The following is a 72,089-nucleotide window of genomic DNA, read 5'->3' as shown; positions in this document are numbered from 1 at the left end:
TTTAGGTAGGATTTGATGTTTCCTGTTCTGGCTCCAGGGAAAAACTTTGAACATAGTCCCCGGAGTCTCTAACACCATGTTTCTGACTAAGGAGCTGCCAATTTCTAGGAGCAGCTTCTTAGCAGGTGTGTGGCTGACCAAAAACCTCCTCAGTGTGGTAAACTCCAACACATACCTTCTCTCAACACAAACACACTTTTTTCTACATATAGGTTCCTCCACACAAACAAAAATATACATATACACACACACACAACCACACACACTCAACAACGCAAAGTAATCCAGATGATTGAAGGTCACACAAACAGATAACTGGTTTATCATTGTAAAACACTAATAAGCTGTAAATATTAAAATGATCTATGGCTGTTCATTTATATTTTCAAATCCATCATTTTAATACAACCTTTTAAATTGTCGCACTTCAGGAGTTGGGTCTGTAAATGATCAACAAGAAAGCTTCTGCTTATCTAAAATGCTGCTGCCACAGTCCTAGCCAACACCATACACCAACAATATCATCCCTGTTGGAAAAACACAATTTTGCTTTTGGTAGTTCATGTTCACCATGTATTAGCTTTTTATTTAGTTTAATTATGCATTTAAGGTTTTTTTCAAGCATGAATACTGCTGTGCAAATCAATTTGCCATTTTTAATGAATCATACATTGCAAAGAAAAAAAAAAAAAACAGAACAGATCTGCCCAAGGAAGAGTATTCAGATGGTAATACTGCCACCTAATGCTGAGCATAAATATGACATTTAAACTCCTCTCTTGCAAACTTGGTTTGCTGAAATTCACACTGATAAAAAAACACACAAAGGAACAAAAAGCTAACAATTCCTTTGAGTTTTGTGTATGTTAAAACTTTAAGGTGGTTAATTTAGCTCTATCTTGTTTAAAATAATTTGATATAAAATTCATAAAATTGATGACTGGACAGCCATTGTCTAGATATAGTATTTTTGTTCACACATTTATTTAAAAAAAAAAAAAAAACAAGAACAAAAACAAAAACAAAATCATGCAGATCATGCAGATTTTTATGCAGATCTATCTGAAAATAAATAAATAATTAAAAGTAAACCAAAGTATCAGGATGATGCATTGCCACAAGACTAGGAATTATGTATTATTATAAGCATTAGTCGCTAACCTTTAACTGGTCAGCACTTTATACTTGAAAGATAAAAATTTAATGAGGTTCATTGGTCAGATATAAAAGCCTTTCAAAGTTAAGAACAAACAGATAAAGAAGTATAAAGTAAATTAAATTGAACTTTGGACTTTTATGTTTTAATGTAGAAGAAAGTGACCTTTAAAGCATTTACAAAGTGAGGAAACAAAACAAAATTTTCCATTGGTGACAAAGATGGTGGATGCTCTTAACAATTAACAAACAACAACAACTTCAGTTTCTAATTCAAAATTTAAGTGTCAATGAAAGTTAGATTTGTAGTTTGTAGTTATTTCATTTAGTGAATAAATGTCACTAAAATGCTATGAAAAAATGTTCTGTTTAGGTAAAGCACATGTTTGGTTTTTGTTAGTAATGAATTGTCCAAAGAGTAGCAGGATAGCTGGAAAAGCGTCCACATTTATTTTACCACCATACATAGAAAGGAGGATTATAAGAAAGGTACATAAAAAAAAAAAAAATCCTCAAAGCTTACTCCACTGCATATGTGGCATACCATTGCATTTTGGTTTCACCAAGTACTCATAAAGCATATGATTCCGAGGCTATTTTGTTATTTTATACAAGGGATGTGGTTGTAAATACTTGTGGAGGGTTCTGTATGTCTGTTGTACAATTTTGTAAATCGTCACATAATTGATTTAAAACAAATTCCAAACATTGTATTTTTAAAGAGATCACAAGAAATGTTAAGATTTTAAATCAAAATTTGAAAATATCTGAAGATTTGGATGATGTTTACTGTTATATTTTTTTAACTAACAACTGTACAAGAACATTTATTTTGGCAACTTATATTGCATGTAAGCTTATATAATACCTGTTATTGTGCACTTCCTCTGCAAAAAGTTTTACTACTCTTCTGTGTCATCATAACATTCATAAATAACTTGTATATATACATATTGTATATACTTTTTATAAAATATATATTTCAATTTTTCATGTGATATGTATGTTTGTCTATGTGTAGCTACTTATTACGAAGCAAACACAACTTTGCAATTAAACTTTTTCTCAGTCTGATGTGTAAATATAAAAGTAATGAACATTTACTGTTTTTTTCTAACACATAACTTTAAATTAATGGATATTGCCGTTTATTCACACTTATGTTTTGCTTGCCAAAAATATAAATATAGAAAATATATTATGTATTATTCTTTTACAATTTTTAATGCATAGTTGTTAATCGTAGATAGGATGGGAGAGGCTTATGTATGTGCTCTTGACCATAAACCCACTAGATGTCAGTATAGTTTTACAACTAAATGTTCAACCTTGGCGCACATTGTGAAGAATTTAAGTATCTTATAAGTTGAATATATACTGCAATGAAAAGTTATATAAAATCATGTGTCATTGAAAATACAAAGTTACCAGAAAACTCAATACACTTTCTAGACCCAAGCATGAACTAATAAAATGAATTTCAGGGTAATTTAAATGTATTTGGTGCAAGATGTAGCTAAATTCAGATTTCTCAATAAAATGAGCTATTGCAATAAAGATGACCAATTTGGATTCTGGCTGAATTAGATTGACTTTAACTGGATTAGAATTAATCCTGTGTGCTTTGATGAAACAATTAAGTTGACAAAAAAAATGCTTATTACTGTAAACTCTTTTGGAATAATAATTAATGGATTAAGACAACTTTTCAAAGTTTGCGGTTAGCTTAAAATGAAAAAAGATTTGACTTCAGCATTTGTTGTCTGTAGGAGTTGCATCAGCTGAGTGATAGCTTGGGGCCCAATGCTATTTTTTTATTTGGGCATTAAAACAAGAGGGAAAAAGTTAGAGTGTATCTTACCTATTAAAGCTCCAAAAGTCAATGGTCTAAATTCAGGTTTTTAGATATCAACATTCTTAAAGCACAGCAAACTAACACCTTTATCAAAATTACCCTAAACTACAGTTAAATATGAATAAGTGTGCAAATTGGATTTTCCGAAACTGGTTGAAACTGGTGGGAGCCAGAAGATGTGCAGTCTAATGAAGGAAAGGGCTACTTCCTGTACTGTCTGTGGAAATGGGATCTGGTGACACCTGCTCACATAAGGCTTGGTGATGCTTAGAGGTTTAGAGTTTCTCGAAAGTGATCAAACACTTAAGTGTCACTTAAATAATTTCCAAAGAACTGCAGCTAGGGTGGAGCCTAAAGGGCTAATTATGCTTGACGCATGCATTTAAACTCCCTCTGGCTTCCCCCCGTTCTGACTGGGGGGGCAACACCACATTATACAAACCACACCCATTTGCAACTTTCTCAAAGCCTTTTTATGCTGTTTGAGAGTGACACTAATTTCTTTCCTGGAGCTTCTTCACAATCTGTTGATAGTAGTTACAATTATAAGGTACATCCCAAGATGTTTGAAGATCTTTACATTTGAAAACCCTCACAGGCAGGAGCTGCTGATCCATCACCATGTTTCCACACAGATCCGTCCTTATAGTTGAGAAATTTTCATAGGTGCTCCATCTGGAAATTCTGTCCACACTGAGTCTATGCGGAGGAGCACAAAAGCCTAAACTAACAAAATCACGCCATGCCGACCGAGCAGACTCAACCAAGCTTTAGGAGATATAGGCTATGTCCAAACGCTCACCCTAACCCCTATATAGAGCACTATGTTACACGATTGTATAGAAGTGTCGAATGTCTAGTGGACTCAAAATTTCCCACAGTGCACCATGAAAAGCTGTGTGTAACCATGGTCACTAGACAAAAAGATATATCCCAAAATGCTTTTCAAGAGCTCTCCTCACAAAACATCATGGAAATGGTTTTGGGGAGAGTTTCAGAAAAATAAATTATGAGCTTGAGCTTTGTATGTATTTGGGGTTTACATCATAATAACTCATAAAGGGCAGTAAATATATGCTTTTTTAATTTCTTTTCTATGTGTTATATGTGAAATACTACAAGAGGAAGTCTTTGGCTAGATGCACAATGTCTCCTGTCAACGTTTCTTCTATGGTCGTGAGCTTTGGGTTGTGACCAAAATTGAAGATACAAGCAGGCAAAATTAGTTTTCACCACAGGGTGTCTGGGTTGTTCCTTATGGGTAGGGTGAGAAGCTTGACCATCCAGAGAGGAGCTGCTTCTTCTCTATGTTAAAAGGAGCCAGTTGAGGTGGCGTAGGCATCTGGTTAGGTGGGCTCCTGGACGCCTCCCTGGTGAGCTGTTCTGGACATGTCCCACCGAAAGGAGAACAAGAGGAAGACCCAGGACATGCTGGAGGGACAATTTCTCTCTGCTGACCTGTGAACTCCTTGGCCCACCTGGGATGGATGGATGGATGGATGGATGGATGGATGGATGGATGGATGGATGGATGGATGGATGGATGGATGGATGGATGGATGGATGGATGGATGGATGGGTTTTGCAGCATTACACCAAGTTTTTTAGTGACTTCATACATTTTATAGACTGTAAAAAAGCCTCTAATGTAGTCACATTTTAGAATTTCTTAAAGTACGATAAGTTGTTTAAACTTCTCCACAGTCGTATTTCATTGTAATTTATTGTAAACAATTGATGCCAAGTGTTGCCACAGAGGGGGCACAGCCAGACATTAGGACTAAATAAAAGATTATATCTTCATATATGTTAAGGGTTAGTTTTGTTTTGTCGATTGATTTAAATCTTAGGACATATTCTGTTTTTTGCCCTTATGAACCAAGCTTTCTCTCTATTGTGTTACAGAGAGCTATATCACAAAGGTTGTTATGCACGATGTCCATAATAGTATGGATTATATGCTAAAACCCACAAAATCTAGAGTCAGTATAAGGTGGTCATGGCTGTGCATGGATCTGGATAGAAATGTCAGAAGGTTACTATAGGAGAGCAGGCAGCATTATGAGATGTACATATAGATGAGGCTCCACAGACCACCTGTTGTCCACCTAATATTGGCTCCACTCTATGCTGATGACATCTGAATACACAAACCTGACATTTAGCTTCGTTCTGTGCTCTAAAGGATACTTTAGAAAAAACTGTGACAGCATATAAAACAGCATACAGTAAATTCTATATAGGAAAAGACATAAGGGGTGTGACTCATTTTTTTCTGCTGTATTGTGGTTTGCGTGAGGCTGTGGCTGTGTGTCAGCCTGGTGGCAGCTTCAGAATCATTTATTGCCTAATGATGATGACCTATGCAAACAGTCTCTAAGGTACTGTTAAAGTTTTACAGCTATTCACATTACGTTATTGCTGTCACATCCCCAGTTCTGCTTCCTGTTTGCTAGAAAGCTACTTCTTATTTAAAAGATATAGGACAATAACCCATAGCAGCAAAGTGCCACTGTCTGAGTTCTTTATGGCACTGAGCTGAGCTGTTTCCAAGGGGAACAACATTTAATCATGACACCATCAACAGCATAACTCATAAAGGGCAGCAAATAATGCATGTCAATGTCTTTTTTTATGTCTGATAATATGAAATATTGCATGGGGAAGTCTCTGGCTATTTGCAAGTCAATAATTCATCTATGTCAGGGTAAACAAGATACTTGAAACACCTCAGCTGTGGTATGTTTTGTCATTCTTGGTTCCCTATAGAGTCTAAATATTTAGCTCTACAAGCAATATAAATAGAAAATTACAAATTCCTTTTTAGACCTTAAATTTACTTAATGAACATACAGATATACTGGTTATTTCCCAAATACCTTTACTGATTTGGTTGTATGTTAAAAAAAATATACAAATATAAATACAATACAAATTAAACTGGCAGTTTTTTAACTTCTGAGTAAAAATGCAAAAGTTACACAACAGTCAAATAAATAAAAATAAATACATATTTTATACAGTACAATACATTAAAAAGAAACAACAACATATATTCTTAAATATAATTGCACAACACTAGCAAGAAAAAAAATGTTTGCCTAATGGCAGATCAAAGTGCTTCATCAACGGTTCCTCTTTGATTGTCATTCACTCAATTAAGTTTAACTTTCTTATAACTGAGCTAAATGATCTCCATCTGTATTGGCACGTTTGTCAACTTTGTGACGAAAGCTTTCAACCTTTCATTTAGCTGCTCATCCCTTTCACTGTCCTGCTCTTGCAGGAACAGAATCTGAACCACTGGCCTATTTGCTGCTACTTTCCTCATAGCAATCTCTGCCTCTTCTCTTGTGTCACAGCACCAGCTTCTAGACACAGCAACAAATGCTGTGTCTTTTAATAGTGTTTAGATTTTAAGGGTGCCTAAAGTCCCTTTTAGGATCACAGACAAGTGATTTCACACCTTCTCCATTTGGGGCATGGTGTTTTTTGTGGTTGGTTTGGCTTGGCACAGTAGATCCTTATAGGCTGGAGAGTGGAGGAAGCGAGGATAGCAGTCTTTAGCCATCAGCATGTAGATCCTGTGCTGGGCCTGGTCGAAACAAGATGGCGAGGGATCTTGCATATTAGCTTTGGTTATGTCTCGGGTTTCATGGTCAATATTTACCTACAAAAGAAGACAGAAATTCAATTACAGATTTTTTATTTTTAACACTTAAGAGATATTCGTTAACTCTGTTTCTCCCTACCTCACGTGGAGCTTCACTGCTGATAAATTCACTGTAGATCTTTTGGGCTTTGGTGAGTAGCTTAGCAGGACACTTGGTTTTTCTGTAATCTTCACAAGCAAAGTAGAACGCAATGTTCTCCTCGCTAAACTCAGAAACCAGGAAGGCTGTGAAGGCACACAGTCCATCTGCAAAGCGAGGAAATCAGATAAGTAATTATACCTGGACTCACACTGACTGCATGAATAAATGTGTATGTGTGTAATTTATGGGAAACCACACACTGTAGTAGATTGAAAACATGATAGAAAATATACATTTTAATTAGAACTTACATTTGCTGGAGAGGAGCTTTTCAAAAGATTCTTTCCACTTGAGACATTCTTCCAGGGTGGGTCTGAAGAAGGTGTAAAAAAAGAAAAATGGTTTTGATAAAACTGGTATTTTGTAACACACATCAAAACATTTATTTCAACACAGTAATGCCATATATGTGCAATGCTTACTTGTTTTTCCCTATTTTCCAAGTAGGCTTTTGCAGAATAATTCCCAGCCTTGCTTTAAGCTCCTTGGCTCTAAAATAGAAAAAATAAATAAATAAACAAAGCAAACATAACACTATATTTTCCTTTTCAGAAAAATCTAAATAAAGAATTTACATATGAGCACTGAGTATAAAACACCTTAAATAAGAAATCTTTTGAGCTTCTCAGATGCCCACATACGCATGCAAAATGTGTTTCTCGTATACATAATCTGAAAAATTGTTTGTTACATAAAAGTAAATGTACCTTTCCAAGCAGGAGTTAGGCAGCGATGCAAGTCCTTTACACATATCGGCAAATATGAAATGCTGCTGGGGTTGTCTCGGTTTGATGGTGCTTAAGTTTCCTTTCAGCAAAACTCAGTCAGGAGATAAATTGACTGTCTCTGCCTAAGCAGAGAGAGGGCAGAGATTTTATAACACAACAGCCCTACCACCCACATCCTCTGATGTGTCATCAACTTTTTCAGCCAATAGTAGAGAGACTCACTGGCATAGAGAAACAGAGAGGGAGAGGGAAAATAATGAAAGCAGTAAATGGGGGAGAACATGCAAGGACAAGGCTGGGAAATTGCTGTTAAATGATAAAAGCTTCTAGTAGCTGATAGACTGCTTTTTCTCTTTAATTCCTTCCAAAACTACAACTAAATTTGTATTGCTGTTTTCACTTTTCTCTCTTAAACTGACTGTCTGAAATTAATTCATTGATTCTCCAAGACAGACAAACAAATCCCTTCTTTAACTTGTATAATGTAACACACATATTATTAATATTACTAAAAGTGTGTTACATACATTATCCATATATTGTGTGATACTGTGTACAGACTTAATGAGTTATTTATATGGTGGAATTAACTAATACATCATTTCTTTCTTTTTAAGTACAGCTTTCATAAATTTTAGGCCTTTTTTAGAGGACAAAAAGGTATTGGATTTAGTTTTCATTTTTTTAGACTAACCTTACTGAGTCTTTAGTTCCCTGTCATACTTTTGACAAGAACATTTCATAAGAGGTAGAATAAACATTTTCTTGAGTCTATGAAAGAGTCAGTGGCTCCAAGCCTTTTCCCTCACTGGTAAATTATCTGTTCCCAGAAAAATCAATTATTAATAAAAGAAAATATTTCATGGCATGATCTAATTTCATGGCCTTGATTTTAGTCTATCTGTCTAAAAAATATAGTGGAGATCAAGGTTGATGTCCTCTTTGAAGCAGATCTTGTCTGATAAAATTTGTCTCCCAAAAATCTTTTCTACAAAATTTAAACATCAAACTTAAATTTTAAAAGATTCTTAGAAAAGGTTTTATCGCAAAAGGCTCAGTGGATCTGAGAGACTGGCTTTGGTTTCATGTAATTTTTGTTCATATAGGTGAAAATACACATTTTTGGAGCTCTAGAGCATAGCCCCAAAAACAATGCCATTTTGAATTGCTTCAAAATTTTTGATTTGAATGTTTCTTAATAGACAAACATAATCTCATTCTCATTAGAAACTTTATAACAAACCGAGCCACTGCCATTGTTTTGTTCTGTTATATCATAGATCCTAAAATGGCTCTTTAATCTTGATCATATGATAAGCCGAGATAAACAACTTAATGCACGCCAACTTGAAAATGGTATTTCTTCCCCTTTATTATGTTTGGCAGCTGCACATCCATCCCACTTACTCTCTGTAATAAGGTTAAACAGATATTTTTGTAAAATCCTTTCTGTGAATGAACTCCTTTATCACACGCCAGAAAGAGTGCTAAGTGGAATTGTATTTTCTATTAAAGAAATTAGAGTAAAAGCAGCTGTTAAGAGGACAGCCCAGGATGTCAAAAAGGCCACAGGCTTTTCATGTCTAAAAACAGTCAGCTGATGAGCTTCTAAATCTTCTCCAATTTCCTTCCGTGCAGAGTGTGTAATGCTTATTCATTCACTTTGGATTTCATTCTGACTCAGCTTACAGCCTGAAATACAGTAGGATCCATGTTTATTTGTCTTTTTTTTTACTGGATGTGTATGCAATGTATGTTTTAGGATGACACAATGCTTGCTTCATATTAAGTTGTGTAAAGTTTAGCTATCCATACAATCATATTTAATAAATAAGACTAATCATTCTGCCCCCCCATCCAACTACCATTCTGCCTACTTCCATCCGTACTTCTACTAACGGGCTATCAGCAATCGAGTGAACAACTAGACATCAGTGTCTGCTTCCCCTTCTACAGTACTTTTAGAAATTATAGGAACCCCTAGTAAACCTGCAGATTGAGAGCAAAGTTCTCTGGTAGGAATATAAAGAACAACCATATGTATGATAAAGGATGGAACTTGGCCATTTAAGACTTTATATGTGTTTTAACAACATGATTGGTTGGGAATATACAACCAATACAATACAATACAACCAGATTAAAACCACAAACAGTAGATAACTATTATTTTTTAATAAAAATGGATAACGCCCTAATTTTGGTCATCATTGCCCAACTTGCACAAACACTTCCACTCTCTGCTTGAGTTTATATCACAGAAAAACAGTGCACCTTAAAAGATTGTTCTTTTCTGAAAAATTTTACACACAAAAAACCTTATTTTAGTTTCATTTTACACACCAATTATGAACAATGACAACAACCTAAGTGAAAAAAAGCAAAACAATTGCAAACGTTGCACTTTATATCCAGTAGGTAGTGACATGTTCATATGAAGCTGCATTCAAATGTGTGGTTTGTTGAACCAATTTGTCCAAACAGTTCAGTGCCTCATGAGGCTTCATCTCACAATCACTATGTACAACTAAAGGTCTCTTTAGGTGCTTTACACTTAAACTACCAAAACCATGAATAACACTTTTACAATATTCTGTTAAGTTTAGTGGATGTTGTTGAGGACCCAAAAGCAGAGATGAAGAGGCAGAGATGATTTATTGCCAATTTAATTTAGAGATAACAAAAGCACAAATACAGAAATAATAGTCTGGGAACCAAAACTAGGAGCCAACAGGGAGAATAATAGATGTGGAGTGAAGAGGATCCAGCAGGAGCTGCAGATGAGTATATATGAGTGAGAACGATGAATGGAGTTATTAGCTAATTGGGTGAAGGTGTGGACAGAAGCAGCAAAGGGGGAAGGAGAGGGGCAGCAAGGAGTAATCAGGGTTTAACTAAAACTAGAAAATAACGTAAATGAAGCAAAATGAAAATTAGACCAATGACTAAAAATCAAAGAATGCCAAGGAGAAGATGATGATTTGGTTCTGTTTAGCTTACACTAAACAAAACCAAAACTCCCCGAAATGCAGATCATAAGATATTCCTAATGATGACATTACATATATATATATATATATATATATATATATATATATATATATATATATATATATATTAGTGCTGTAAAAATTATCGCGTTATTATCGCGTTAACGCGACGCCATTTTAACGGCGATAATTTTTTTAACGTCAGATTAGCACTATGTGGTTTTATGGTACAATTTTCCAAGTACATCCCGCTGCAGCCTGCGGGAAGGCGGGGCTATTTTCCCCCAGTCTATGCATTTTCCATAGGCTTCAAGAGCGGAGCTCCTCAAGGGAAAAAGACGCTCATAAACTGCGTGGCGCTAGTGCCTTTTCTTTAAGCCCCACCACCAACAAACAAGTTGAGTGTCTGGTGCCTAGTAGCAACCTGAAATACGCTGAGAAAACAGATTACTGAGGTGAAATGGAATCTGCTACGGCACTCTTGCTGTCTGTGTACGCCACAGGTCAGTATCGTGTGTGTGTGTGTGTGTGTGTGTGTTCTCATTTTTGTTAAGAGGCTGAAAAGTAACTTTCTAGAGCATAGACTACCTCCATCTAGTGATGTCGGTCTATTGATTTTGATGTATTGATTGAAAATTGTTCATTATTATCTTGGTTAATTAACATCTAATGTTAACTCTACTACATTTTATAGCAGTAGGGTAAAATGCTTGTCTTTGTTCAAAAGACTGTATTGACTGTAAAGACTGTCTTTTACATCAGCCTGTTTTCAGGGCCTTTTTTTTGGCTACATACTTGTTATTTTTTGCTACATGCCTCCCCATCTTCTTGCCATATGTTTCTATGGCATAAATCAGTGTCTGTGACCTGTTTTCATTTAAAAAAAAGAACATTGGCACAAACCTAGCCTGTATGTATTTTTTGTATGTCATCGAGAGTATTTAAATGATTTTCAATCAGAAAAAAAATGTGCGATTAAAATGCGATTAATCGCGAGTTAACTCAGGCATTGATGCGATTAATCGTGAAAAATTTAATCGATTGACAGCACTAATATATATATATGCATGGACGGTTCCACCCCAAATCCAGCACTCTGAGACTGTATACCAAGCGTAGCGAGGGAGGCCGAGGGCTAGTGAGTGTCAAGACCACTGTCCAGGATGAAACAACTAAGATCCGAGAGTACATCAGAAAGATGGCCCCCAAAGACAAATGGCTTGGTGAATACCTCAGGCAGGAGAAAACCGAAAGTGAGGACAAGAAAGAGGAAGGAGAACCATCATGGAGGGACAAGCCACTGCACGGCGTATACCACAGACAAATAGAAGAAGTGGCTGATATAAAAAAATCCTACCAGTGGCTGGAAAAGGCTGGACTGAAGGACAGCACCGAGGCACTAATCATGGCAGCACAAGAACAGGCACTCAGTACAAGATCAATAGAGGCCAGGGTCTACCACACCAGGCAGGACCCACGATGCAGACTGTGCAAAGATGCCTCTGAAACAATACAGCACATAACAGCAGGGTGTAAAATGCAGGCAGGAAGTGCATACATGGAACGCCACAACCAGGTAGCTGTCATAGTGTACAGGAACATCTGCCATGAGTATGGGCTGGAAGTCCCGAGGTCAAAATGGAAGACACCTCCTAAGGTAGTTGAGAATGACCGAGCTAATATCCTATGGGACTTCAAGATCCAGACTGACAAACAGGTGATGGCTAACCAACCAGACATCGTGTTGATCGACAAACAGCAGAAGAAGGCAGTAGTGATAGATGTGGCAAACCCAAGCGACAGCAACATCAAGAAGAAAGAACACGAGAAGCTTGAGAAATACCAAGGGCTGAAGGACGCGCTAGAAAAGATGTGGAAAGTAAGAGCAGCAGTGGTGCCAGTGGTAATTGGAGCACTAAGCACCCCCAAACTGGGAGAGTGGCTACAGCAGAATCCAGGTAAAACATCAGAGGTCTCTGTCCAAAAGAGCGCAGTCCTAGGAACAGCTAAGATACTGCGCAGAACCCTCAAACTCCCAGGCCTCTGGTAGAGGACCCGAGCTTGAGGATGACACATACCACCCCACCAGGGGTGAGAAAACAGTGTTTATATATATATATATATATATATATACAGCGGCGTAGGAAGCGGGGGGGACGGGGGGGACATGTCCCCCCCAATATAAAAGCCAGGTGGATATGTCCCCCCCAAAAAATTGTACCGCAAAATATTAGATTTTGACATTTTTTTACTAGCGTGCTTTTATTTTGAAGGCGCAGCATAGCGTTACGTCACTGTACTCCCCCTCCCCTCTCTGAACTGCTGAGTGAGAGGGAAGGGAGGGAAACAGCGATACAGAAGTCAGAAACTTGTGAAAGAGGTAAAATGGTCTGTCGGGATGCTGCCTATTTAAAACGTCTTTGTTGTCAGTTCACTTTCATATATAGAAACTGAATCTTTTTGGTTTAGTCATCTTAGTCTTGTACGAAAGAGGATTAGGGCCACTGAAAAAAAAAAGTTAACTGATTTTTAATTTTTTTTTTAGTTTAACATGGGTAAAAAAGTAAGAATTCTGACTTTTCTCAGAATTCTGACTTTAATCTCAGAATTCTGACTTTTTTCCTCAAAATTCTGACTTTAATCTCAGAATTCTGACTTTTTTCTCACAAATCTGACAGATGATTAATATTTCTAATCAATTTACAGTGTTTTTTTTTTTTTTTTTTTTTTTTTTGGGGGGGGGGGTACTATACAGATATATAAAAACAAGAAGGTCTAACTAAAAAAATAACCAGAATATATGTTTAGAGTAAAGATTTACTACTTGTACACAAGCACACAATTTCAAATCTGCTGAGCTTGCTGTGCAAGAAAATGTAAAATATACGTATAAAGAAATATAACAGGAAGTACTGCTAAAACAAACTAAATGTTAAATAATGTAGATATTGGTTTAAAAAATTCTTCAGATTTGGAAATTTGGAAGGAATACATAATTTTGAAATTAATCAACAAATCTGGTAAAAAATAAATAAATAAAAAATAAAAGTTGCACTTTTTTACTTGAGGAATTTGTTGAATAACTTCATAATTATGAGTTTAACTAGTTGGAGGTAATGCTACACTTCTCTGCTTCCTGTCCTGCTCATAAAAGGTAAACATTATAAACCCACCATTCATTTTCTACACTATTTGGAAAACACAACACAAATGTAATATAACAAAAGTATGTTTAAAAACAAACATGTTAGCATCAAGCCGTAGCCATGTCTGTTTTAGAGACTAGCTCTCTTGTTTTAATGACCTTCTGCTCCTCCATTTATAAGGGGGACCCCTCGGGCACATCAAAAGTTGCCTAATTCTGTAATTTTTCACCAATATGTCACTGGCCATCTCAAACAACTCACATCTTTATCAGTGAAGCTGAATGCTCCACATCTCTGCCTTCATGGTGCCCATCTACATTAAGATCTAAAATTCTGAGATTAAAGTCAGAATTCTGAGAAAGAAGTCAGAATTATGAGATTAAAGTCAGAATTCTGTGAAAAAAAGTCAGAATTCTGAGAAAAAAGTCAGAATTCTGACTTTTTTCCTGTATTAAACTGAAATAAAATTTAAAAATCACTTAACTTTTTTCAGTGGCCCTAATCCTCTTCCGTAGTCTTGGGCTGATCACTCATCCAATATTTAACTGCTAACTTTCTCTAGATGTTTGCCACGCTAGCCAAAATGTTATTTTTTTTTATATATCTCATTTCAGTACAATGCCACCACCAACTAAAAGGCTTAAACAGCAGTAGGACTTACTAAGATTTTTAAAAAAGAGAAACGTCAGTGTGAGTAACAGTCACCTTACACAACTTGTGTTGAAATTAGCCCGGTCTGGGATTTTTTATTTTTTGTGTGGTTTTGATTCGCCGAAATGGACAGATGTTATACCTGCCGCGCTCCTGATCGTTAGTTAAAACCACAGGGAGAATTAATTTTAATTCTTAGCAGCGAACTGCTGCACAACCACTAATTAACCAACTAATTAACTTCTGCACCTTTATTTCCTCAAATAAACTGCTGGCTCCTCTTTTTAGACTATAAACAGATTAACACAACACTGACAACTCTGTAGTTTTCTCTGTTCTGTACTGCAAATTGGAATTAAAGACGCCATTTCTACCAAAGGTCGGGACAGACTGGCGCACCAGCACCTCCTGACCCCACTAAGGGACAGGGTGTACAGAAAATGGAAGGATAGATGGATTTCTACCAAAGGTTTAGAATGCATTTTTGAACCAGATGCTTCAAAGCGCCCTGTCCATAATTCTTCAACACACTGTCAGCTCCCTCTGTCAGTCAATCTATATAAATTCATTTTTGACCATTATTGCAAGTTTGACAAAATAAAACATATCAAACTTTGCACTTCTGTGGCCTACTGAATTGTTTTTAATCCAACTGAAATATTTGATTTTCTAGTGCGTATGCGGACACTAAATATGCGAAGGCCTGAAGCCCTTGAAAGACACCTCCCTTTGCTTAATAAAAGACTCCAGTCATTTTGTTTGGTGATATGCTCACATCTTATGAACAAATGCATTATGTAAATTTTAAATGCATTATTTTTGCAAGACACATTTATAAAGGAATAAAGTAAAAGATTAAATAGCCTTTTTTTAAAGTAGCGTACTTAAGACATGTTTCTGTTGAATATTTACGAATCTCAGATTTCCGACATGTGTCCCCCCCAATTGTAAACATATTCCTACGCCCTTGTATATATATATATATATATATATATATATATATATATATATATATATATATATATATATATATATATATATATATATATATATATATATATATATATATATATAAACCTAACAAGAGCAACTATTAACACAACATTTAATCCCTAAAAAGATGAAAGTATATATAAGCATTCACAAAAACTGTCTAAGGTATCACTCAATAAAAAAATTAAGAAAGAGATTAAAGATAAAGATTGATTTTATCCAAACGTTTGTGATGTAGATTCTCAAACGCTTTATTAAAAAAAGGAAGGACAACTATTACATAAACATTCATTTATTTATTCTGTAAAACTGTGTTACTCAATCCTGTTCCTTCACACCCACTGACCTGCATCTTTTAGATGTATTGCTTTTTTTTTACCTGTCTTGTTTAAACAAACAGCTCATTTACAAGCTTCGGCTGAACTTGAAGACCCACTGAGGAGGTAATTTGATCACTTTATTCAGGTGTGTTAAAACAGAAAAACAGCTACAATGTAGGGCAATGGGTTGACAGGATGCAGGTTTTGAATTAAACAAGGTCAATCCAAGGTCATTTCTGGCAACTTATTACTGACAGGATTAAGCAGGCTCAGAAAATCGATGGACTGACCATTTAGTACCTCTTCCACTCATATGAATGATCCTTGTTAAATCTCCAGTATTACATTCCTTTGCTAAATAGTCAGGTCTTCTTCTAAAGCAAGAGCTTAATGTCCCCAAAGGGTTTACTCTTTTGAGCTGTTTTAAATCAGCAGGGGATATATTTTATATTAATGTATTTATTTATTGTTTTAATCAGGAAATGTTTTTCAAAATAAAATATATATCTAAGATGCTTTCTTCAAATTAAGTCCTACGAAGGGATGCAATGCAGAGAGAACTACCAGTGACACATATGTATTTATCCAGCACAATGTGCCAAGGACAGCCATGTCTGATTTGATTGAGTCAGCTAATGCAGTGAAGAAGAGGAAAAAAGGTTTCTGTCCCCGATTTACCCAACCTTTGTGGAGTCGTCATGCTGCTGATCTAGGGGCTGTACAGTATATACACCACTTGTTGCCTGAGGTAATGAGGGGTGATGTCAGTCCTTTCCCACCAGTCCTAAAAAAAATTAGAAATTATATTATGGGTGTGAAAAACAAAGGATAATAATATAATAATAATAATGATGATTTACTTAGGAATCTTTCGTGGGAAGGCTGCCTAATGCCTTCTACCTTCACAGAATGCCCTTTCTTTATATGAAATCAGCAACAATAAAAGTATAGAAGTGTTTGAAATATATAGGAAGATTATATTCTAGCATGCATTGATATAAAGTAAGACTGCTGTTAGGATTAATTTGTTGTCTTTCTGGCTTTAGATGTTTTAATTTTAAATAAATTACACCAAAAAAATAAGACATTGTAATGCCTGATAAAACGTTTTAAAAGTGGATTGTGGCCACTGATATATAGAACCCTAACTATGTTTCTAGGATTCCAACCTCATTGTTAAATATGGAACAGTATAATTATGAGTAATTATTTTCTTCAAATTATTATAAATTTGAAGAGAATAATTACTTAAAAAGCAGAGAATGCATTAAAATTGAAATTAAAAGGTGTGCCTGATCTTGCTAGTCTAAGATAATGATTTGACATTCATTTTGTGTCAATGAGTCAAAAGATATGCAAGTTATCTTATGTTTATCAAGAGTATTTGATTTTGGTATTTACTAACGGCCCCCATAAGAATGTATGTTGGGAGAGGGAGAAAGCACACAGGTGTTCAGGGCAAATGGCTCAAACTGGTATGGCTCAAGTCTGTAGGCCTCCTCCATAGTAACGCCCTAAAAACTGACAAAAACTGACAAAAACAGTCCAAACGCCATAATTATCATACTAAACATACTTTTCTTGTACATTTAAAATAATTAAAATAAATATTGTTGAAAGTGATAACAACTTTACATTACTTTACATTATATTGCTTGTCTGACATCATCATCCGACATGCTCAGAGAATTTGATCTGTATATACCATATTGGCCCAAATATAAAACGAGATTGTTTATGTTGAAAATGATGTGAAAATGTTGGCGGGCCTTTTAATCACGGTCTAACCAATTATACAGACTGACAGTTGTCTGGAGTCACTACAGGAACGCAACAGCAGCGGGCACCAGTAAAGCCAATGAGGTCACTGTTGCTGGGGTCATCTTTCTATGACAATGGGGAAGAAGTGACAAGGATGCTACAAATGGAGAGTCGCTGCCCAGAACCCTACACCGACATAAGAGGCGGTGTTAAGATGCCAATAAAAAAAAAAGGTGTTTAATGCAGCAGAGGCAACAAACAACAGTCAGGCAGCAAAAAAATATGGAGCCTCAGAGTGCAATGTCAGAAGATGGCACTTTCAAAAAGATGGGAACTAAGCAAACAGCGAAAGAACAGCAGGTTGAGGCTAGGCGTGACAGAGGATAGCTGTGAGTAAAAGCCTCATGCAGGTTTTTGAAACGTTCCGTGAGCTAAGTTTAGATTGCATATCGAGTTCAAGTGTTACAAGATTCTACATAAATATAAATTAAATTAATTTTGGTTCAATAGTATTGTTTTTTACCTAAAAACTGGTCCTGGTAAGAGGGATCGTCCTATAATTAGGGTTGTGCTATATTCGGGTCAGTATGGTAGTTTCATTCTCTCACCAAAGTTATTAATAACATTTTACATAATGTAACTAAATATGCTTGGTGACAGAAATAATTAATTTCGGACTATATTCATAAAAGCCAATAATTTGTGACCTGGATGTATTTCTGGTTTAGAATGCACAAATGAGCTAATGCTGTGGATCCTGTTACCGGTACAGATCGACACACAGAAAATAACTATAAAACGATGAATGCGAATGAAAAAATACCTTTGCCGTTACACCTAATCTGGTCCCGTGTGGATACCAAACATTTAAAGAAAACATTTCGTGTAGTATCAATCACTTGGTTAGCTATTTTCTGGTGTTAAGGTGTTGCTGACAAACTGAATTAAGATTGTTTTAAGCCCCCATTGACTTGTCACGTTTCTTTGTAAGACCAGATATGATTTTGGCTTAAGAAGTCATTTTATTTTTCATACTGAATATGTACAGTTACCCTGTAAAAAGATATTATTTGCTAAAAAAAAAAATTAAGAAAAAAAAACAACATTCTTCAAATAAAGAAACTGATGAAAACATCAAAAGTTCAGAGGAAGATAAATACAAAAAATGTAGAGTGACATTTAGCTGTAATGATGATTCTCAGGCTAAAGGTCAAAACTCCCTCAGAGCTTTTTTTATCTAGCTGAATACAATTGTAGCTGAGGCCAACCAAGGACATTTAAAAGTCAAAGTCTTTCTTACTCACAGTCAGTTCTATTTCTAAGGTAAGGTAAACAGCATGGCTACCCCTGTACATCTCATGAGTTTTTTCTACTTATGGATTAAAGGTTCATCCTACAAAAAATAAAAAATAGGTCCATATAAGTTCTGCAACAGGGAGGGTGAGAATGGGATCATCCTCTCATCAGGCAGGCGATGAAGCATTGTCCTACCAGCTCCTGTGGCTAAAGGTAAAACTACAGATCAAATAGTGAGAATGTTTCAGAAAGTAAATCTAATCCCTAATGGGATCCCAAGACTTATCTCAAAGAATAAAGGTAATTATTGATAGAAAAAAATAAATTATTCTCCTTATAGAAGGATTATAAGATTAGTTTTGGGATTGAACCTTCTCTCTACCCACTTATAGCATGGATTATGTGTAAAAACTCCTTTTCAGAAAATGTATTTCTAAAGGAGCAAAAGTAGCATAAGATGTAAACATTTTTCCTGCATGGGAGAGTTACAATACAATCTGCTTTTTAATCACGGCATTTGTAGAAAGAATTATATGACTTACAGATAATATAAAATTCTAATTATGATATAGCAAAAAATTTAGGAAAACAACACATCTGCCTTAAAAAGAATCTTGTCATCCTGTCTGTCTGTGTAGACTATATTACGGTATTAACATTCACATCTGTAACCTCTCTTCCTTTTACTGGTGCACTGGTGAGACCACATCTTGCCAAACTTTTTTGTGCTGGCTCGTGTCCAATTTGGAAAAAAATACATCATGTTGTTTGTTTTTAAAGCATTTGATAAGTTAGCACCTTCTTACTGACCAGATATTCTGACTTTGCACACTCTTAGGAGGTCCCTAAGTTCAGGTGAGCAGATGTTCTTGAATCCACCATGGAGCAGAAGGTATAAAGGGATTTTGCCTTAACTGCACATGAAATAGCCTCTCATTTTACAACTGAGAGTCAATTTTAAAAAAACTTTAATGAAAGGCTTTTTTTTATTCTAGAAAAAATAAGTTTTTACTATAAATAAAGGAATATATTTTTTAATAATTTTTTTGTTATAATTTGGAAAATATATATTATGTTTCATTACTCTGCACTAGTGTTTCCCAACCTTTTTTGTCTTGTGTACACATCCATCCATCCATCCATTTTCCATCACGCTTATCACTGCTGGGGTCACTAGGGGTGGTGGTGCCTATCTCCAGGTTTCAATGGGCAAGAGGTGGGGCACACCCTGGACAGGTCGCCAGTCAATCGCAGGGCGACTTTTGTACCCCTTTAGGCATTTTATCTTACCATGAGTACCCCTGTCAGCCAAAAGTACTGATGATTATCCAAAAGTGGAACATAAGAAAACTGAAAAAAAGATTATTGATTATCTCTTTAAATTTGAGCATTTAATTTTCATAATTGTATGCTTTCCATCTCAAAAAAAAAAAAAAAAAAAAAAACATAAATATGTTGCCTAGAAGTTAGTGAGGAATAAAAATGAATAAATAAAACACAAAATAAAATCATATTTTAAACCTGTATTCATAAATCTCTAGCTCCTCTGAGTAACTCACTTATAATCACATTTAAACTTGATGAATTGGGAACAAAAAATACTGAGCAAAAATTATAGTCAGACTGACTTACTGTAATCAGTTTTACTTTCTTTTCATCAAGACACCTCAGATACTTTGATGAGCTCCAATAGCTCAATGTGAAAAACAGCTGATACCAGGCTGTTCTCTACATCGATTCTGTCACGATGGGTTTTAAGGATCTGGTCCACATACAGAGAAACACTCAGAAGCCAAGGGTAAAAGTTAACAAGTTTATTGGGGATTGCAAGAACACAGACTGAGAGATATATGGCTGGGTAACACTGTTGGATCTCAGCGAACTGGTTAACCGGAACCGGAAACTCTGAAGGGGAGATCACGATGATCAGTTCAGGGAATGTGGGAAAAACAACTGAGGCTTGGAATTTGCAGGAGAGGCACTCATATTCTTTGGATCCAGTTTTTAGGGGTTTTATCCAGAGATGAAAGAACTCGTTGGAGGGCGGACAGGCAGACTAATGTTGGATCCAGAGGAGTATTAGAGCGGACTGTCACCGGTTTTTCTGAAGAGGACTTGAACGGATCATGTGGAGGTTTCCCCTTGCTCAGTGTGACTCAGTTTATCCTTCCAGGGGGGGTAGAAGGTCCAGGCTTATCTAGTGAATCAGGAAGGCTTCCTGCCGGAGAACAAATGACAAAGGCAAGCTTAGACTCAGAGAGACAATGCTTAGGTTAGACCCTGCTAGTCTCAGTTTGGCTAGAGTACCCAATGCTGGCAAACACTCTGGCGTCGAGGTGGTGACAGCCCGCTGCTCAAGTACTCCTCTGGTAATGACCCAACGAACTGCAGGTGTGCAGGGAGGCCCAACGAGAACAGGGCACCGCGTGGTGGTGGAGAGAGGAAAACACAAAAAACAACCCACACTAACTTGAATCCTAACACATTCTGTTCCTCTACTTGGTTTTGATGCATGTCAAAGCTGAAGGTAAACTCGAACATAGAAGAAAACTGTTCTTTTTGGTTGAGAAAAGCTTGTTAAAATTTTTCAATTTGGTCCTCACAAAGTGAAAAAGATTGCATCCCTATTTTATTTTACTACATAAATGAAATATTTTCATGTACCCATGGCAATGCACTCCTGGACCACTAGGGGTACGCAAATTTGGAAACACTGCTTTACACCAACTGTGCCGGAAGGGCACCCTGAGGGCAATTTGTAGCCCCTGAACTGATCCTTTGTTTACCTTGCAAGCAAGATGAATTGTCACCAGAGCTATGAATTGAATGTCCCTCCCTTTTGCGAAAACTTTCTTCATGAGGTTTCCCAGATTGTTATATATAGTTCAATTTGAATTCTACATGGTATCAATCTGGCTTATACCAGGTTAATTCTTTGTAGCCCCAAACTGCAGGTCCAAAATTATTTTTATTTAAGCCTCTATCCAGATATACATTTGAAGTTTGAATCAGTTTAATTTGTGGTCTGTGATTATAAAGCATGCTTTTTTTTATTTTTTTATTCTCATATCTAGATTTGTACAGCATCGTCCGGATTTATCTGAAACCATCTAAAATAAAATGTCAAGTATATTAGCTGATTTCATTATCTTTATTTAGCGAAAGGATGACAACCCATGTTTAAGAAATTCTTATTTTATTCAATATCATTGTTAACATCACATTTTAAATCCTTTTCAGAAATGAAAAAAATTTGAAGCAGCCTGATTTACGAAACCTTGTTTCAAATAGGCTGTTTTGTTATTGTTCATGAGTAAAACGTACCAAACATTGTCAAACAAACTGGAATCATCAACACTGCAGCCCTACTATATGTTTAATGATTAGGCTGTTAATGGCAAGAAACATGGCTCTGGCACTTGCTTTACTTCTCTATGTGTGCTTTTGACTTGCATCTATTGCATTGGGCCTCTTTTTAAGAGGAGATGATAGTATAAACCAAACAAGAACAAATAACATCCTAGCCTGAGATCAGTGCCACTGAAAGTTTTCCCTGTTGTTACATTTGCATGTTTTTTGTTTGTTTAGTTTTAAAAGTCCTTCAGAGGCGTGACTCAGTCCAGACCAGAAGGGGAGTGGAGAAAGCTAGTAATTTAGGAGAATGTGAATGACTGGGAAATTCTTGGCAATGAATCAGTTTGAAATGTTTTTCATGGAATTTAATTTAAAAACAGATGAGGTAGTGTTTGTGTGTGTGGGTGCTCTTGTTTTTAAAACATCGTGGGACCCATTTTCAGGGAAAATGGTACGCTGTGGAGACCTACTGCTCCTTGTGTGGGGCCCACTGCCTGGACCCCACATGGGGAATTGCTGTTTATGGGTCATGGGTTACATTTAGGCCTAAGGTTGAGTGTAAGTTGGGGTTAGGGTTAGGTATGAACCTGTAATGGTCACGATTAGGCTGTGGAAATTAATGAAAGTCAATGGAAAGGTCCACAAATATAGTGAGATAAGTGTCAGTGTGTATGAAAAAAAAATCAGTTTTAAATCAGTAATTTCAATAATGGTAAAATGGCAAATGGCCTGCATTTATAAAGCACTTTTTCAACTTTGAGGGCTTGACCAAAGTGCTCTACACTACATTCAGTCATTCACCTATTCAAACTCACACTGGTTTGGGGACAAGCAGATTTCAGGTGGGAGAAGAGCTCCTGGTTCAAGTGGAGGAGTTCAGGATTCTTGGGGTCCTGTGGTTCAGGGAAAATGGAGCAGGGGATCAATAGACCGGTCAGTTCAGCTGCTGCTATAATGTGGACACTGCACTAGTCCTTTGTGGCAAAGAGAGCGCTGAGCAAAAAGGCAAAGCCCTCAGTTTTACTGGTCGGACCCTTACCTAAGGTCATGAAATCTGGATTGCGACCAAAAGAACGAGATTCCTGATAAACGTATCTGAAAAGCTTGGACATCTGCTAGACGCTTGGAGTAAAGCTGCTTTTACTCTACATCAAGGGGAGCCAGTTGAAGTTGGCTTGGACATATTTTGTGGATGCCCCCTGGAGGTGTTCCATGCACATCCTACAGGAAGGAGGCCAGGGTAAGACCCAGAACATGTTGGAGAGACTATTGCCCCATTTACACTACCCCTCTAAAACCGATTTGTGCCGAGTTTGGACCAAGCTTGGATCAGTTAACCATGCCGAGCTTGGTTCCGTACGACCATTCACAAATGATGCTAGCATGGTTCCTCGCCTCCTAGTGATGATCTACGGTACTACTGCTCTCTCTCTAAATTTACTTGATAGAATTGGAGTTTGGGAAGTGGATACAACAACGATAGTCTAATCAGTGCTTACAGACGCAGGAAATGACAGACATTGAAGTTCATCACATTGTTAAGCAGAATCATTGCTGGAAATTGTGTGGCACACACATTCATTGTTATGAATTTCTGAAGTTTCATGATTATGTAGGTGGACTGTAAGGCGATGATGCGGTTTGCTCATGCACTCTTTGTTATCCAAGAACCAGGCCTCAACTGAACCGCGGCAATCCCTACTGTTGAACTAGTACTAGTTTAGCGCGGTTAGGTTATGTCTGGCACGGTCCGGTTCAGTATGCATGCCATTTACGATCAACAGTTATCTTGGTTACCATGCTCGGACTGCTCTCGGCATGGTTTTTACAAAATAAGGGAGTTATGTAATTTGCCTTTGATGATAATCTTAGAGTATAAGATAGAAAGGCTATGTTTTATTTTAAGGTACTCAATTTCTGAGCATCCTTATAGCTACAATCTATCCAAGCAGAAGTGTACTACAATTTCTGCAAGGGTACTTACACATTTGTAAAATGGCAATGTTTGTTCGCTGTGGGACTGCGTCTGGTAATGTGCATGAGTGAGCCTTAGGTTGCTCATCTGTCTGATAATCCTGTGGGGCAGAGAAGAACAGCCTGCTGCTGGGTCATGCCAGATGCTCACAGAGGCTGTTAAATAATAACTACTAGAGTGTGTTGTCTTTGAGCCACAAAATTATGCACATATTCTCATTGGAGGTTTTACAGACAATTGTAACCTAAGCTTAAAAGATACAAAAGGTTCTTGAATTTAAAAAACGCAGAACAAAAACAAGAAAACACTGTATTTGACGCTGATCAGACTCGATGATTCATCGACCCACCATAATATTTTTTTCAGTCCATACCAGATCTTTTGCCTGAGCCTTGTTTATACGAAATGGTTGTGCAGCATAAAATAAGGTAATAAAAGGTAATATACTGATTAAATACAAGAATTTCCAACATTTACTCGTAATGAAATACAGCTATATGACTAAAATCACCTATTGTTTTTCTCTCTAACTATATTTTTTTATGGATTTTTTTTTTGGCCAATTGATTTTTCATGTAATCATGCTTGTGTAACCTCTTTCAAATCAGTTCCAGGGCAGAGTTGTTAAAGCATGGATGCTGAAGCTGCCATCCTCCACTCCGACAGAGGGGGACCTCCCTTTTAGAACAAAAGAAATCCATAATTCTCCAGTAAATACTTTGTCATCATTTAAACTTGTAAAACTGAAATATGATTTTTAGGCAGTCAGGAAACAGCATAAGCCTTGGGGATCCAGTGTGGCTAAAACTGTGCTGTGCTTCCTATTCTTGTTCTACAGTACTTTCTTTCACATAAATAACTAAAAGCCACCACTAGAGGACATCTGAGTAAGATAAGGGAACCAGAGGGAAAGGAAACTGGCACAAGGGGGCAACAGAGTGACACAAAATCACAACACCGCTTAAAAATAACTAGGAAACAACTATAGTGACACAAAATAAAAAAAGAAACAATTACAAATTAAAATGTAAATTTAAACTCAAAAAGTCTAGAAAGGGAAGGATCATGACACTTTGGTTCTCAGACATAAAATCCATGCCAACCTGGGATATCATTGCATCATTTTGGTAATCAAGGTTTTTAACTTAGTTTTTTTCTTCTTCTTTGTGAACATAGTAACTTAGTTTAGTTGGGTTTCACTATTTTAATTAAAAGTGTTTAACTGAAATATGTTTAAGTTGGAGCTGAATGATCTGTCTTCATAAACGCTTATATCTTGAAAGGGAGTTGTGGTGAATCTATTATGTGTGCAGATTTTGTCATGTTGGGTTATTAGAGCTAAACCCAAACGCAGAACACCACGGAGACAGAAGTGAAAGTTCAACAGTTTATTTAAGGAAACACAATCCAGATTATGGTACTGATACAGGAACGGGTCCGGGGTGGTCATACAGGATTCTCTGACCTGAGATTCAGGCTGAGCGGTGGAGAGAGGGAAACCAGAAAAGTCCAGAGACTGAGTGATGAGCAGAGGGCTAGGCAGCGGCAGGGCTAGGCTTCTGACTAGTTGAGATTCAGTCCTTGAGTTGCTCTAAGTTCTCTCCTTGAGAACGGGCAGGCAGATTCAGGCTGTAGATCTTCTGGTTTGGCTTCCAAGGGCAGGTAGGCAGGTTTCAGAAGATGAGCTCCTCCAGAGCTCCTGAGAGGCGACAGGCAGATTTCAGGAATGGAGCTCTTCCAGAGTTCCAGGGAACAGTCAAGAGCAGGTTGGCTGGTTTCAGACAATGAGCTCCTCCAGAGCTCCAGAGATGCGGCAGGCAGATTTCAGCGAGGGGAACTCCTCCAGAGTTCCAGGGTTTCAGTCAGGTTTCTTCCTAAGAGGCAGAGAAGACAACAACTGATTAGGTTCAGGTTCTGGTTTCAGGGGAGTCAGAGTATCAGGCAGACTGGTTGGCTCAGGGTTTGCTGTACCGTGATTAACTAACGCTCTGGCATGGGAGTGTTGTTCACAGCCTCCTTAAGTACTGGTCCCTTGATGAGCAGATGAGAGTCAGCTGGTGAAGGCAGCTCCAGGTTCAGGAGATCCAGTACCCCCTCTGGTGGAGGAAAGTAGACAGCACCCCAGATCCCAACAGATAAACAAATAATCAAGAAGGGATCCTCGGCGCCCTCTGGTGGGCAAGCCTCTGGATCCCAACAGATTTATCTGATTGACTCTGATTTGAGCTTATTTCACACTTTTATTTGTTTTTCTTACACACAGCCAATTGGATGCATGTTCACAAAACAACATATGATAGTCCAAATATTAATTGAATAAATAATATCTTTGCCACTCCAAATAGGACAATAGGTGTGCAATAAATATGTCATAATTGCACAACAGTTATCACTCAAAATTGATAACATTGCAAAATTAGAATTTGGACAAATACTCTACATTGACAATAGAAGTATTTTTCACATCAAGTATAGTTTCTTATCCTACTTAATTTTACCTCCTTAAATGCTTAAGTGTTGACAGCTTGCTAACAATTGTAGTGTGCAATATACTATTATGCAATGAAATATAGTGTTAAATTGCAATGTGTGGTCAGACTTGCAGAGAATTTATATACTGTAAAGTACACTGCAAAAGTGTTAATCTCCAGAGTAAATGTCTGTCATATTACAGGCATAAAAAATATATTGTGGTTTGATTTTAGTTAATAAATCAATACAATAGGCTTAAAAGTATATCATCAGAAACTACCTTTAAACTGCTGAGACTGAACCTGTATTTGTCATAATGATCATTAAACAAAACACAGAGGAAGAGATCTATTGGATCTGGTGGGACTCCCATGTTAACAGGACATGGTCCACATGGCATTCGGGGCGAAAAGGTAAGTAGCGTTAACTAATGGTAATGAATTTTCCAAAAAAGTAGAACAGAAGGTTTATTTCCACTAGCTTTCTTCTGATGCACATTTAAAAGAATCATATTGCTGTAGGAGTCTTCCAGGATGTTCCTATTATGTATGTAACCATGGCTGGGAGCAGCACCGCAGTTTTTAGTTGACATGTTAACATAAGAACAACTTCCCAGATGACAACACATTTATTAAAAATTGACGATGACATTACACTTGGTGTTTAAACCTTATGGAAACACCCCAAATTTCCTTCAAATAACTATGTTGTATTTCTTGCACCAACAGACAGCCCACACAGTGGTGGAGGGTGGACATGCAGGTGAGATTGTAAACATTTAAATTTAAATAAATTTGTCTCATAATGAGTTTCACTTGATAAGAAATTCTGTGGTTTTCAACTGAATACATTTGTTTAAAAACATCTTTTGCTATAGTAAAACTGAGTTTGTCTATATTTTAAAGTTCAATTCTATAATTCATCATAAAGTTGAAAATTCTGTGTATTCATTTAGCTTCAGTTTGTCAAACAATGCAATTTTTTGTGATAAATGCATGCTTTTAGCCATCGCACAAAGTAATCAAACACAGGTTCATCGGTTAAAGTAGTGGAGTATCGCCTACATGAGCTTGGTAGATAAATCAACACATGACAGAAGAATATGTTGCTTATATTTATGTTTAACCCAGGTACTTTTTCTTAGGCTGTTTTCTCGTTTTTCCAAAATAGCAAGTTAAGCAAGACGAGATGCACAAAATCTGTGAACAGCAATTTCCCTCAGTTTTTTTGTGTAATTTTTTTTCACTGATTTTGTAATCATGAAACACAAACAGAAATTGAACTTGAACATATCAGTTCAGTATAAGGTAATTGACATTAAGTTTAGTGTGTCATACATGTTATAGTGAGAAGATGGCACTGGAACACAGATTAAGGATACAGAGTAAAGTTCAGAAAGAATACAATTTGATTGTTCAAATATTATTGGTTCAATCCTGGTCCAACTCCCACCAAGATGTATCCTCCTCTTAGTCCAAACTGTTTCCCACGGGGTTTCCCTCTCCTGTCCTTCTTGCCCTTTGTCCTCCTATCCATGCAGCTTGGATCTTTATGATGAAATCTCTACCACAGCCTTGCCTCCGAATCTTAATTGGATTCAGCTCTAGACTTTGATGAGGCTATGGTAAGAAATGAAAAGCCATGATCCAAAGGATTGCAATGCTGAAAGGGAAACTGGGTTCATGGCACATATTCACCATCTCTAGATGCACCAGTGTCACTACTGTCACCAAGCTTCCTGCTCTGAGAAATGTCTGGTATCGTACCAGAGAAAAGTAGTTTCGTACTGTATGGGGGTGTCGTAAGTGAAATGTTTTTAACTAGAAAAACTATGTATGGGATTTGTTTGATTATTTAAACTATTTTAAAACATCCCAGGGCTATGTCAGACCTTTTTATGAATTATCACAATTTCACTCCTTGCTCTACAAAAACAACAAAAAAACAGAATGAAGGTCGTGAATCATATCTTCAGTATTTGCAGCCACCCCATGATGTGTCCTTTGTGCTTGGAAAATTTTTGGAAGGACTTTTTTCTGTTTTATTCCCTCATTGAAATGGTCACTTGGTTGTTCAGTTAAACACTAACGTGTGCTCCTGCCAACAGCTGTACCCAAGGCACCCCCCAGGGGAGAGAGAGGAAATTTGCCATCATTTGAACCAGACACTCTTTCCTTTTAAGAAACTGCTGATATCGCTCCCAGTGCTTCCATTTCCAACTCAAAATCTATGTCTCAATGATGTTACGGTAGCAGAATTTTTTTAAATATTGAGGAAAGAACTGATGGAGATCAAATTAATAATCATGTTCATTTAAAGTATTACATAATAATTTATATTTTCAAACTAACTTCCTATGCTTCAGAGTAAAAAAATTCCAAATTTGATTAACGGCACTTTTTTTCTCCAGTATTGTACTGTCCGTTTCTCATAGCAGGAGCCTCAGTGACAGTTGCGACAGTGTTGAATCGTTGTCACAACTGTTAAATGTTGCACACAAGTTTCCAAAGATCGAAACCTTCCATTTAATCTCAATAAAATGCATGAGATTCTGTGGTTGTAATTTGGAGGGGATGGGACGGCAATAAATGTGCTTTATTGTTATAATTTTTCATTAGATTAAATATAAGCCTTCTACTTTAAGCTCATGTTAATGACAGAAAAAAATACGCTTTTAAAAAGGCTCCTATCTTGCCCCATACACCATAATGGCTCTATTAAAAAGGGACTAAGTAATCTACAGTGTGATAATTCACTCTTTGGAGTCCAATTACTTTGCTGTCATTTAAGAGTTTTTTTTTAGAGATAAGTTGAAACATTTATAAGGTACCCTTCTCTTTGTTTTCCTGAAAAGCTAACACATTAAAACCATACAGGTAATGGTTGTGTACTAGTGAAGAGTCCCCTTCAACCTATTATTGCTGGATATATGCTTAGATTTTTATGCTGTTGCTTGTAAAAGAGTTAAATAAATGATACATTTAAATTTTTTGATCTTCAATGTCAGACAAGGAAAGCTTAGAAAAGAATCCAGTCTATCACTCACCTTAGTATGACTCATTGCTTCTACAACTGCAATAAGATCCCATGGGGAATATAACAACAGATGAATCGGTATATTGATTAATGCTATTTACAACTTACAGCTAAATGCAATTTCTATTAGACAGACAGACAGACAGACAGACAGACAGACAGACAGACAGACAGACAGACAGACAGACAGACAGACAGACAGACAGACAGACAGACAGATAGATAGATAGATAGATAGATAGATAGATAGATAGATAGATAGATAGAGTACTGTATGACATTTCAATCTGAAATAAAAAAGAGTAACTAGACTTAGATTTGTTTATGCTTGAGCTTGTAAAATGTCAGCATATCATTGGTATGAGTCAATTCTTGCAAAAACGTATTGTCTTGAAGAGGAAAAAAGTAGTCTTTAGGGTGTGTACACATGATTTTTATTTATAAAATACAGATGGAGATTACATTCATATGAAACACAGAAAAATCTTTAAAAATATTGCCATATGGTACACATGCATTAAAGAAATAGTTTTATTTTAAGTGGTACACAATTACTGTATTTTGCAGTTTTCATAACACAGGTAAGGGAGTGTATTCTCATTGTCCAGTGTAGGCAACACTACTTTGAATTATTTATCTTAACTTATACTTGTTATTAATATCCAAAAGACAGCAAAGCTACAACAAAAAATAAATGAACCAACCAAAGTGTCCGCACACAGGGTCACCAGATAACATCCAGAGTAACAGATGAAAATATCAGAAACAAGGTTTCTAATTTCTGAGTACAGCTAGGCACCCACAACAATGTAACTATTTTTAGAAATATTTCACTGTTAATGTTGTTTTCTCTTTCAGTAACTTACCTTTTCACTACATGACTAAAATGAAAAAAAAAATAGATTTGTTAGCCAACCATTTGTTCTCAGCTTTTAAACTTTTTTGTAGTTAAGCAGCAATTAAACCATTGCAAAGCTGATTATTTTCTTTTTTGTTGAAAATTTCAAGGAAATTTGAGGACAAACACAAGATTTAATTTTTCTAATTTCTGTAAATATTTAAAAATGTATATTGCAGAGCTGTAGATTCACTGTCACTGAAACCAAATCTATTCTTTTGAAGAACATTTCTCTGTCTTGCAAAAGAATGTACGATTTTAAATTATTGTTATCATTAAATGTTTTTAAATAATCTAAAAGAAGATATTCATTGACCAGGCTATTTTTCGCGATCTATATAAAGTGTAACTAACTTAAAACTTAAATCTTAGTCTTAATCATAGTCTATAAAAAAAATTCTATAACCACCTGTATTTCAGTGATTGTGCTTTGACTCCAATTTGGGCAAATGTCAGAAAATGACTGCTTTGCAAATTGATGATTTACTTTAAACAGGACTCCATTTTTATTTACATCTACTTAATTAGGGTACTTCGATATATTGTTTTAGTATATTTACTTTACTTGAGTAATGTTGATGGAAGACTTATAACTTTACTCCACTGCATTTCAAAGTCAAATATAGCACTTTTGACTCCACTACATTTCTAGGAAGCTAGTCGTTAGTCATTCCTTTTGGTTCAGCTTAGCTCTGTAATCTGATGCTGCTGTTGTTCTTTCTTGGCTACACTATGTTTCTCAGGAAGATCAAATTTCATCCTTAACAATAGGTATCCTGGATGTTTAGTTCTGTGTCTTTTTTCAACACACCTGGATCAAATATTATCAGACATGTGCAGAACTTTGACATGCTGAGGAGGTAGTAACTACCTCCTTGGAGAAAACGTAAAACATGCCAGATACCAGCCCTTGAGGAGTGAATTTACCACCGATTTAGAGATTTGCATGACATTATACAAATGTGAAAAATTTTGTAAAATTATTCTGAAAATTATACAGCAATTTACTGATAATATAAACTTATTTTACCATGGGTATAAGTACTTTTCCTTAAGTAATATAGTTCAGTACTTGCCCACCACTGCTTATAACTTATCAAAGAACATTGAACCAAACATTAGAGATATTGCTTTCTTTTTATATATAATTCTTTTTTTATATATATAATTTGAGCCTCAATGTATACATTTCATCATAAGGAAATTTGAGAAAATGTCTAAAAAGTAAAACATGTTCTCTACATTTTATTTTTTACAAATAAAAAATTGATTACCTGATATTATTAGTCTATTTAGAAAATAAATGGTTAAAATGAGAATGATTAAAAGACTGTAATTGTTTAATTTCCCTGCAGCTTTTTCTAACTTGTAACAAAAAAGGAAATGTGAAGCAAAATATTAATCTGTGCATGTCAAATGATATAAAGCTCTTGTTTGTCTTTCTGGTCACTCAAAGCTCGTTTACCCTATTATAGCATGTGCTAACATCCTTAATGTTTACTGGGTTAGATTATTTGCCTAAGGGTACATTAACCTTTTACAGATGGTGAAATTGAACCCTAGATCTTCCAATTACAACTCCATGATTCAATATTAAAAGTAAAAAAGGAATATTACAAAGTTTTAAAGAGTCAACCAATGCAGTGCTAAAGGTACAGTGTGTAATAACTAAAGGGATTTACTGACGTGAATATGATTGTAGATATTATCTATAAATATGTTATTCATTATCACCTATGAACTGAAAGTCTCAATCTTTATGTTTGCCTTGTCTTAGGAATTGATATTTATAAATAGGTGTCAGAGTAAGAGCTGAAAAACTAGTGACTGTAGAGATAGCATTAGAAGAAAAAGAAGAATTCAACTTTATTGACATTACATTGTCACAAGTACAAAGCAACAAAGGTGTGTTGTGGGTGTTAAGGGTCTTGCTCAGTGACCCAGAGTGACAATCTGTGGAAATGGGAATTAACTCAGAACCTTCGCAATTCAAGCTCAATGCCCTAACCACTAGGCCAGCACACCCCAAACAAGGCCACCACCCCCCCATTACACTTGAATTATGAAAGTTAAGCCTATATACGATCCTACACCGACTAATAAAATTCTATTTGTAAAATTACCTATATAAACTAGACTCTATAACTGGGTAATGTGAAGTTGATCCTCCATGCAGTTAGTGCCCAAGGTACCATATGGTATTGCAAAACTATTCCACAAAGGAAAGTATCTGAAATGAGACACAGTAACACCTTATCAAGATCTGGCAGCAGAGACAGGTGCTATTTTTCTCTAGTGCACAAGTCTCAATAGATGACATTCATCTATTTATCAATATGTTGTTAGAAAATAAATGTTGCGGTTGTGTTTTTGAAAATGTTTAATTTGGCCTTTATTAACATTTCTTTCATGTTCAATGTCAATGTCAGCTATCTTTTAATGTTCACAGTATTGGTATGATGTCAAATGGACAAAGAGTTATACACTATAGAGCTCCATTGTAGGTCCACTGTGAAGTAGAGATTTGGTCAAACAGACCTCCGCTGACCTTGGGCATGAGCCCTGTTCACAATATCCTGGTACATTTTTGACCGCAGAAATCGTGGGTATGAGTCTTTTTCCATTAGGCAGTAGATTTTAGCCTGGACTTCATTTAGACTGGCTGGAGAGGGATCTGACAGGATCTGTTTGGTCTTCTCTCTTGTTCTGTAGTCAATATTTACCTGATGAGAGAGTATGAGATAGAAAGATAAGCTACTTTTGTAGTTTGGCAATAAGCATGGAGTAAAATACAACTTTTACATTAGAGGTAATACTTAAATAAAACAACTAGCTCTGACTGTTTTTCTTCTTTTTTTGGTATGACCAGAAATACAAAAAACAATGTTGTTTGCTCATTGATTTGTTTCTCTCCAATGAAAAATAACCTTTAGCCTATCACAAACATGGGAACTAGAGTAATAGTGAAGTACTGTTAGATATGGACGCACTATATAATAAGGCCAAGGACCAAAAACCAAACCATTGTGCAGGATCGGCTAAAGAAGGTGGACTGTCATGCTGCTTAAATACTTTGGTGCTCCTATTAGAGATTGCCCTGGTGCAAGCTCAAAGAATACACAGACTCCTTGATAGGTGTCGAAACCTCTTCTGAAAAACAAAACAAAAAGCTGAGCGAAAGTCCAGTTGCCTTGCGAGTTATGCCTGTTTTGTGATGCCCAGCATATTGAAAAGGTATGTAGTTAATTGTAAAGACAAGGTGCTGATGAAGGTTCTCAGTCATCCAGGTCATAGTCATTCCGTAAAAATTCAAAAAATATCCACTGGACTTGGTTTTCAAGATTTGAAGATTTGTCTTCAAATCTTGAAAACCAAGTCCAGAGGATATTTTTTGAGTTTTTATGGAATGTAAAGACAAGGCCCCATTCACCTCTTTAGATTAAACACTACAACAAAGGAAATAAAATAAGTGAGCAGGAAGGTGTTAAATTTGTTTTTTTTTGTCAAACACAATTGTGCTAAGATAGCTCTCTGGTTTAAGAGTGGCTCAGACAACATAAAGCAGCACTGGGGGTCACATGATTCAATAACAGATTGAGTCTCAAGTTACATGGGACAATTATTGAGAAGGGCATCAAGCACAGAGCATCCCTATGGGCCAACTGTATATTTATTTAAAAATTAAATTAATATATCTAAAAGTAAGATAATACTTAAAAGTTGCATATTTTTGCTTTGAGTACTGTGGAAAAAAATTGGATAACACATTACAGTAGCAGCCATTCAAAATGGCCCATCCCAGTCAAATGCCAGCCGAATGGCTGGACCAATACCCTGAGACTCCAAGCAAAATCCCCTCAAACCTCCAGCCACTGGCCGTGCATATTTCTTTTACATTTGAATTGAGAAAGCTTCCTGGAGAGGTGGCGAAACATCTTCAAATCTTGGAAACCAAGTCCGGCAGATTTTTTTTTTATTTTTTTTTTAACTTTTACAGAATATTTATTTTACTCTGACTCCACCCTTTTAAAAAGGAACAGCCTTTTTAAAAAGGGAGCGGCCAAGGACCAGCCAAGGGCCAATCAAGGAAATTGGGGAAATTTTGAATGGCTACTGCTGTATTTGAGGGTGACTAAATAAGATTAGGTATAAGATAAGATTAGAAAAAGAGATATTGTCACATCCCAATAAAGTGTTTACATAAAGTTCTGCTGTGGGTTAATCATCAGCTATCAAAAGGTTAATTGTGCACTGAAAAACTAAAAATTCTCATCTGAAATAAAAAAATAAAAAATAACTTTTTTTTATCACGAAAGTCAAACATTAATATCAAGTCCTTTAGGGGACTTAAAACAGTGTTAGTAAATGGAAAATCCCAAAATAGAGCTGACTTTTGGCCTGGCCTAAGTAAGGCAATCTTTCACAAAAAGCTGTAATATTCTGATACATAGCAATGCAGACAAACCCACCTCTCTTGGTGATTGAACCTCAATGAATTCTTTGAATATCTTGTTTGCTTTTGACACAAGTTTGGTTGAGCTCTTGATTTTTTTGTACTCCTCGCAGGCCATCCAAAATTCAATGTTCTCATCACTGAATTCAGACTTGAGAAACGTCCGAAATGCAGCCAGCCCATCTGTGCATAACAAATAATACAAACAGTAAAAAACAATAGAGACTTGATTCACTGAGTAAGAGATGACTTTTTTGTGCAATGTTTTGTATTCACAAAACAGTGATGCTATTAAATTTCTTACTATACAAAGCATTTTCATGAAGAGATTGGCAAGGTTTTAATTGTATAATGATAAAACATTACAAAATGCACCCACAGATATGGTTTGTTTTTGACTTATTAAGTGGTCAGATATTAAGTTCAAAAGTGCTGCTATATCAGGGGAGAATGTTATTCTACTAGTTCTGTATCACGTTGACCTTTCTATCTATTTCATTTCTCTAATTTTACAATGATATTTTTACAAAAAGACAAACAGTCTAGGGGAGAAGAAAATAAAAGAAAATTTAGGTCTACAGTTAAGAGATACTTGTAAATGTGTTAACTCAATTACTATGCCTCTACTAAGGTTAAGCTGACCCAGCATAACTTGAAAGGGCTATATGCTTAGATTAAACATAAGGGTCAGTTATTGAATCAGAACGTACAAGGCACAAAGACTTTTACCTTTTACAGCTGATAATTTTCTTTCCTAAATGTCATAACTATAGTGATCCAAAAGTACTTGTTAATGTTGAATGCACAGTGTGTATCTATTTACAAAGAGAAGCTCTTAAGGTGTTCACGTTGTCATTTGCAACATAATGCTCTTGACTACTTTTATACTTTTTTATTAAGATCATGATTATGTTTTAGAACGTTAGTCAATGCAGTAATTAAAAAGTAATTAAGGGTTATTTTACAGCTGAAGGCAACTGAGAGGCATGACATGAAGAAATAGTCAAATTGAAATAAGGACACAGATAAAGATTAATTAAGATGGGAATTACACCTCAATAATTGAAAATAAAACCTGACAAAGTCTCTGCAGAGACCAAATCTAGCTACAAATAACTGTTTTGGGATTGATTTGGGATTTTTGGGTTGGTTGTTATGATTTCTTTTACTGTAGGCTCCACTAGGTTGCTTCCTGAGACCACTGTTGGGCTGGCTTCTCTCTTGCACCCATGCTATTTCACACAGGTATATCTCAACCAGTAATCAGCTAGTGTGCATAAGAGGAGCGGTACAGAAGTCACTCTCGACATGCATTAGAACCGCCGCAAGCCAAACTCTTGGCCATTGGTTCTCATGTTTGCCTGCATCTCTGTTCCAAAGTCTCTTTTGAGTGTACGATCCCACAAGGTACGTCAAGAACAGGTTCACTTTGTTCGTTATCAAACTCTAAGCCACGGCAACCATTTAATCATTGTTTCTCCATTACTGACTTACTGTCCTCTGGATTCTACCGCAGAACTATTTATCCACAACTGGTAACCCCTCCTCTAAATGTCCTCCTCACTATTGTATAGGCTTGAGCTGCCCGCTCTCACAATCTGACTCTGTGTGCCTTTTAGTTACCACAGATTTCCTTATTGTCTTCTGCCTCTTGTCTCAAGCCTCGATCTGCTCAAACTATCTCCACCATACAACAACCCACAGCCCATAATGAGGTATTCACTCACCTCTCCCAAGCTGTTCTAAACATACACTACAGTAAGAGTAAATCAAACCTCCTTCAAGTCCTTTATATCTACAGCACTTGCACTTTCAGAGCTCCCAGTTAACCCCTTTACTGCTTCTTTGTGGGATCACCTTGTTTATTTATTTTTCACCTTTTCAATAAATATGATTTTCTCTGAAACTTTATTCTCCTGAGATTCGTTTTTGTAATTAAGTCAAAGTACTACAAAAAAGACATGACAGGGTACTCAGTCCACACTATTCCACAGGAGGTTCTCAGAAGAACCTTAGCTGAACAAGCAACCATTTTCAGTAATAAAACTTTAACCATCTCTCCTCCACCTTGCAAATCATTATAGTGATTTCATCTGATTTCACCACCCAACACAGAGATAGTGGCAGCTCCATCTCCTGTTCCGCCATTTCTTTCAGTTCTGCCAACCTGTGGTTGTACTACTGCCCCCCCCTTAGGTACTTTGGTGAGGTAGGAGGAGGTTGATGGTAAATGGCCTGTGCTTATATAAGGCTTTTTCAAGTCAGGAGCATTGACCAAAGCACTTTACTCTATATTCGGTCATTCACCCATTCATGTACACACTGATGATGGCAAACTATATTGTTGCCACAGCTGCCCTGCCCTGACAGCAGCGAGGCTGCCATACACTGGGACCACTGGGCCCTCTGACCACCAGTAAACAATGCGGGTGAAGTGTCTTGCCCAAGGACACAATTACACTGATACCTGGAGCAGGGGCTTGGACCATTAACCCTTCAATTTCGAGGCAAACACCTATATCCGACACCACCGTTGCCCCAGTTGAGGGCCGTGCGTCTCCATATGGTTTTCCCAATGATGAGACCAAGATCTCCTGCTGTATATATTGGGTTTGTTTTCTGGCTGTCCCCGGTTTTGAGTTTTAGCTGACTTTTGACCAAAATTTTGACCCATTTTCTTATCTAGAAATGTCTACAAAATAAGACAGGGCAGAAAACAACAGATTATTTTGCTATTGATTTTCATAGTGGCTGCCCTGAGATGGGAATCCAGCATTTTCAAAAGTATTTTCTTTCCCTGCCTTTATGATTCCATAAAAAAAAATGCGTTGGCAGTCTTTGATGAACCATCAACTTTGGATGACCAGATTACAAAAGTATGACAGACCCCGATACCCGTCTTTCCCCTGAGGAATGACAGAAGAGGATGTGGAGATTTCACCTATTAAATCCCTGCCTGTCCCTTATGAAATAAGAAAAAAGGTCCCCAAGAAGGCCTGTCTGTGAGATCAGGGGCTGGATCTCGCAACGCCATCACCCATAGACTTTGCATGTAAAGCAGAGGCTTTAATGCCCAACATTCGTTTGGTCAGAATGCTCCAAACTACTGATCAATAGTTATTCTAACATCTGATTGGTCGCTTTTCACTGGAAAAGTTGTAAATAATTTTCTAACTCATGAGGAGAGAACATTGCTTGAGCAACTCCAGCCTCTATGCACATCGTTTGGTCTCTCAAGAGTTAATAATTGAATGTTAGCCATCTCTGGTGGCTCCCACCACCATAGATCACAACAAGATCTCTCCCATAATATATATATGAAATAAATTTTATATAACTTCTGGCTTTTATAAATTAAGGACATATTTAACTAATTATTCAATAAATTAACTAAATAATTGCATTGTGGCACTCATCACCATCTATACTATAACAGTTTTTTTTTATAATTCTTATATATAATAAGCTCAGTAACATCAAAAATTTAGTTTTTTATTTATTTTATCTTAACAGCTAAAATCTTATTTCTCTGGCATATAATTTACTTACTGTAAATTAAGCGCCCATACAGTTACTTTAACTGTTTGGACTTACTTCAGTTCACTTTTGGTAGTATAATAATTAAACTGAAACGATATGAAATTTGAGAAAATCATTCTGTGTTTACACCAAAAACATGCTATATACTGTAGGTAGCCAGTTATACAGCAGCTACATGTCTAATTTGCTCCTCATTGGATTTGTACACTGTAGCAGATGGATGAACTTTGATCTATGATTACAGATCATGTTGTTTTTCATTCGTCAGTTCAGCTGGTTTTAGGTCACGGATGCTACGTCAAATTGCTTGTTAACTGAAAATAATCACATGACCTGTCAGTGCAGAAGGAATTGAGATGTCTGCCCCAATTTATGTTTGGTCCAACGGGAAGGTCAGTGACAAGTATGTGACTCATTATGTGGTAAGGAGCCCTGGCAACATACAAATAAGACACTTACATAAGAAGAGTTGGAAAGGAGGGGTTGACTGAAGCAACTTGTGTTGAGAGCAAACTATACTAATGAAGAAAGGATGGAGGCTATATAAAGCTAGTCTTGTTTTTTGTTTCGTTTTTTTTTGTTTTTTTCCCCATAGTTGCAATAGGAAGATTGTTATGAAAAACAATAAATCATATCTTACATTTATGAGCAAGAAGGTGATCGAATGACTCAGACCATCGAACCACTTCATCTGTTGATAGTCTGAAGGAGAAAATGCAACATAGAACAGACTTATTAGCATGGTAACAAACCCCCACGGTTTACCCTGCATTTAATTCAATACCTCTTGACATTTGAAGAGGAGTTCTTAGTGTGATTCATCTTCTGCTCAAGAGACATCCTATTTTTATATATGCTGAAATGCTACCATTACTAATATTGAGTTAGAAGTAGGTCAATTGTGAACTTTCTTTACTCTAATACAAATGAAATTCAGTGCAAGTAATTGTATTTAAGTAATCTCAATTATAGACAGAGTTGACTTATGTGCATCTTAGTCTCAGAGAGCTTGGGTAAATCTATCATCTACACAATATGGCACAACTCGAAACCTACAAAGACACAGCCAGCCAGCAGGGAGTGCAAAGAGAGCATTTATCACAGAGGATCTTTAAAGATTTAAAACTCAGATAGAAAACTCATTGCCAAAGCTACAATTGATTTGGATTAATGCATATTTATGGCATTGTGTGTATGGATAGGTCTATTAGAAAAAAAAAAAAAACTACATCTGGGTGATATATAAGTGGCTGGATCAATAAATGATCTTCCCTTAAGAATAAATATTCTGTCAGAACAAACATCCAGCTAGTTAATGCCTGTTTCAAAAAATATTGTAAAGTGCAAGATAGATTAGTAAAAAGATGAAAGGGAAAAGATAAAATTGGATGGATATCGAAGAGTAGCTGGTGAGCAAACAGAAAAATTATGTTTTGTTTTTTTTTATTTAGAAATGTATGGAGGATTGTTCCTTCCAAGAGCACACATTTTCAATTTGAGAGCCGTATTTTGTTCTACTTGCACTCAAAACTTGTAATGCTAGCACTTTTGCTTCCTCTTAAATATATTCTCTTCTCCCTCTAATCTTTGTTTCTACACTCAGATCTAATGTTTGTTGCACAGATATTTTCTCCTATGAATTTACTTCCTTCTCCTTGAGCATAAACCAGTCTCTGCTCGAATCAGAGATACACAGGCAAACCTGTTGGCTCTGCTTGTGGATTTTTTTGCCCTCTCTAAGACCAGAGTTGGATCATCACCTAGCAACCATTACAGCCAATAGAATGACAGTTGTCTTCCAATGAATTTGTCTCAGATGCATGCTCCAGCTCAGGCTGTGAAGCTATCTTAGCCTGTCGTCCTGAAACAACCACTCTACAAAACACTTTAAGTTAAGAAAAACATTGACAGGTGGTGTGACATTATTAAAAAGTTCAAGAGACTCTTGCCACCTGGCTTCCTATACTGTCTCACTTCACACTCAGCCTACAATACGTGGTCAATTTGGACCTAGGAGCCGTATTGCAGAGTTCTGATAATGGATCTAAGGTTGTCAAAGTACTACACCTTAAATGTCAAAGGATGTGTTTTGTGTTGAGATAAAATATAAACCCAGTAAAGAGTATAAGCTGGGGAAAAAAACTGTAGATTTTTTTGTTTTTTTTTTACAAAAAATTACCACCCAACATGACATAGAAGCTCCTCTATGACAATACTGTCATTTCCTTGTATTTAAGGGTGCAATTTAAAAACACTTGTTTACACACTTTAAGTAGTAGACTTACTTCAGACATCTGGCAGTGGTCTCATGAGCAGGAGGCAAGAACTCAGAGAAGTCAGTGTAGGAGTCAGATTTTTTGGACAGACAGCCTAGCCTGGTCTTCATGCTGGAAAACCTGGTAAAAAAAAAATAGAAATAGATAAATATACACAATGTAGTGCTCTAAGGTTTCTTTCCTTTGTTTTTGTTTTTTTTTTTGGACAAAAAGTCCAGCTTCCTGATGACAAAGTAGAAATACTTTTAATGCAAATTCCTGGTTCCAATTCACAAAGCAAAAGACAAGCATATCAAATGGGGAAGTAAACACATACATAAGTAAAGCTACTTTATTTTGCAATTAATCCTGTTTGGATTTTTCTACACAGCTGATCATTGGATCTTCAGGCATTTGGAAATTGTACCAATGGATGAACCCCACTTCTGGGGGTCTAAAGATGTTTTCAGAAAATAAAGTAGGAAATGTGTCCCTAACTGACTTAAAGCATGTTCTTCTATACGGATTCAATGCAGGACTATGAAAAAAGATACCATTAGTGCTTTTATTTTAGTCATTACATGTAGACAGCTGTTTTTTTAAGACATCTAATTTAGTAAAATAAATTTTATGTAAAAAGACCTTGCAGTGGGAATCATCAGTCTATGGTAGCTGAATGAAAAAAGGAATTACAAACAAAATATGAAAAAAAAAATGATGTCACTCCTAAAAGAGGTTCAAGTGCACTGAAATAGACCAAACCCCCAACCTCCTTTCACCGTCTGTCTTAACTCATTTGTACACTGCTGTTGTCATATTCTGTTTGTCAATGTTCTGCCTGTGGGACATATGGGTCACAACAGATGGGGTAAGACTATAAAGATACTGTCATCAAACCCCGTAGACTGACTTAAAACTATAGTGTCCTTTAATAGAAAAAGCTTTCTGCATTTTGAACAAGTCAGTTATGATAGTTTTGCATTTCATTCACTAGAAATGAGCTGCTATGTTGATTTTAGCCTAAGTGTACATTAAAGCATCTCTCTTTGTGTTTAAGCTGCTAATCAAGGATGTAAATTTCATTTGCATAGACAAATGGAAAAAAAAGAAGATTCAGGACATTTTCTTTAAATATTTGTCCTTTTTGATTAAATTACACTTCACATCTTTCATGGACAGTACTCTGAAGCAAATGGGATTTGTCTTGTTTTTTAAAGATGGGTACTCAGAGAGACAGGAAGGATGTGCAAATTAACACTTTGGTACATTCAGTGAACAAAAAAGGAACATAAGTGCAGGCTTAAAAACATAGATATTGACATCTTGGGAAAGCAGCGCTGTATCAACAATGAGTTGTCAAAAATGAGTCCCTTTACATATCCAAAACAGAGAACTGCCTCAATTATATATTGTTTTGGAGTTTAAAAATGCTTTATTTTTAAACCTACTGCCAGTGCTTTAAAATGTAATCTCATTTTATTTAACTGGATTTTCCAAAGTTAAAAAAGGAAGACAGTTTTGTTTGATCATTAGCACTCACTTAAAATCATTTTCCTTGGCAAAATAAAAAAAAAATCTTATATATATAAATCTTATATTACAAAAATATAATTTCTTGTACTTTCAGTTATAACCACATATTAAAAAAAATTATTTTGACAGATTGTTTGACGAGCATAGCAGCAAAACTGGCCTGTCTGTGGAGCTTTACTGCTTAAAAAAATCTGAAAGCACATTTCTGAATAAACTCATGTTCCAGATGAACTGGTTCCTCACATTAAGTTTTAAAGAATGTTTTTTTTCCCGTTAAGAGGTTTTTGTAAAAAAATTTGTAACCTATAGAAACTTTCAAATATTGCATACCAATACTTTAAACTTTTTCCTAAAACTGCCAAAGTTTCCATCCCCCATGCTGCTCTGGCTGAGCCAGCAGCCACAGCAGACTAATAGCATGTAGCTCAGCTGCTCTGGAAACAGATTCAAAAGAGGCAAATTCTCGATAAGCAAACTACAGTGATGAAGTTTTAAGGTCCCATTTTTCAATTCAAATATCTTAAACTAATTTTGATGACTAAGTAAAGGAATTGGAAAGAGATTGACCAATGCAGGATTTTTAATGTTGATGCCATTACAGGTTATTTTGACATCAGTCTGATCAATCCTAGATATGTGCTCCCAATGTTTTGGGGTGAACGATTTTTTAGGCCAATATTATATCATATCACAAATATTGCAATTTGTTTCTTAATTTCCAAGATAAGAACGACAGTATTAAAAGAATAATATACAACTCTCAGTTTGGATTAGGGCTGCAATTAACAAATATTTTACTTATCAATCTGTTTTTTTGGATGAATAATCAGATAGCAAAAGGTTCCTTAAAGGTGATATTTTAAACCGCCTGAAGCAAAAAATATGCCAATAAGGGGATACTGGATAGAGGATATTGAAATACAAAAAAAAACTTTTAATCTTTAGTAAATGGTTAAAACATTAACAAATAAAACAAAACAATATGTGATCTGTTTTCAGTATTGTGTATCCATGGCAATTCACAGTAAATAAACACAATTTTATGTATAGTTTATTTAAATGTTTTGTCTTTGATAATATTACTGATCCAGAGAAATGGAAAAAAAAAAGAGGACACATTTGAAGACAGAGTTAAATTGGGAACATTGGATCAAATGTGCCTTTCATTATCTAGCTAAAAGCCATTTGCTGAAACAAATGGCTTTCACTCATCACATAAATTTAGAGGCATTTTTTGATTTTACTTTATGTTCCCCAATCACTAATAAAAGAATGTTTCAATGTAGCTGTGCTTAATTAAAACCATGTGCATAGTAATAAGACTAAGGTGATTTGGCTTTTGGTATCGGTTGATTTGAATTTTTTTTCACTTTTCTTTGCATTACAGGCTGGTGGTAGGCATTAATAACTTCACAAAGAACAATAGTTTGCAATAACAGTTGAACACCCCAATGACTGTTACAAGTTTCTCAGCTTCTCTGGCCCACTTTGTAAAAATTTCAAAACACTAAAACCCTCCAGTTTGCTTTAAATAAACTGTAGCACTGATTCAGGCCAACCCAGAAACACTCATTTTATATGCTACCTGTTATGGATTAAATAGATGCAATGAACTATAATGGTAAGTTGTTTGCTCGTCAACATGATTCATAATCTAAAGGCAGACTCACTTTCATAATATGTTGTTGTTTTTAGAGAGCTGCATAAAAAATAGTAATGAATAAGTATGGTAAAATGACTTCAAAGTGGAGAAGAGCAACCTTGTGCAAAACTATCAGACTCACAATGTTTTTATAATAGGGAAATGTCAGAGATTTAAATAGAATTGTGATTAGAGTGTTTATTATTTTGATGCTTAGATTTACATAAAACATTTTAAAACATGAGTTTTATATATTTTATCAGAAAAGAGCTCCCTTCCACACCAATTCTGTTCAAATTTTCTACCCCTGATGGTTGAATAATGTAATAGCCCAGTTTGCCATAAAAAGAACCCTTCCCTAAGAAAGTAGAGCACATCACCCCAGTTCTTTAGTCCTTACACTGGCTCCCTGTATCTCAGAGAATAGACTTTAAAATACTTCTGTTAGTCTATAAATCTCTGAATGGCTTAGCACCTAAATACATCGCAGACTTGCTATCAGTGTATCAACCCTCCAGACCACTCAGGTCTTCTGGCTCCAGCCTGCTCTGCATACCTAGAACCAGAACTAAACATGGAGAAGCAGCATTTAGTTCCTATGCTCCACTTATCTGGAACAAACTTCCAGAAAACTGTAAAAGTGCGGAAAGCCTGAGTTCCTTTAAATCAAGACTAAAAACACATTTGTTTAGGATTGCCTTCGACTATTCTAGTTAAACAGTTCAACTAAAACATAATTAGTTCAACTTTTTTATTTTCTTTAGTCCAACTGTTTTTAATATTCTTTTTTGTTTCTGCATTTTTTATATTATTTTATTTATTTAATTTTATTTTTTTTCCTACTTGCTTTGATTCTGTTTTATTTTCCTGTATTTTACTGAATTGTGCTATACAAATAAATTTGCCTTGCCTTGCCTTGACTTTTCCAATATAACCAGCTGTAAGTAGCATTTGGGGGAGAAAGTATTGTACTTGTAGTTATACTTGTCTTTGGCTTATCTGGGGCCGGATAGTGTTGGCAGCAGTCTCAGTAGAGACTCCAAGACTTCTATCTCAGAGAAAACCTCCTCCAGTACCTCAGAGGAAAACATGTGTTTTTCCAGTACCAGCCGAGACGCATAGTAACTCCATTGTCTCCTGGGCTCTCTGGGGGGCATCAAGGGGCTAATCAAAACAGATGTCCAAGCCACCTCAGCTGACTTAACTTTATGTTAAGGATAAGCGTCTTTAATGTGAGCCACTCCCAGATTGCAGTGCTCCTCACTCCATCTCTAAGAGAGTGCCACCCCCTGAGAAAGCTTATTTCAACCTGTTGCATCCAGTATCTCATTCTTTTGGTCATGATCCAGATTACATGACCAAAGGTGAGGGAAGGAATGTGTACCATGTGGTAATTGAAAAGCTTTGCCTTATGGCTGAGATCTCTTCGTACCACAACAGACCAGTGCAGAATTTGCATTATAGCTGCAGCTATATATATTCTTCTGTTTATCTCCCACTCCATTCTCCCATGGCACCTGAACAGGACCCAGAGATACTTGAACTCCTCCTTTTGAGGTAGGGACCCTCCTCCTAACTAACGGGAAAAGCCACTTTTTATGGTAGAAAACCTTGCCCCCCAACTTTAAGGAGCTCACCATTATTTCAGTTGCCTTGCACTTATCTGTTAACCTCTCTGGCACATGTAGGTCAGCAGATCCATGCAATCCATAAAAGGCAGGGATGAAATCCAGGGGTCCCCAAATAAGACCCTCTCCAACCCTGGATATTTTCAGTTGTCTGGGAGTTTGTTCCAGATAAGTGGAGCATATGAACTGAATGCTGCTTCTCCATGTTTGATTCTAGCTCTGGATGGAAAGCGTACAGTAGGCTGGAACTATAAGACCTGATCTGGGAGGTTGATACACTGACAACAAATATGTTATGTATTTAGGTGCTGATCCACTCAGTGATTTATAGACTATCTGAAGGATTTTAAAGTTTATTCTCTGATTAACAGAGAGCCAGTGTAAGGAGTTCAGCACCGGGCTGATGTGCTCTACTTTCTTAGTTCTAGTTAGGACACGGGCAGAAGCATTTTGGTTTAGTTGCAGATGTCTGACGGATTTTTTTAGGCAAACCTACTAAGACACTGTTGCAATAAACAATTCTACTAAAGATAAATGCATGAATGAGTTTCTCTAGATCCTGTTTGAACATTAGTCCTTTCATCCTGGACATGTTTTTCAGGTGATAAAAGGCTGACTTAGTAACTGCCTTTATTTGCCTCTGAAGGCTCAAGTCTGAGTCCATCATGACACCAAGATTTTTGTCATAATCTGTGGTTTCTAGCAGTCGTAGTTGAAGCTGTGAGCTAACTCTGGATCTCCCCTCCTCTGGTCCAAAAATGATTACCTCAGTTTTTTTATTTATTTAGTTGGAGAAAATTGTAGCGTATCCGCATATTGAACTGTTCTAAGCATCTAACCAACGTTCTGATGAGTTTATAGTCACCTGGTGACATTGTGATGTAAGGCTGTGTTTTGTCTGCATAGTTTAAGCTAAGGGGAGCATGTAGATGTTGAATACGAGGTTGCACGGAATGAAGACTTGAGGAACCCCACAGGGGATTTTTTTCTGGTCTCTGATTTAAAGGATTTAAACCAGTCCAGTGCTGTACCAGAAAGGTCGACCCAGTTTTCGAAACCCTGTAATAAAATGATGTGATAAACACTGTCAGATGCAACACAGAGGTCTAAAAATACCATCACCGTGGTTCTTCCAGAGTCTGAATTTATTGGGATGTCATTGAACTTCTTAATCAGGGCAGTCTCTATACTGTGGTTGGCACGGAAACCTGATTGGAAGACAACAAAGCAACTGGTATTTGGTAAGAAGGCATTTAAATGTTGAAACAAGCATTTTTCAATAATCTTTCTGGTGAATTAGAGGTTTGAGATAGGCCTGTAGATCTAAAAAAAACTAATTGGTCCAAGTTTCTCTTTTTCAAAAATGGTTTGATAATTGCTGTTTTTAAGGCCTGAGGGGAAACACCCTTCATAAAACATCAACACAGCAGGAAGACGAGCTTAGCCACTGAACAGTTTCTTCTAAAATTTTGCAGTTTATTTGGAGAATAAACTCGGGGCATTTTTACAGAGTTTATTCTAACTGGAGACAGTATTGGTACTGTAGTTGGCATTGATGTGGAGACTGCTTTTCTTATACCTTGTATTTTCTCAATAAAAAACTTTGCAAAGTCAATGCAGGTCTTTTTAGTATGGAGTTCATCGGCCACAGAGATATGAGGGTTTGTTATTTGTCAACTGTGGCAAATAAGGCGCAAGCATTGTTGATAATTTTGTTTTGTGCTCATTGTTGTCAGAGAAGAAAGATTCTCTTGCATCTTTTAGTTTTAAATTATATGTGTGGTTTTTTCTTTATAGATTTCATAGTAAACCTGGAGTCTATTCTTTTGCCACATTAGTTAAGCTTTTCTGCACTGTATCTTTTTTTTTTCATTGCTAGAGCTTTACTCCATGGAGAGTCCCTCTTCCCAGAGACAACCTTCACTTTATCTGAAGAAAAGGAATCAATGATGTCTGCAACTTTAGAATGGAAATAACATACATACTTTCGTTTAACATCTCTATTGGTAATTAGATTTGTCGAAAAATGGCTTCAAAGGAAGCCCTGAAAGGCAAGTGGGAAAAAAAGTCAAAGGCAAATCTTTCTAGGTGTTGTTTCGTGTAATACTTTGTCTTGCCACTAGAGGCACTGAAGTAATAAGACAGACACTCACTGACAGGTGAAATGCATCTCTTTTAAAAATGTGTCTTTTTCCCTGGAAGGTATTAAAGTTACCAGTGAAGCCAATCACCCTAGGAGGCTTGTCTGATCCATTCATTCAGGTAGGAAATTCTGTTGGAGCCTTCATCTCCTGTGGAATGTGGCGCCACTAATGGAAACTTTAAAATGTGTCTATTCTGCAGTTTTAAGCAGACTAAACAAGTCTTCCTTTAAAATGTTTGACTTTCTCTTAGCAACATCATTCAGTGTGCCAATGTTAATGATTATGTTCTTCAAGGTTGGACGTAATTCTGTGATCTCTCTGATCCACTGAAATTTTAAAGCCAGGTTGCAGCATAATTCACAGCATCATCGGTTACCTTTAATGTTCTTTATTTAACATCTGGTTTGTTATGAAGTGGTTTTGGAGAAAGCTGGATTTCGTCATACCATTTTTTTGTGTTGTCTGGAAACAGGCTGTTCTTTTCAAGGTCGTCTTGTAAGGCAGAAAATCCGCTTTTTAGCAGAATCCCAATAGTCTCAGTAATTTTAGTGGGTCCTTTAACATGTTTTGCTCAAAAGCAAATGGCTGTTTGCGCCTGTTGGAGGTGGCTGGAGTAGAAGACATGTTTCTCTGAAAGACTTGGCCAGGTTCAGTCATTTAAATGACGCGCTCGCCAAGTCAGGTGTCTTTTCAGAACTAGGTAGGGTTGTTTGTTCTTTGGTCCAAGAGTTTTCCAGCAGGGAGCTGCCAGTCTGGTTATTGTCATTGGAAGCAGCAACTTGTTTCTCAATTGCATTGGTTATTTTTTGTTGCGATGAGTATCTGTTCAAAACCACTGGAGGGGTTATCGCAGTGTTTTGAGTCACCAGTAAGATCAACAATGGTAGGGTTTTATCTTTTGCATAAGCAGCATTTACTTCCACATTTACTTTCAGTTGGTTAATCTTCATTTCCAAGACAGCCATCCTCTGTAGAAGCTTGTAAAATTCCTTTGTGGTGAAGGGAGGCATTTAGCGCTGACGTGGACTTGTCCTTTTCTGTGGTGTGATCAAAATAACATTAAAAAAATTTAAAAAGTAGCCCAGCTAGAGAATCCTTGAACATTTTAGTTTTTTTCCAACTTTTTGTCTCCTGGACAAAGAGATAAGAATTAAAAAAGTAATAAAATGTAAGCAAGCAGGGAGTGAGGGAGAGATCTGTCGGTGCAGGCAGAGAGGCAAGAGCTAGTTCATTTAGAATTTAATCTAAATATGATGACTACTACTAAAATTCTAGACCATCATTTAACACATAATTGTTGCCAGCTTGGATTTTTTCAGTGGACAACAGCACCCACTGTGTATTCTCTTTCATGCTTGTCAATCTCTCTGTGCGTATGCATGTCTCCTCCTGCTGCCTTGTCTTTTTTGTTCTTTCTGTGTGACAAAATCACTGTCTCCATGGCTCTTGGTAGTTGCATTCTCAGTGTGCAGTTTGCTGCAGACACGTGCTTCTGAGCTATTTATAAAAACCCCTGACATATCAATGTAGTCAGGAGGAAACAGTGCATGTTCTATTCGGCCATGCAGTAAGGTCGGCTCCTGGAGGAGAAAAAGACCTAAAAACAGCTACAGCATTTACATGTCTTTAAAATACACAAGCATTTCTCAAGAGCGTGAGTGTTAGAAATAATAAATCAGTCTATTTCTGTGCCTAGAAATAATCAGTTATTTCTATGCCTAATAGGAAGTTTTTCTTAAAATAAAATTATCTCATTTTTATCAAATAAGAAAATAATATAAAATCAAAGGATTCAGTTTAGTAACAAGAGGAACAATTAAAGCATTAAAAGCCCCCTGGCAAAAAAACCAAGAGGTAAAATTCATAAGGCAAAGTAGAAATAATAATATTCTTGAGAAAACAATTATAATTCTTCAAAAAGCACTTGTATTGAAAACTTTGATCTCAGCAATACATCCAGAAGCTTTTCGGCTAATCAGCTAAAAATAAAGTAAGAAAAAATAACTATTTCTGCTCTTATAGTCTCAACAAGGACAGCCATTTAAGAGACCTGTATAAAGCTCTATGCTCATCAACAATAAACCCTTCTGATAGTGAATGCTGCAGAATACGGAGGAGAAGGGCAAGCTTCCACCAAAAAAGAATTCTGCAAATATTAGTGCCTTGAAAAAACCAGACAAAGATCCTGTCTCTCCTAACAGCTATCAACCCATATCACTGCTTAACGATGACCTTAAAATAATTTGTAAAGCTCTGGCCAAACGTTTAGAACATAATCAAAGAGCTTGAGCTGAAGTGACTTGCCTGATTACTTGTTGAAAACCCTGAAAAGGAGTTTTCAAATGTATGGAGATATGATGTGAAAGAAATCTCCCTTCCAATACTAAGAGCAAAGTGATAATTATAGAGAGAGGTGGTCTGTGCATTCTTTATTTCCTTCTTATATGGATTTTGCAATTAGATCTCCCTGACCAACACTGCTCCGCAGATACAAAATTTAATATCATGCATTTATTTTTTGTGGCCAGAATCAGATGAGGAAAATAAATAAGTAAAATTTTACTTTAAAGGTATAGTGAAGGATTTTCGTAAAAAAATTTTTTAAAAGACCCGCCCTCTCCACTTAAAAAAAAACATGCATATGCACAACCCTGCACCCACTTCGGAGAGGGAATGCCTATTTAACGCGTGCAAGAGCATGCAGGAGCCAATTTCTCCTCAAGCATGCTCTGTTTAACAGTTGTTTGCATCGCTCATACAAGCTTACTTTCCAAAAGAAGATTTTCAATTTTTCCAGTATGTCAGACTCACCACCGGTAAGTGAAAATGGGGACAGGCACGTAGGACGGTCTTACGTAAACACTTCACCAGATTAACTGACAATTAGGAGGACCACTTATTTTGATTATCTGTCCAGAAAAAGCACATACTCCACTATACCTTTAACATTCTAAATATACACACACAAAAGAAAGAAAAAAAAAATCACCCCATTTTTATTAATCCAGGTAATGCATCCATGACCTAGTTTTGATAATTGTATGGTTTTAGGAGGTCTTGTGGAAGAGCAATGAGTTATGCAAAAGGCACAGGTTTTTGCATTGACCGTAATAGAGTCAGATCACACAATACACTATCATCAAAGTGTGCTCTCTCTTAACGAGACTGGCCAACTGCGCATTTACCAGGGCTGCACATAGTTCCAGAGGAGGTATAATCCAAATAATTTTAATTCAGTCTATTTATATAGCACCAATTCACAACACATGTCATCTCAAGGCACTTTGCTATGGTTGAATAGCCTAATAGATTTAAGGCTGTACAAGAAAAATTTCTGTTTATATGATTATTTATTTAATAATTGAGTAGCAAAAATGATTTTTTAATTGAAAGGTTGGTTCATTTTTTCCCAATATATGGTTTTTGATTACAATGTGATTAATTGATTACAGAAAGTGTAAATAACCCGAATAAGAATTTGAAAGATGAAACCAATGATAATAAAAGAGCCCAGAAAAAGTCTAAAGAGAGTAAAGGAGAACTTCAAGCTCAAGGAGCTTTTGAGGCAAAAAGTGAACCTCATGGAAGGACAAAAGAGGACGTCATTTTTGAAAACAAACCATAAAAAAGCCACACTGGAACTGGCCAGTCTGCATGTTGACAAGCCATGAAGCATCTTGAAAAATTCCTATGGAAATTTAACACAAAAATGTTACCTTTTGCCAGGACACATCATTATGACTTGAGATACACAGCTAAACACACCCAAGATAGGCTAAAAGGAAAACATTACACTATTCATTGGTGGCCTTTTTTTGAGCAGGACCTAAGTTAAATGTTTTTTGAGCTATTTCAGGACCAGACTGCTGGACAGCAGACTGCAACTGGTCTCAACATTTTAATGTGCATTGCTGTTTACAATAAACACTTATGTTTAGTGTTAATTGTAAATTAGAAAAAGGCTTCTGGTATTACAAATTAAATGGACCTGGGGGCTGACAGAGGCTCAGATTAGGAGCTCAATTTATAGACTTTAGTACGCAATGTTTTGCTATGGTTTTCTTTGTTCAGATTGCTGTTAACATGCTCTTTATTTTTTTTGTGAATATATTTGAATATATCACTATGAGAAAGGCAACTGAGTTCACTGTTGAAAATAGACTGCTGCTATATATAGCCAGGGCACTGCATAATGACTGTGTGATGAATCAGTTTTGACATTGCTGTGGACCTTGCTGATGTGATAACAAATGGCTATAGAATAACAGTATAGGATTGGTATGGAGATGTATTTGTTCATGCTCAGTGAAATTTTTCAAAACAGTTGCCAAACACTTTGAAAACACACAGATCTCAATGGGGCAAAAAAATCATTCTGTTTATTTATACTGATATGGACTGGGTGGTGTGTTAGGAACAAAAGGATGCCACATCATTTGAGGGAAATGAAAATGATCAACCTACAGAGGGGTGAATTCAAAGACACCCCAAAAATTACAGTGAAAACATTATGTGGCAGGCTAGTCCATTCTGCTGAAATTTCATTGCAGCAACTCAAAATGGTATTCAGTAATTTGTATGTCCCCCATGTGCATGTAAAGTATGAGCCGACGGATGGCGTCCTGGGGTATCTCCTCCCAGATCTGGACCAGGGCATCACTGAGCTCCTCTGAGGTGGACACTCTGAGGTGCAACCTGGTGGCGTCGGATGGATCGAAACATAATGTCCCAGAGGCGTTCTATTGGATTTAGATCAGGCGAGCATGGGGGCCAATCAATGGTATCAATTCCTTCATCCTCCAGGAACTGCCTGCATGCTCTCCCCACATGAGGCCGGGCATTGTCGTGCACCAGGAGTAACCCAGAACCCACTGCACCAGCATTGGGTCTGACAATGGGTGCAAGGATTTCATCCTGATACCTAATTGCATTCTAGCCTGTATAGGTCTGTGCGTCCCTCCATGGATATGCATCCCCAGACCATCACTGACCCACCACCAAACTGGTCATGCTGAACGATGTTACAGGCAGTATAACGTTCTCCACGGCTTCTCCAGACCCTTTCACATCTGTCACATGTGCTCAGGGTGAACCTGCTCTCATCTGTGAAAAGCACAGGGCACCAGTGGCGGACTTGCCAATTCCGTTGTTGTGTAGCAAAAGCCAATCGAGCTCCACGGTGCCAGGCAGAGAGCACAGGGCCCACTAGAGGATGTCGGGCCCTCAGGCCACCCTCATGAAGTCTGTTTTTGATTGATCATAAAAATATTTTTTAACTGACACAGTTTTTTCATCTAATATAAAATGACAGCCTTTTCACCACACAACCCCATTCTCTTCCTTTCTGCTCCCCCTGTCTGTGTCTTTGCACTGCTTTCTTCTTTTTCTTCTTTGTAAGTTTTTGTTTGGTGGTTGGCGAACAAATAATGGAGCTCCCACTGTAGTGTGGAACTAGATGGCTCGTTTCCATGTATTTTTTTCTATACTTGTTTCTGTAAAATTCTCTGTAAAACTCTTAAAAGCTTTACATGTTTTTCATCTTTTCCAGCTTTCTTAATACCTCTCTGCTTTGTTTTGTCAGACAGAAATAAAAAAATTTAAATAAAAAAAAAATCGGAGGGATTTCAAATGTTCTGAAACTGGATGACATGAAATATGCAAAGTAGGACTGGACATCATCTAATGCCTTTTGGGACAGCTACTTTTCTTGTTGAAGAGTTGGCAGCACTGATCTCCTTATTGAAGAACAAAACAAAGAACAAGAGCAAGAACCTGCTTTTAATTGGTCTATTCAAGAAAAAATTTGAAACTTAAGTAGTTTATGTTTATAGTTCAAATCTAGCTATATTTGCAGTTATTGGTCTACTGCAGTTTATTTTTCCTATTTTGGCTTAAATATGCTCTGTCCATGTTAAGCACTTTAAGCGGTCTTGCTACTGATATATAATTTTTAAAAAACCCACCTTACACTAAAAAAGCACTGACTTAATAAAAAAAACTAAACAAAAACAGATATGCATACACCGATATGAAGATAACTACCAGCAAAATGCCTATCCCAAAGGGACACCTATTTAATAAAGAACTATAATGGCATTTCTGACAGCAGAAGACTATATATACACTATATATATATATATCTTAAGTTTACAAAAAAATTCAGGAATGAGGGACAAGTGATTACTAAAGCACTGGAAGAATTAGTTTGAAAATGTTTTGGGATTGTACCCACACAGAAATTAAATTGTCCCGTTACAGGGTTGAATTTAAAAGAACATATGTGACAAACAAAATTGAGAATAATCTTTGGGATTACATGCCTAAGGTGGGAAACATATTTTCTCAGGGGTTAAAATAGTCCTAAATCAGACACCATGATCAGAAGCAGACTTTTTTGTGGCATTTCTTCATTTCTTGATCTTGTGATTACTTCAGTAATCACAACATCAAAAGTGCACCGAATTCAGAGAATCACCCCACTGTGCTTGAAACCCCAATTTAAAGCTGTTTGTACCTACAGTATTAGTTCTGCGGTAACTGCATTACCCTTGAAAATAATCAGTACTAGTATTTATTTTTATCCGTACCAAAGGCAGTAAAGGTCCCGCCAATGGTATCACAGCTTTAGAACCATTGCACCATATATAGTATTCTTTGAAATTCTTATGATATGGCAAAACTGTGTCACTTGCAGAAAAAGAATATTGACATTTATTTTCTAATGATAGAAAATATCAATATTTAAAGCACCTCTAAGTATTTCTGTCCCTTGTGGACACATTCATTATGGATTCATTATACCAATAAGATTTTGTTTTAGCAAACCAGAATCCTGCTGGGTAGAAAATATATTTCTAGCTTTGCCATTATGTTTCGTATGTTTTGGTAATAACTTTTGCACTTCCATAGCTGGACCATAATATCAAATCATTTTCCTTGCAAAGGATGATAAGCATACAAATGTCTTGCCATAACTGCTGGGCAACATTTAGATCAGTAATCAAATTAAACAATGTCGGTTACTGTGGGTTTATTCTGAACGTCAAATGATGGTTGCTAAATTTAACCTTTGAAGCAATGGAAAGATTGATAGCCTGATGGAAATTCAGTAGTGACAAATTAAATTGATATGTGACAATAGTTGGCAAATAGATAATTTAATATTTAGCCAAACACTGTACATGTAATTAAATAAAATTATATTAAGGCAAGAAAACTCATAGGTAATTGAAACACAAATATAGCAATATAGTTTGCTTAGGGAGAGACATGTTCCCAATCGAACCTGTTCTGTGACACTGACACAGAATCACATCAAAATCACTAACATAAAAAATCCACAGCTCATCCAAGGTAAATAAGCCAACATGGCTGTAAGGAGGCACATACTGGATACTGAGGCAGGTTAAGCTACCTCATGGCTATGCAAAGTCTGTCATCCGGGTCATGGCAACCACAGAACAGGTTTAAATCAGAGTTAAAATGTCTTTGGTACAAAAAAGATGCAGCTCCAATGTACAGTACACATTTAAACATGAAACTGGTATTCTCAGCCTTTTTTCACTCTGGGATCCTGTTTCAAAAAGTAATGTTCATGCTCTCTTAAAATGCTGGCTCTGTTTGGATACACAGCTTGTACAAAAATATATATTTGCTGTTACACCTAATCTTGTCTCTGTGTAGATAGAGCCTGAGTATGGGTCTTCTGTCACTCAGCCTGCTTTTAGCCATTTATGTAATCAGTTTGTCCCTGGGATTTATTATGGCTTGGCTCCATGGGCTGCCACTAAAAGCATTTATTTTCTAAGGGATGAACAATGTTGGTCATATTAATATAACAAGTGGACAGTTATTTCATACTATGGTGGTTTAGATTGTTGTGCAAATACTCATCACGTTTTGTTGCACAGTTGGAACCTAACTGTAATTATTGATGCCCTGAGATGATTGCTTTCCATTGTTTCCACACTGATTTGATTAGTTAATTTTAACTTTAACTTTACATATAAATACCATGCAATAATGGCTATTTTTGAAAGCAAAAGTCCAAAGGAATATACTAAAAATGTTTGCATACAAATTTTTATTATCAAGTGATTTTAAAGAGGCTTTATTTGGGAGAAGAATTAGACCTACAAGCTTATGCAACTGTGTTGCATTAGAAAATCAATTTTCAGGGCTGTTGATACTGTTAGGATTATAAATAATGCTTTTATTTTTTATTTTAGCTGTCATTAATAAATGGGAATTAAATGAGGTACAGCAGTTAAACCGGCAAGCAATAATGTCATCCTACTGGTAAACAGGGACATTCCTGGATTATGCTGCACCAAGTTAAACAGATAATGCATATTACCAACCCTTCAGTGAAAAGAAAAACTTAACTTGCTCTAAAGTGAGTAATTTATAGTAATTCATGCTAAACATCTCTTTATTAAGTATACTAATACAGATTACAAACAGTTAGCATGCAACAGTTTTTAAACATTGCAGTTGCAGCAACGCCTTAACTGCTCAGTAATTAGACAAATATAAAGCCAGCTTAGATGTCCCATGTTTATGAGCCCACTGATTGCTTTCAATATTAAGTATAGATCCACAAAAGTGAGGATCATGGTAACGTTTCAGAAGGGAACAAAAATAAAACATGTTCTAATGGCATCAGGTTTGGTGTCTCTAATTGCAAAAAAGAAATGACATTAAGATCCTCAAATTTTTGTGTTTTGATCTAACAAAACAACCTGAAATATTATGTTATTTTTCATGTAATGCTAGCCTGTAATATATTTTTCTAACCTTACATATTTTTGTTCCCAAAATGGCTGAATATTTTGATGTGTATCTTAAAGGAATAATCTATCTTACAATGTACATATATATATATATATATATATATATATATATATATATATATATATATATATATATATATATATATGACGGCATTGGATTTATTTCCACTGTTATGATGATGATATTCACCTAATTTTTTTCTTAAATACTGATGAAACTAACCTAATCAATTGACTACAGGAATGTCTTAAAGATATAAAAACCAGAATTAATCTAAATTTCTAAATTCAATGCTTTTTAATCAGTATTTGTATTACAGTATATTCATGCAGTATAGTTTTTAAATACACATCCATGGATGTCTATATATATATACTCGTATATATTGAAAGTTAAAATAGAAAATAAAAAATAGAGTAGAGATTTAAAAAATCTGTAGAAAATTGAGGAAGATATATGTGCCATTAAAAGATAAGCCCCCAGCTGCCTGGGACAAGATGGCTCCAAGGTGCTGATGTCGACATCCATTGGCCAGCAGCCTGCATGGAACATCGAGTCTTTATTACAGATATCTATGGTCAGTCTCCTCTCCTAAGGAAGATGGAGACACACACACACACACACACACACACTTTATTTCCAAACTTTATTAACTCTCTATAATGTAACCCTATCAAACTTCATGATGTTTCCTAAAATGACCGTTATACCTAGAACCACCAAGGGGGGCATTTTTTCCCTATTGAAAAAAATGTAAAATGCTAATACCAGCTGAAGTGTCACAGCATGAGCATTCATAGGCAACGGAGTTCTAACGAGAAAAATTAAAGCTAGAGCTCGAATGTCTCTTCCCTCAATGTATATTCTACTTTAAGATATTGCAGCATACACATTAGACCTCTGCCGGAGCAACATTGATGCCAGAATGACCAGCTTGTGTTCATTCTGGAGCTCTGCAAGCAGCTGCACAGCAAGCACGCCCCGAATACCACATTCAAGCAGGAATTTCTTCATACATTCACAAAAGTATGTATGAAGTGTTATTGTACAGTCTATGGTCAGTGTACTACCAAAGTACACTGGTGGCGTTGGATGTAGGAGTTTGCCCTGAAATCAAAGGATTGACGGTTCGAGCCCCGACTCCGACTTTCAGTGTTGTTGTGTCCTTGGGCAAGACACTTCACCTGCATTGTCTACTGATGGTGGTCAGAGGGCCCGGTGGCGCCAGTGTTCTGTCAGTGAGCCCCAGGTCAGCTGTGGCTATAATGTAGCTTGCCACCATCAGTGTGTGTGTGTGCGTGAATGGGTGAATGACTGAATGTAGTGTAAAGCGCTTTGGTCAAGTCTCCTGACTTGAATAAAGGCGCTATATAAGTACATGCCATTTACCATACCATTTACCAAAGTGTGCAATATTTGTGTAATGAGTAGGTCAAATGTCCGTATACATTTCCATGACCATCTATTAAAATCCTTTTTTGAACCCTTCCGTATAACTTGTTTTTTTAGACTTAGTATATACATTTTTAAATAAAGATTTAGAGTAGGACAAAATATATTTTTTACCACTAGAGTCTGTAGTAACACTGCAATTGTTCTGCTTATGTGTTCATGGTAAAAAACAAAAACAAAAAACAACCCAGTTTGGTTGATTAAAAAAGTCTTCTTTTAATTCTTTTTTTTTCTAAATATTTTATCATTTATAATATGTTAACAAGTTAAACTTTACATGGATATAGCTTTGCCTCATGTTTACTGATGTGCCATACAATAAATTAATGTAATCTGTCATCCAGCGTTTGGTTTCATTATTGTGTCATTATTCTTTTAGTTTGTGATTTTTGTACTTTATTTTTATTTTTTTGCTAACACAACCGTTGAGTAAAAATATCGAATTACAGTGAGAAAATAAAAACATGTTGTTGGATATAGCCGATTGAATTAAGCTACACATTTTCTGAAGATACTAGTCTGAAGTAATCCCACATGGTAAATATTTGATATATATTTTATATAAAAAAAAAAAAACTGTTTTCTCACCCCTCATGGGGTGGTATGTGTCATCCTCAAGCTCGGGTCCTCTACCAGAGGCCTGGGAGTTTGAGGGTTCTGCGCAGTATCTTAGCTGTTCCTAGGACTGCGCTCTTCTGGACAGAGACTTCTGATGTTTTGCCTGGGATCTGCTGTAGCCACTCTCCCAGTTTGGGGGTCACAGCCCCCAGTGCTCCAATTACCACTGGCACCACTGCTGCTCTTACTTTCCACATCTTTTCTAGCTCCTCTTTCAGCCCTTGGTATTTCTCAAGCTTCTCGTGTTCTTTCTTCTTGATGTTGCTGTCGCTTGGGATTGCCACATCTATCACTACTGCCTTCTTCTGCTGTTTGTCGATCAACACGATGTCTGGTTGGTTAGCCATCACCTGTTTGTCAGTCTGGATCTTGAAGTCCCATAGGATCTTAGCTTGGTCATTCTCAACTACCTTAGGAGGTGTCTTCCATTTTGACCTTGGGACTTCCAGCCCATACTCATGGCAGATGTTCCTGTACACTATGACAGCTACCTGGTTGTGGCGTTCCATGTATGCACTTCCTGCCTGCATTTTACACCCTGCTGTTATGTGCTGTATTGTTTCAGAGGCATCTTTGCACAGTCTGCATCGGGGGTCCTGCCTGGTGTGGTAGACCCTGGCCTCTATTGATCTTGTACTGAGTGCCTGTTCTTGTGCTGCCATGATTAGTGCCTCTGTGCTGTCCTTCAGTCCAGCCTTTTCCAGCCACTGGTAGGATTTTTTGATATCAGCCACTTCTTCTATTTGTCTGTGGTATATGCCGTGCAGTGGCTTGTCCCTCCATGAGGGTTCTCCTTCCTCTTTCTTGTCCTTGCTTTCGGTTTTCTCCTGCCTGAGGTATTCACCAAGCCATTTGTCTTTGGGGGCCATCTTTCTGATGTACTCCTGGGTCTTAGTTGTTTCATCCTGGACAGTGGTCTTGACACTCACTAGCCCTCGGCCTCCCTCGCTACGCTTGGTATACAGTCTCAGGGTGCTGGATTTGGGGTGGAACCCTCCATGCATTGTGAGGAGCTTTCTTGTCTTGATGTCAGTGGCCTCTATCTCCTCCTTTGGCCAGTTTATTATACCAGCGGGGTATCTGATGACAGGTAGGGCATATGTGTTGATGGCTTGGATCTTGTTTTTCCCATTCAGCTGACTTTTCAGGACCTGCCTTACTCTTTGTAGGTATTTAGCTGTGGCAGTCTTTCTTGCCATCTCCTCGTGGTTTCCGTTAGCCTGTGGCACCCCAAGGTATTTGTAGCTGTCCTGCACATCTGTAATGTGGCCTTCTGGTAGTTCAACCCCCTCGGTTCTGATCATCTTCCCTCTCTTTGAGACCCTGCGACCGCACTTGTCCAGTCCGAATGACATCCCAATGTCGTTGCTGTAGATCCTGGTAGTGTGGATCAGTGAGTCGATGTCTCGCTCACTCCTGGCATACAGCTTGATGTCATCCATGTAGAGGAGGTGACTGATGATTGTTCTGCTTCGGAATTGGTATCCGTAGCCAGTCTTTGTGATGATCTGGCTGAGGGGGTTCAGGCCTATGCAGAACAGCAGCGGGGATAGTGCATCACCCTGGTAAATGCCGCACTTGATGGTGACTTGTGCTATTGGCTTTGCATTGGCTTCCAGACTTGTTTTCCACAGCTTCATTGAGTTCTTGATGAAGGCTATTAGAGTCCTGTTGATCTTGTACATTTCCAAGCATTCCAGTATCCATGTATGTGGCATTGAGTCATAGGCTTTCTTATAGTCAATCCAGGCAGTGCACAGATTTGTCTGCCTGGTCTTACAGTCTCGAGTGACTGCTCTATCCACTAGTAGCTGGTGCTTGGCTCCTCTGGTGTTACTGCCTATTCCCTTCTGGGAAGGGTGCATGTATTGAGCCATGTGCCTATTCATCTTAGCCGCTATGATGCCTGACAGGAGCTTCCATGTTGTACATAGGCAAGTTATTGGCCGGTAGTTGGATGGGGTTGTTCCCTTCTGGGGATCCTTCATGATCAGGATTGTCCGTCCTTGGGTTAGCCATTCTGGGTGGGTCCCATCCATCAGCAGTTGGTTCATTTGTGCTGCGAGGCGTGCATGAAGTGCGGTTAGTTTTTTCGTTATACATAATAGAATCTTTAGTGTATTAGAATGTAGTTGAATTTTTTAGTGCAGTGTTGTTTTTGACAACTATCTTAGATTGAATCTTAGTTTTCAGGAAGAAAACTATTACTAGTTTTAGTCGCATTTTAGTCATTACAATATGTGATCATTTTAGTCGGTTTTATATTGCTGAAAAAAAGTTAAGCTTTACAACTTAGAATACCAACCAGATTCTTTACCAGACTGACAGCTCTTGCCTAGATACTACAATTGCTGGGTATAGAATGCTGCAGTGCACTTCACCATTGCTGTTAGACAGAACACTTTGATTTATAGAATTCAAATAAACTTTTTTATGTATTATTGTCCTACTTTATACAAAAGTGTGTCACAAAATTTGTGAAAATAGCAGATCTAGTTCAACACATCATATTGGTTAATATAAGAGACAAAGAAGCTAACAAAATGTACAATAAAGGAATGGTTTTAGACATATAAGGGTTCCATCCCAAAGCAAATATTAATAAGGCATTGCACACAATAAAATCTTCATTGCTCCAGAAAAGAAAGGAACAAAATCATTCTTCTTTCTACTTTGGCATTCTCTGGGTTAAAGTATATTTAAATTGTCAGGGTTTTTATATATAAAAAAAAAGTAATACAGAGAGAGCCTACATAACTCAATTTGTAATGTCATGACAATCCGAACCTAAATTGAATGAATATGCTAACTAAAATGTTGAAATATTTAAAGGAAACAGAGGAAACGTTTTAATGACAATATAAGGAAACATTTACATCACATTTAAATAGATAGAAACGATAAAAAATGAGAAAGACATATTCAAAGATCTATGTATCTTTTAACCTGGCTCTTTATCCAAAAATAAACAGTAAGCAATTAAATATTTACTTTGGATATAATTAAGGGATTCCTTTTGGTTGAAAATAAAAAAGGTTTAGCATCTCTTGTGAGCTGGAAGAAATAAAATCTTGATATGCTAGACAAAAAAATATTTTACGTCTGACAGAGCATGATCAGCCAAAAATAGTTTATTAATAACGAGAGCAGGAAGAGCCATTTTGATAAGACCGAACCATCCGTGTGAAGATTATAAAGCACAGACTCGCTGCTGGAAGAGGAGAGTTTATTTTCACCCCTGCCGCTACTGCCATGTTCCATCTGTGGTCATGCAGAAAGTGTAGCTTTGCACGCCAGGTGTGCTGCATGACCAAACAAGACACAGCTGCACGGCTGATAAGCTTGTCTAACAGATTACAGCACAATGATGCATTTTAAACGTCTGACCGACCACCCGCTAACGTTTTTATTTCGTATCATGTCATTGACAAAAACTCACACCCATGAGTTGTCATGTTTTCGTCAGCGAAAATCCATGTTTCGCACATAATTTCTAATTATCGTCATGAAAAAAAGGGGCACAAAAAGGGAGTTTTTCTTCCCAACTGTCACTGCATGCATGCTTGGTGTTTGGGTGTACTGTAGAATCAACAACAAAATGCAAATGTTTCCATATGTGCAACCAGGAGCAGCATATCCTGCAAGTCAATAACACAAGGCAAATCTTATAATCTGCTTGAATTGTCTTTTCAAAGTGCTTTGAGAAGACGGAAGATAAATGGGTGTTTTACAAATAAACTGAATTGAAATTAAACAGAATTGAACTAAAGCAGAATATTCCTTCGAAAATGCTCATTAAAGGCACACTGTGTAAGTTTTGCCCACTATGGGCGATAGAGCTGTAACTGCCCGTATTTTGCTTCTACTAAACATCGACAAAAATAACAAAGATATGTGACTGTATACTAGGAGAAAAGTGTTAAATAACCAGTCTAATAATAAAGTTGAGAAAAGAGAGTCTGTCTTACATCCAGCTCCTTCTTTAAGCCTGCACAAATGAACAAACTACTTTCTCAGAGCTACTCATGTTTTTCCTTGCTCATGACCCATTTCATGTTTTCTCTTTATAGCCTTCTCAGATGGGTTAAACTTTTTTCCTTGCCTCAGCTATGACCAGTAGCCGAGTAAGCGGAAAAATTGTTGAGCAAAGCTCAATCCCTATATAAGAGCCTGTGGCCGTAAAGCAATAAGTTCTTCCAGGTCACATTACCTGCTCAAAAATGATGCGTCTTCTCGCAGCTTACATTGGAGGTATTTCAAGAGAGGAGCCCCTGTAACTTGATCCAGAAAGTTACAGAACAAAGCAAAGTTTGATATTAAGTGTGAGAGAGACAGTAACCCAAATGCACAGGCACATCTTGCATCTGATTTCACAATTTGATAGTTCTTCCAATCAAATGTCTCAGAACACAACAACAAAATCACAGCTCCACTATTGCTTCTTTATTTGGACCTCACAAACTGTTTATATCAATCTTAAAGCTAGAATGTGTAATTTTCAGCGACATCTAACGGTCAGATGGCCGACTGCAGTAAAATGAATGGCCCCTCCCCCCACTGACTGACTCCTCCAACATTACGGAGGCTGTTGTGGTACAAAATTGCTTCTGTAATGTCCAATTTACCTATATTGCCAAGTTATGACAAGGTTTATTTAGCATCAAATAAGCATCAAGTCGATAAATTCTTCAATACTGTTGTTTCAAGTACATTGACAAGTATACAAATTAGGACATAGGAAAGTATCTTGAATTGACCACTGTTTCAGTGAAGGAGGGCACAGACACAAGCTTTTTTAAATAAAACAGAAAATAATGTTTACAAAGGATAAAGAAGGGAAGTGCTCTTAAGTGGTTTGTGAGTGAATTTTACAAATGCAGTTTTAATGTAGCCTTAGAAAGACTGTTTCATATCATACCTCCATCACAGACACAGATCAGATGCCTTCTCTCATCCACTCAGCTGATCACTATGCCCTCTGATCCCCAGCGGTCCTCTGTCCATCTCCAGCAGTTAGCCTCTAGAGCCTAGCCTTGGCGCCTTGTCATCTCTTCCTACTTCGTCACCCTGGCAGGCTCTTTTGATAGCATGCTGCCCTCCTCAAGGTAAGCCTCAGCCACATTATCCCGCATTCGGACTTCTGTCTGCTCAGCGGACTACTCTGATATTCCATTGTATGGCTTCTATCCTGCGTAGTTAGTCTCTGGCTAGCCAGGGCCAACTGTTGCCTTTTCTGGACCATCAGCGCTGTTATGTGGCAGGCATCTCCAAGCTTATTGAACCACTACCACTGTGCTCCTCAGCTCTCATCCTGAGCCAGTAGCAGCAAGTTGCCACCTCTGCCCCTGCAGCTCCTTAGCCACAGAGGGGCAGCATAGCTGGCCGACTCATCCTGGTTATGGAGCTCTCTCTCCCAGTGTCCTAACACTGATACCCCGTGTCCCGTTACCTCTGTTGTCCATGTGAATCGTCCACCTGTTTGGGGCACTCTGCCCAAATCAAACATGGGCTGAGGGCAGGAGAAAGATGTGAATCTGCTCATAAAAAAGCAACTTAGATTTAAATAGATAATTTAATAGTGTTTTATTAGTCTGTGTAGAATAGCATATAGACTTAACTTGACAAAGTCTCATTGGAGGATAATGGCGATCTCTATAGTACAGTACTTTGTCAGCTCTGCACTAGTGTAGCGCAAAATATGTCTGCCTCTGCAAAGCGTATCAACTCCTATGTAATTATAAATAGCAATTTTAATGCAAGGGAAACATCAAGATTTAGACCTCAGTTCATAGGTGATAAAGCTTGGTTTCTGTTCTGTCTCTTGAAGGAGGTGGTCACATTTTCCTGCTGCTCTATATCTCCCTGATCCGTCCCCGCTTGCTGCGTCTTGCTTTTCTGAGCCCTCTCTTCATATCACCTGGATTTAAACAATGGATCTGGTCAGCTGGTCTCTCAATGCAATTGATAAAATTTTCTCAACTTGAAGACAGAGAAAAGGGGACCCTTCCTGTCCTGTCAGCACATACTTTGTGGGATACACCGTGGACTCCTGGAAGACTTGCTGGCTGGCTGCAGTGATTTAACTCAAAGATGAGATGGGATAGTATCTTGGATGTGCAAGCTCGGTTCAAGGTGTAAAAGCCCAACAAATGTGGAATATTGTATTCCCCATGTGGAGCCAGCAAGAAAGGACTGAACGCTGATGGAACATTCCTGTGCAGCCTGCTCTCAAAGCAATAAGTGTTATTTTGGATTTGGCCTCCCCCTTATCAGACCCTCCTTGGATGTTATTGCAGAAGGGCCCAGAACTGAATATTATTGTTACCGGCACACACTGGACAGGTTAGAACACAGCTTCTAACAACCTTACATATTCAAGACCACCAGAATTTTGTCTAAGGAGTACAAGAGTTCAGTCTATTCCAGGATGGCAGGAGAATTTTGCCTTGTGTGCCCAGTGAATGAGGTGGGACCTATTTGAAGTAGGAACATAAAAGGGTCCGGTTTAGACTGCTGAGCCTTTAGGACTAGATCTTTCATTCCCAATGATAATGCCCTCAGTTCTCAGGAAAGTTGAATGATACACTGAGTGCCTGGTAACTGGAGTATTGCCTAGAGAGAGCATTGGGTTTGGTGTTTGTAGGAGTCTGGATGGTAAATGATGACCAAGTTAAAAGGGGAAAAGAACAGAGACCAGTGTCTAGGTTTCAGATGTTTTGCTTCATGGAGATAGGCCAGGTTCTTGTGGACAGTCCACACAATAACAGCACATTCAGCCCCCAATGAGTGGTGCCACTCTTTAAAATCTTTTTTTTTTTTGTTCTGCTTGAGACACTTAAATAAAAGCTCTTTTGGAATTTGAGCAGTTTGAGTGTATTTTGTAATGAATATGCGGTAGAAAATGCTAAACCTTAAAAAAAAAGTTGTAGCTGCTTGCACGGGAGTAGGCTATTTGAGAATGGCTTGAATCTGTCTTCAAATGCCTGCTCTCAAAATGTGTCCCTAAAAGATGATTGACATTGAAACTCACACTTCTCGGCTTTGAAAAAGATTTGGTTATCTAGAAGACGTAGGAGAACTTAACGCACATGGATCTTGCTTTTGGATAAGGTCGTGGAGGAAACATCATTCGCAAGGGACTGGAAAACTGCAATTGCATTTGTGAGACCAAATGGCATTACCAAATATTCAAAATTACCTAGGAGGGTCTTGACTGTAGTATACCATTTGTCTCCTTCTCTAATTCTGCCGAGGTGGTAATGTAGGTGTTTTAGAGATGCAACTTCTTGAATAAATGTGAACCATGGACCAGTTCAAAAGCAGCTGAGAGATAAGGAAGTTGATATTTATTTTTCAGAGTGATGTAGTTAAGGGCTCTGTAATAAATACAAGGTCTTAGTGAGGTCTAATGCATTTAGCAGCTTAGAATATAAGACTGGAGAGGCGGTCGACTGTAGACAGTTTGACAGTAGGTGGTTATTCCATGACTCAACTCTATTGTCTTTCCAGTTAAGTTGAGGACTATGAAGGGTGAGCTAAAGCCGGGCGTACACTGTGTAATTTTTTTCATTCGTTGCAAGCAGCTGCTGCTCACACTGTACGATTAACTGCAGGGTTTAGTCGTACAGTGTGAGTTCACAGTTCACGATTTATGTTCGGCCCGACGCTCTCATGCGATCTACCTGCTCACACTGTACGTCTAAAAACCATGTCGGACTGAGCTCCGCAGTGAGATGGAGCTGCTCTGTAGCTCTCTATCCTGAAGCCAAACAAATAGAAGGGGGATATTAAGCTCACTAGAGTGAACTGCGCTGCCATGTCAATTTGTGCAATTTTGTGCTGAAAGTCCTAAAAAGAAAAGATGACAACATATTTGGAAAAAAAGACATGGCTGAGCAAATGTGGCTACTACGCTCTGTCAATTTTACAGACAGAACTGCATTTCACTCATTGCATCCCTGCCACTCTGCTGTGTTTACATCTGAGAGAAAGAATAAAAAGAACAATCCTTCTTTGCGCATGCGCCCTGAGCGATTTACCCACTATGGTCAGGAGAAAATCCAACATGTTTGATATTCTCCCGACCTCACAATTTCTGATCGGGAGGTGATCGTGAGAGGCTGATCGCCGCTCGAAACCCCCTGTACACTACACGACGCACCATCAGGCTGAAAGTCGGCCCAGTCACCGAGTCAGAGTGATAAAAACTTTGCATCTAAGGAAAACAAGCTGATTGCATCGAGTCATTGACTTGCAGGACACCATCAGCATGTGGTGACATTTACTTGCATTTTATTATTGACTCTGCAGCAATCCCTCACATCAAGCATGCATGCAATGAGTGTGGAAAGGAAAATCTTACTTTTAAAAGGAACACCTCTCCAATAGTACCAGAATCAGTGTAAGTGACCTTCTGCTGAGGCTAACTAGGGTTTCAGGAAAACAATGCATATTGATGTTATATGTGCAATAGCAAAAGCCCATGGAATTATTAAGTATCAACTTTTTATATTAGAATTTTTTACATGGTTTATTCAGTATGTGGTCCTTCTAAATTGTATTAAATTACACCACTATCATTTATTAGAAAATAAGCAATATAATTAAATCAAAATGAGGTTTGAGTTTAGACATAATGTAAAGATTTAAAATTCGGTAATGTATATACATACCATTAACTTGTGAGTAGTGTATCACCAAACTCAAAGTTTAAGGCAGGTACGTTCTTTAGAGGGCAGAAACGTTTTTTTGTTTTTTTTTATTAGTTTGAATTAATCAGAATAGGTACTTTTGTGATTGGAAACGTGGCTCCTTGCTGAAAGAGATATTTAACAACAGAGGTAGCATTCAATGTTATTTCAATTAATAAATGGTATGTGTTATTAAGATATTAGGGACCCAGGAGCCAATGAGGCAAGAATTATTTAACCATTTAAGTTCTGAGAAGAGATATGAAAATGTATACATTGCCCCAAGTTGTCATTTGAGTAAGTCTGGGCCAGTCATTTATTAAATGAAAAACCCCTCGGTTAGTCAGCATTACATGAGAAGGAGGAAGTTATCTTAAGATTAATTGTAGTAACAGAACATTGTATATAAATGTACAACCTCTTATACAGAAATGTGGACATGCTGCATGCACAGGTACTGTAGATTTACAAAACTTCATCACAAAGTACCAATGTTTTCTGCACATGCAGCTTTATTACTTTTTCAATATCAGTAGTAAAGACAACACATTTCCTGTAATCATGCATGTAAATAAAACAAAAGTAATCAAGCTTGTGAAGCCTAAATGATAACCCACATAGCCCCAATCATTGTCAGTTTAGTTTGAAAAAATTATTACATAACAGTGCCAAAGAATAATTTAATACAAACCATTTACCTTGAGTCTAGCGGTTGAGAGATCAGCTTCCCCCTGTTCTTCTCCTTTTATATCACTACCCTATCAAAAAATAAAAGGTTTGGCTGAAAAAAGACTGTCTAGCCAATGCTGTGTTATTATTACTAAATTGTGCAGCTCAAGACTAAAGATATCTTGTGTTTCTGATTCCAGTGAGTGGGAGCTACATGCTGCACTCTGATTGGTGTGAAATTGAAGGGAGAACAGAGAGAGAGAGAGGGAGAGCATGAGCAGGCGAGATGGATGGGGTTGGGGGTGGGGGGTGAGGAGTCAGAGAGGGTGAAAGGGCTTTGTTTGCTTGGGGAAATCTCTATGGACAACTGAGCACATCTGTGAGATGGAGGCATGTTATTCAGTGATGTAGTGTTTGAAAAATTGCAAATACAAATGTATGGATAAATTAAGCAAATATCTACATTTATTTTACTAGTGGTGTTAATTGTTAGGAGAAATCTGGAGAAGAATAAAGAAATATGTATATTTTTTAAAAACGTTTTTCCTGTTAATTTCTGTCTTGTTAGCTAAATAAGGATGGAATATCATAAAAAACCTTCAGACTATAAATTGCCACCTGAGGACATTTTCAAATCCAAAATCTTCTAAATGTCCATTAAAAACAAATTGTCCTTGGCACCTATACAGTTGTTCTTGAAAGTTTACATACCCTGCAATTGAAAAAAATTATAAAGCTATACTAGTAATTCAAATGCAAAACTGAAAAAAGTGATGATAAATAAAAAATAAATATATAGTAATTCAGTCAAATCAAATATTGATTTTGAGTCCGTACAAAATATATTGTTGCTTACACATCACTCCAGTTCTGAAGTCCTTACACTGGCTTCCTGTGTCTCAAAGAATTGATTTCAAAGTACTTTTGCTAGTTTATAAATCACTAAACGGTTTAGGGCCTAAATACATTTCTGACCTGTTAGTACACTATGACCCCCTAAGGTCATCTGGGACAGGTCTACTTTCTGTTCCTAGGGTCAGAACTAAACAGGGGGAAGCAGCTTTCCGTTTCTATGGTCCTAACATCTGGAATAAACTCCCAGAAACATGCAGGTCCGCTGCTACTCTCAGTTCTTTTAAATCAATGCTGAAGACCTTTCTTTTTGGTGTTGCCTTTCTCTAAATGGCGTTCATTTCTTTACTTTTATACTGCACTGTAATTTTTATTCTTGTGTTTTATTCTGTTTTTAATTTTTATCTGTTTCTTCTGTGTTTTATTAATTTTTTTAAACTGATTTTATGTAAAGCACTTTGAATTGCCCTGTTGCTGAAATGTGCTATACAAATAAAGCTGCCTTGCCTTGCATGACATGAACAATTGGACAATTTGGGGTGCATAATCCATTTAGATTAAAAACACATAGTTTTACAATTATTATGAGCTTAGGTATATGAATTCACATTTAGAGATTGGATATTTTCCCTTTCTGGGATGATAATAATAATATATAACTATAATACATTTTATTCATCAGCACTTTAATAAGATGAATATAAAAGGTTAATTAGAGCTTTATAATGTGGAGGAGGATCTTGAAGTGAATATGCTGCTTTATGGAGCCAATGAAGGTGTTTTAGGAAGGGCGTTACACAGTTCTTTGAATGTGACTAACACTTTGACATTTAAAGAATTCTCTTATGTCTGTTTCTTTTTTTAGACATCCTCGGTGCGGGTCTAATAACCAAACTAACACACAAACACACACATGCATACACTAATTCAAAAATATGTGTAAATTAATACATCTGATATTACAACCCTTCTGCTCGGATTTTGATGTCATCGGCCACAATAAAGAATTATTACAGCTGACAAACCAAAGCAGCACAAACAACAGTTTTAACCAAAAATCTGAACTGAAGTACCCCTAAAAAAAAGTAGACTAATGAGGGGAGCTCTGGATTACCTAAAAATAATATTTAATACCACAGAAACAAAAGTAGCACAAATAATAATTTTAACTTGACAAACCTATACTAACTAACTAATAACCAAACACACTCATGCATACACCAAATAAAAAATAAAATTTAAAAAAATGTCAAAAATCAGATGTTTGTAATTGGAACTTCTCAGGAGTTACAGCAGTGACAGCCAATTACACAAGAAAAGACAGAGGGCCAGTCAGGAGCTTGTTGGAAGTCTGAACTCAGGGAAGCAAGCTTCAACTTGAGCTGCAATTTTCCACTTGGTCCTAGTGCTTGACCAGTTTTGGTGTACTGTAGCGTAACATTGTGTTTGGACAGTAAAAAGTCCAGGGGACCAAAACGGACTTTTGAAAATGTGCAGGGGACATCTCCCGGTTTCAATATAGCATTTTTTTCCCTCCAAAGTTACTGGTTAATAACTGTAAAAGATAAATTTTATTGTATGTTGCATATATCAGTAAATCTGTTTCATTTCTAAATCAGCAGCTGTCCCTACTTGTGTTTTTGTGCTCTGCTTAAGGACAGATTTATTAACCTGATGCCAGAGAAACAGATTTTTAAGATATCTAGAAGCTCTGCAGTGTGATTCTGTCTGTTCAGTAAGAAAACAAGGTATTGAACGTGCCATCATTTTTCTCAGTAAATATATTTCTAGAGGTGCTTTTTACATGACATTTTCACCAGATGTCGGTAACAATCCATGCAATCGACACGTACAAAGAAATCAAACCATTGATGTCCATAATTATAGTAATGAGTAACAAAGTGAAATGGCACAGGGAAAAAGTATTGAATACACTTACTGAAATGTAGCTTCAATACGCCTCCTGGATGGAGAAATTAGTCGCATGCATTCCTCAGGTGTTATTTTCGCCTATTCTTTCACACAGAGAAAGCGTGCCAAGAGCTTGAGCAGGGTGCCAGCTAGTCAGCTGCAACTCAATGTATGGACCCTGCAAGGCGACTATAATTCTGTAAATTCTTTTATTGTGCCACAATGGGGAAATTCACTCTCTGCATTTGACCCATTCCTTTGGGGAGCAGTGGGCTTCCATTGTGTGGTGCCAGGGTAGCAGTGTGGGGTTAAGGCAGGCATTCCCAAAGTCGGTCCTCAAGGTCCTCTGTCCTGCAGGTTTTATAGGTTTCCTTGCTCCAGCACAGCTGATTTTAATTGAAAGCTGATTAACAGGCTTTTGGTCTACTGCAATCATTATAACCAGCTGTGCTGAAGCAGAGAAACCTATAAAACCTGCAGGACAGGGGGCCTTGAGGACCGACTTTGGGAATGCCTGGGTTAAGGGTTTTGCTCAGAAACCCAGAGTGAAGGATGTGGGGATCAAAGTGGGTACTTGCAACCTTCTCAGAGCACAAGTGTACTTGCTCTAACTTCTAGGTCAACATTCCCCTCAAATTGTTCTAGTTTTGCTGGATCATAAGCAGTAGTGAGGAACCGTTCAAAGATGTCGAGTATGCTAAAGCCATCATGCTGGATGTAGCCAATGAACTTTTTAATGATCTTTCGAACAAAGACAAGAAAATCTAATGGATACAACACAAGCCTCTGACGGCAAAAACTGTTCATAATCGTATCATCATGTCGGCAAAGCAAGTGGAGGAAAAGTAAATGAAGGACATAAAGGCAGCGCCATTCTTTTCCCTGACTTTGGATGAGTCGACAGATGTGTGTCATTCTGCAAATCCATGCAGCACCAGTAGTCACATTAATGCTGAGTATTATAACAAATGTTTTAAAAGAATAAATTCAGAGGCTTATTATACTGACTTTTAGTTGCATTTAGTCTTAAAATATATTATATGGCTCTCACTGAAATACATTTCGGTGAGAGAATCCATGTGTGTCCTCAGAGACGACAACAACCAGGAATACATAGAGGAGATGGAGCATCTGGTGGGCTGGTGCAGAGATAACAGCCGTATTGTGAACATGGAGAAGACAAAGGAGATCATCGTTGGGACGACCTAACTACTCTCCACTGCTCATCAACAGCTCAGCTGTAGAGGTGGTCAGCAGTACCAAATTCCTGGCGGTGCACATTACAGACAACCTCACCTGGACTGTAAACGCCACCTCACTGGTCAAAAGGGTACAAAAGCGCTTCCTGCGGAGGGCGAGGGCAGCCCACCTGCCCCCACCGATCCTCAAGACCTTCTACATTAGCACCATAGAGAGCATTCTGACCAGCTGTATTACTGTGAGAAGAGTGTTAAAAACAGCAGA

At 37.1% G+C, this 72,089-nt stretch overlaps 2 protein-coding genes across 3 annotated transcripts; both read right to left on the bottom strand.

Moving 5' to 3' along the window:
• Positions 1 to 5,871: 5,871 nt before the first annotated feature.
• On the bottom strand, positions 5,872 to 7,668 carry rgs16 (regulator of G protein signaling 16). Its single transcript, XM_038291747.1, has 5 exons — positions 7,533 to 7,668; positions 7,248 to 7,316; positions 7,077 to 7,138; positions 6,763 to 6,929; positions 5,872 to 6,680 (listed from the first exon to the last, which is right to left on the bottom strand). The coding sequence occupies exons 1-5, from the start codon at positions 7,574 to 7,576 to the stop codon at positions 6,471 to 6,473; spliced, it is 552 nt and encodes a 183-aa protein (XP_038147675.1). The 5' UTR covers positions 7,577 to 7,668; the 3' UTR covers positions 5,872 to 6,470.
• A 24,285-nt stretch (positions 7,669 to 31,953) lies between these two features.
• Positions 31,954 to 68,099, bottom strand: rgs8 (regulator of G protein signaling 8). 2 transcript variants are annotated; one of them, XM_038291595.1, is made up of 5 exons: positions 67,885 to 68,099; positions 40,724 to 40,834; positions 39,079 to 39,140; positions 34,915 to 35,081; positions 31,954 to 33,168 (listed from the first exon to the last, which is right to left on the bottom strand). In XM_038291595.1, exons 2-5 carry the CDS (start codon positions 40,822 to 40,824, stop codon positions 32,974 to 32,976), a joined length of 525 nt encoding a protein of 174 aa, XP_038147523.1. In that variant the 5' UTR covers positions 40,825 to 40,834; positions 67,885 to 68,099; the 3' UTR covers positions 31,954 to 32,973. The 2 variants fall into 2 exon arrangements, with proteins under 2 accessions (XP_038147523.1, XP_038147522.1); XM_038291594.1 differs by having other exon boundaries at positions 67,892 to 68,098.
• Positions 68,100 to 72,089: the final 3,990 nt, after the last annotated feature.

Source organism: Cyprinodon tularosa, unplaced genomic scaffold, assembly GCF_016077235.1.
Source record: "Cyprinodon tularosa strain WSP-4 unplaced genomic scaffold, ASM1607723v1 ctg30, whole genome shotgun sequence".
In the NCBI taxonomy this organism is placed as follows: Eukaryota; Metazoa; Chordata; class Actinopteri; order Cyprinodontiformes; family Cyprinodontidae; genus Cyprinodon; species Cyprinodon tularosa.
Note: the sequence above shows the minus strand (reverse complement) of the source record. Positions and strands in the feature narration are given on the sequence as shown.

Excerpts from the sequence above, each read along its gene's own strand:
- rgs8 (XM_038291595.1), bottom strand. The coding sequence starts at position 40,824 with ATGAAGACCAGGCTAGGCTGTCTGTCCAAAAAATCTGACTCCTACACT. Across the intron at positions 39,141-40,723 it reads ACCACTGCCAGATGTCTGAA|ACTATCAACAGATGAAGTGG; the intron begins GTAAGTCTACTA and ends TTTCTCCTTCAG. Across the intron at positions 35,082-39,078 it reads TCACCTTCTTGCTCATAAAT|ATGGGCTGGCTGCATTTCGG; the intron begins GTAAGATATGAT and ends TGTTATGCACAG.
- rgs16 (XM_038291747.1), bottom strand. The coding sequence starts at position 7,576 with ATGTGTAAAGGACTTGCATCGCTGCCTAACTCCTGCTTGGAAAG. Across the intron at positions 7,317-7,532 it reads CCTAACTCCTGCTTGGAAAG|AGCCAAGGAGCTTAAAGCAA; the intron begins GTACATTTACTT and ends TTTCTATTTTAG. Across the intron at positions 7,139-7,247 it reads TGGAAAATAGGGAAAAACAA|ACCCACCCTGGAAGAATGTC; the intron begins GTAAGCATTGCA and ends CACCTTCTTCAG.